The 50,629-nt window shown below is 39.3% G+C and overlaps 2 protein-coding genes and 1 long non-coding RNA gene across 3 annotated transcripts in view; 1 reads left to right on the top strand and 2 right to left on the bottom strand.

Moving 5' to 3' along the window:
- The window catches only part of LOC9272625 (very-long-chain (3R)-3-hydroxyacyl-CoA dehydratase PASTICCINO 2A-like), a 2,600-nt gene extending 1,802 nt beyond the window's left edge, over positions 1–798 (bottom strand). Inside the window, exons 1-4 of the mRNA XM_015793607.3 lie at positions 559–798; positions 310–421; positions 131–149; positions 1–86 (exon numbers count right to left, since the gene is read on the bottom strand). The exon at positions 1–86 is cut by the window's left edge and continues 3 nt beyond it. Coding sequence (XP_015649093.1) covers positions 1–86; positions 131–149; positions 310–421; positions 559–722 — 381 coding nt within the window. The 5' untranslated portion in view covers positions 723–798. The remainder of the gene's footprint in view (positions 87–130; positions 150–309; positions 422–558) is intronic.
- Positions 799–22,643: 21,845 nt separating this feature from the next.
- On the bottom strand, positions 22,644–24,391 carry LOC136351290 (uncharacterized). Its single transcript, XR_010734270.1, has 2 exons — positions 23,918–24,391; positions 22,644–23,040 (listed from the first exon to the last, which is right to left on the bottom strand). It is a non-coding gene; the product is annotated as an uncharacterized lncRNA (long non-coding RNA).
- An 18,506-nt stretch (positions 24,392–42,897) lies between these two features.
- LOC136351584 (uncharacterized) lies at positions 42,898–43,800 on the top strand. The gene has a single exon (XM_066303766.1). It carries the CDS (start codon positions 42,898–42,900, stop codon positions 43,798–43,800), a length of 903 nt encoding a protein of 300 aa, XP_066159863.1.
- The last annotated feature ends 6,829 nt before the right edge of the window (positions 43,801–50,629 follow it).

Genomic DNA, 50,629 nt, shown 5'->3' with positions numbered 1-50,629 from the left:
AGGGAAGCTCCACAAGATGCCCCAGATCATGAACAACCTTCCAGTGATTTGTGGAATAGTAGAAGACACTGGAGACCTCACCAACCCTTATTACTTATTATTTTCTTTATAAAGAAAGAGGATATCTCACCTACAATGGAGTGAAGAATCTGCACTACCAGCATCACCATCACCAGGCAAACAGCAAAACATAAAAAGTTTAGCGCCTCTCAATCTCCATGAGCAATGAAACAAAAAAAAGTTGTACAGCTGCATTCAAATTTACAGTTTTACTACAACAAAGGCAACAAGAGAAAAAAAAAAACAAACCTCCATGATGGCAGCAGTCTGCGCGAACAGCAGATGCTGCTCTACGGCAGCATAGACGGCCTCATATCCGTTCTCCAACAATGCCAATATCATGGACCACGACACCTGAACCCTGCATGATCCAAATCAAAGATCCTCGATCAAAACAACACCCTGTGTACAATCCAAGAATTGGCCAGCAAAGAAAGATGCTAGAAGTGAGATCGATATTCATACACAAGTCAACAAACAGCAGGCAGTAGAACTGACCATCCGATGAAGACAATCCAGTTGTAGAAAGAGAGGTAGAGCCTCCGCATCACTGACGCATTCCCTGCCATTGCAGAGATATGCGAGATGGAGGAAGACGTCGGGATGGTGGCTAATGGCTTTGACCGGGATACTCTGTTCCACCAATCGATGTGCGAGAGCATCACACTGTCGCAGCATCAGAAGCACCAAAATATACAAGTTTGAGCATATCTTATAGAAGCTTTCTCCGGGCACGATTTGATTAATAACCATATAATTTGGATCAAATCAGATTAGCAGCGCACAGTTGGCAGTTAATGCTACTGCAACAGCCAGCTACCCCGCCATCCATGTGATTAAGACATTTCGTCACAACAAACACTATTAAAAATGTTTGTACGAGACCCTCCGTAGATTATAAATGGACCTGAAAAATCGAGAGGATATTTTCGTATACGGTTTTTTAAGAGGCTGGCTCGCATGAAAAAATCGATTTTCACATGCAAAAATGAGGTCATCTGGCGTGGCTGGTGGCCAGCTAGGGTTTCGGCTTTTTTTTTTGAATTTTTATTTTTTTTCGCCGAAAATATTTTCGCATGCGGTTGGCTAAGGTGACCGCATGCGAAAATCCCGTTTTTACATGTGGTTGCGCTACCTGTATGAGAAAATGATGATTTTCACGGATCTTTTCACACATGCTGGTCGACCAACCACATGCGAAAATTGATTTTTTACCGTTTGGGAAAATCGATTTTGCAGCAGTGAAAGAAGGGCAGAACATAATAGATACATCAGCCGTTGTTTCTCATTGTGCCTTTTCTTTTCTCGTTTCCATTTTTCGCCTGCGTAAATGTAAGCCATATTATACTCATAACTAGGTGGCAGAAAAAGTTTGTTATCTGAGAGGTCACAAGCTTGATTCAAAGGTCATGTTTTTTTAATCAGTCTTTGAAAAAGAAGTTCCTTTACTATATTCTCAAGAACAGAATCACAGAAAAAACACGTATAGCTTTCTGCTCAAGGAAAAAGTATAAAGAAGCAGCTCAATAGCATGTATGCATCGAGGTCCAGTTAACATCAACAACCACCGTAAGTGATAACATATATAGAGATGTACTTCTGAAGAACAGTTCACATTAACAACTTCCCAATATCGAACTACTAACACTGTTCATCTAAGTAATGTGTGAAGTGTTAAAAAAGTGGCTTCAACTAACTGGAAAGCAGGATAATTTGTGCATGATATGATCACAAAAGCGAACATACTGAGAAGTGAGAACAACAGAGACCAAATCCATGCGCATGTTTCTTTATAAGAGATTGAGAGATTTACCAAGAAGAAAGTTCCCATAAAGTTTATGCACAATCCTCACCCCATGCAACTAACTACAATTGTTAACATTCATAAGGAAAGTGGAGCCAACATACTCCTTCCGTTCCAATTTATAGGATGTCCTCTTTTTTCTGAAAAGTTAAACTTGATAACTTTTTTTAAGAATAAACTTGATAACTTTTGACTAATAATCATACCAATCATATCTATATATCTGTAAGTGTTATGCATGCTATATCATTAGTTTCATATTCTAAAGTACTTTCATATGATGCTAATTTCATATTTGTTGGAAACAAAATATGGAATAAATTAATGGTCAAAGTATATCACTGAAGACTATATAAAAAAATATAGGCCTTATAATTTGGGACGGAGGAAATATTAGGAAGAATAAGAATAAGAACATGTTACCTACAACGGAGTGAAGAAACTTCAATGCCAGCAACACCATCGGCAGGAAAACACAAAAATGTTTTTTTTAATAAGAAAAAACAAAAAGTTTAATTGCTCACAATCTTTATGTGCGATAAATAAAAAAATATTATATTATTTTCTCGAATACGCAAGAGATCTACATATCATTCCACTAAAAGAGAAAGAAAGTGGTGGGTGAAACCCTCCACCAAGATCTTACAACACCAAACTCAAAAACACAAATACACGCCTACGTCTCATTGAATTGACTATCATGTCAGCATTTTTGATGATATGACAAAAAAAATAATAATGAAGAGGTGAAATGAGTTTCATCTAGATGAACCAATGTCTACACTGTTTCCGATACGATTTGCCCCTTGCATGTACTACCTATGAAATAACAAAAATAAAACCATGCATTGTATGAGTTATTCAATCATCAATTAAATGCCTTGTTGCTTATGTGGCATCCTTGGAAACATAAAAATGGTCTAAATAACATTGCTTTCGTACATCTTTATTGTGAGAGCACAGGGGGCAAAAATGCTCCAAGAACAGATCTAAGTTCTTCAGACAAAATATATGATGCTCCATAACTTCTGCTGCTTTACGTCGGAAGGCCATTCTCATTCAACAGCCAACTATATGGCTTAAACTATCTGTAAAAATGTTACACATTTCAGCAATTGGATGGACCGATGGATAAGAGTAAGGAAGAAATCAATAATGACTCATCTAAAAACAAGAAAAAAAAATCAAGAATGATCAGATACATTTGGCTCCATTCACTGATCTGGCCCCATTTCATCACATCATTTTCATAACAGTTACTGTATATCAATATGGTAAATCAAATGGTGACAGTAGCCTTCTTCATCCTTGAAAAGCAGAACATCTAAACATCATTTTTCAGCATCTATATGGAATATGGAGTACAATTTTATTTACAGATGGAAACGGTCATCTTTGGTAGAACACACCATTAGCAAGCCATGAGAATGGTAATCGCATACATTCTTACTTACTAAGGGAAAATATAATCCTCGTATAATTGTATTTTAGCATTTCCATTCTAGTACTGATCAACTCGGCATATCATTCGTTCATGGTCGACTAGATCGCCATTGACACCCAAGAGATGCATATTCTTCATTCTTTTTCACCCTTTCCCAACAAATGTTTGACGCAAAATGTAGTGGACCATGAAGGTGTAATGATAACGACTTTGTGAATTTGATCGGAATTGGTAGTTTGACATCATTCCTGTCGATGTCCCTAACACACATGTTGTTGATGTCGCGATACATAAGGAATTGGAACAGGAGCAAGGGCAAATTGACATGGGAAATGGGGAGCTTAAGTGAAAAATAAAATGCAACAGAATTCTTTTGTAGCAAAATCTATGTGACAATGCGAAAGTTTCTGAGCCTCCCAAGAGATGCATGCCATTACCCCTAGATAGTTTTGTAGCAGGATCGAACACAAAAAGTCAACCACAAGAGAAAATGGCGAGGGCATTCGACCGGCCAAAGTGTACCACTGCGCGACTCTGTGTGGCCGATCCATTGATCTCGACGAAAATGGAATGCTGCCTTGCCCTGCTGCCGATGGCCACATGGCCCTGGGCCATTACATAGGGTTTGCCCGTATGGTGGCTCCATTACTGGATGCAGCAGCATACGAATGAATATACAATACTGTTTTTTTCCCAGTGCCACCCATTCTCGATGTAAAATCCTCGCACATGATCTGTGTAGTGTGCATGCTAGGAAACTGAATAGAATGAAGAGATAGCAGGGGTTATTTCATTTGCCAGATAAATGGCCTCGGATAAATGGACAGAGGAAGCAAGCCTTGCATGGTGATCGGTATAAATAGGAGTGGAATGTGAATAAAATAATAGAAGTATCATAATAGGTAGGTGGCTCTCATAAGTTTCTTTTTTATAGAGAGTCAATTCAGAAGTAAGAAAGGGAGGTACATAACTCAAACAATAACCTTAGGTCAGAGAAAGAAAATTAAACCATGAGTAAATTTAGTAAACCTACATTTATCAAACAACCATAAAACTATATAAATTTAAAGTTGTATATTACAAAAACTACATATTTAGAAATAAATTAATCATTAAACTATACATTTAACATTGGGTATTGCAAAACTCTAAATTTAATAATAAAGTTATCAAACAACTAACGTATTATAGGCTAACGATGAGCAGGGGCGGACGCCACAACGTTCATGGGTATTCAGAAGAATACCCATTTTTTTACAAAATAGCTATACCCCATATCATCAAGTGTAATCAACAGGTGCTAGGTTCGATTCCTAGCTTCCTTCTCGTTTTTTCCCGATTATTCAATCCTGTTTTTGGATTTTTCTTCCATAAGCTCACAATATTTTTTAAGCATACATCCATTATATTTCAAAATCATGTTAACCCAACAAGATAAATGTTTTCATTCAATATTTTTCTATAGTTTATAACTTTTCTAATTAAGAAATAGTATTTGCATTGATGATATTAACCATATTTTTTAAAAAACAAATTCACCGTGTAAATTTTTGAATACCCAACTTCGAAATCCTGCATCCGCCACTGACGATGAGCCTAGGGCTTCAGCCAACAACCCAAAGTTGTTGGGTTGTGGCTTCAGCATTGGTTTGACAACAGTACGAGAGAGTCTAAATGTGCAGTGTGTTTGTTTTCCAATGCCACTCGTTCCCAAATGAACTTATGTAACATGAAGTGCTCCTGGACGACGTGTACATGTTGCAGAACAGGACCAATGCCTCATACAGAGCATGTGTATTGTCTCATTTGGCAGATAGATAGACAGATGGAGGATTTTGGAAGCAAATCAATCCTTGCTTGCATGGCGTGATAGTTGGTTTCCTGCAATGGATGAAGTAGAAAGGCAGATCGTGCATAGAACAGGAGGCAAGAAAGATATAAATATGAATGCACGGCTTCTCCTGTTCACTTTTATAAGGTGTACTTAATTTTTGGTAAGTTCAAAAAACTAAACTTTAACTGATACTGTATGAAAGTACTTTCTTAATTCAACAAATTAGCTGCGTAGTCCATCTGATTCATATTATAAGGCTCTGATCGATCTCTCAGTTGACAGAGAGATTTTAGCGCACACAAAACGTGAAAACTCATTAGCACATAATTAATTAAGTACTAATATTATAAAACTAAAAATGGATTTATTTGAATTTTTTAAACAACTTCTACATAGAAACTTTTTATAAAAACGCATCATATATTTTTTTTATAAAAACTCACCGGAAAAGAACACAGCTATCGCCCTTAAAAGGAGAGCTAGCTTTGGTGAATAACAAAAATTTACAGGTTCTTCTTAGCAAACTAAGTGACAGCTAGCGCGAAAAGCTTCCACTGGTGGAGAAATCATCTTTGGACGGTCGGCCTATTTTCACAATAGTCCCGGTTCCACTAAAAACCGGGACTATACGACTAAAGATCATCTTTAGTCCCGGTTCTAACGATGTCAGGATTTGTCAGGCCCCCTGGGATCTTTAGTCCCGGTTGGTGTTACCAACCGGAACTAAGGATCCTAACTTTAGTCCCGGTTGGTAGATCCCACCACCAACCGGGACTAAAGATCTCGGTGATCTTTAGCCCTGGTTGGTGGGATCTTTAACACCAACCGGGACTAAAGATCCCCCTTTATATATGTTTTCTTCCTCCTCCAGCCCGAGCAAGCTTCAAAATTTCTCCAAAAAAGAGGGGAGGTCATGCCAAAATTTCTTGTGAAATCTTTTTGGTGATTATATACAAATCAGAGGTGTCTAAAAGGTTAGTAACTTCATTCTCCAATGTTTTTTGTTGTTATATTACTTTTGGAGCTATGTTTCACAATTTTTTTTATCGCCAAAACTTTGTTGTAAGTTGATGAGAGAGAAAATTTGTGTGGGAAGAAGAATATATAGGAATTTTGTTTGTTTACTTAAAAAGTTTTATTCTCATAGTTTAAAATATAATGAAAATTAATCTTAAATAATAGAAAAGAAACTAAATTGAAAATTAAAAGAAGCACAACATTAATATTAGTTTAAAACTTCAAAAAAAATAAATAAGAATTGTTTGTTGGATTATGTTATAATTATTGTATGAATAATGATACGTCATTATTGTATAACCGTTGAAAGAGTTTTTAATTATTTTATCATTATTGTACCACTTTCATTATTGTACGAATATTTATTTATGTATGATTTTTTTTCATTTCATGTAGATGGATCGGCAATGGATGTACGCTGACCGGCGGTCGAAAGAGTTTATTGATGGCGTGCATTATTTTTTGAGAGTGGCCGAAGCTAATAAGCATAAGGGTTTTATTTGTCGTCCATGCAATATGTGTAAGAACCAGAAGGAGTATTATGCATCCAGGACTATTCATTTCCACTTGTTTGAGTCGGGGTTCATGCCAAGCTATAATTGTTAGACATTCCACGGTGAGAAAGGGGTTGAAATGGAAGAAGATGAAGTGGAAGACGAGAACATTCCGGACTGGGCTCAGTACGCTGGATTTGAAGGAAATCAAACGGGCGAGGTGGACAGGGATGCTGACGATAACGACGCTACGGATGATCTTGGTTAGATGTTGCAGGACGCCAAGGAGGACCGCGGCTAAGGCGTTTGTTCAGGAACAAGGGGAATGCTAGAATGATGCGTTGGCACGCTGAAGAACGTCAACAGGACGGGATGCTGAGACACCCTGCCGATGGTTCGCAGTGGCGAAACATCGACAGAACATTTAAAGACTTTGGAAAGGACGCACGAAACATACGGTTTGGTTTAAGTACGGATAGCATGAATCCTTTTGGAGAGATGAGCAGCAGCCATAGCACTTGGCCCGTTACGATGTGTATCTACAACCTTCCCCCTTGGCTATGCATGAAGAGGAAGTACATAATGATGCCGATTATTATTCAAGGCCCCAAGCAACCTGGTAACGACATCGATATTTATCTAAGACCACTGGTCGAAGATCTGTAACTGTTGTGTAAGAAAGAAGGTGTCCCCGTGTGGGACGAGGACAAATAGGAGGAGTTTAACCTACGAGCGCTGCTGTTCATAACCATCAACGATTGACCTGCACTTAACAACCTATCTGGGCAGTCTAACAAGGGGTACAAGGCTTGCACTCACTGTATGGATGAAACTGAAGGTACGTATCTTAAGCATTTCAGGAAGGTTGTGTACATAGGTCATCATTGATTCCTTGCTGCAAACCATCCTGTACGGAAGAAAAGCAAGCACTTCGAACATAAGGCGGACCACCGTACGAAGCCTAAACATTGCAGCAGGAAAACAGTGTTTGCTATGGTGAAAGATCTTAAAGTAATGTTTGGAAAGGGGCCTGGCAGCCAGCCTATTGAGAGCGAAGATGGTCACACGGCGATGTGGAAAAAGAACTCTATTTTTTGGGAGTTACCCTATTGGGAATTCTTGGACGTCCGCCACGCAATCGACGTGATGCACCTCACTAAGAACCTTTGCGTAAACCTGCTTGGCTTCCTAGGTGTATATGGAAAGTAGAAAGATACACTGGAATCACGTAATGATCTGAAGCATATGGAACAACACAGCGATCTTCACCCTGAACCAAAGGAGAAAGGTAGCCATTACTTGAGTCCAGCCAGCTACACTCTTAGCAAGGCAGAGAAGGAAAGTATGTTCGAATGCTTGGAGAGCATCAAGGTTCCGTCTGGATACTTCACGAATATAAAGCGAATAATAAGCACGAAGGAGAAGAAGTTCACAAACCTAAAGTCTCATGACTGTCACGTGTTGATGACACAGCTGCTACCAGTTATAATTCGGGGTATCCTTCCAGACAATGTTCGGGCAACAATAACAAAGCTCTGTGCTTTCATGAACGCAATTTCGCAGAAGGTCATCGATCCAGATAAATTAGAACACCTTCAAAATGATATGGTGCAATGTCTTGTTAGCTTTGAGTTGATATTTCCACCTTTATTTTTCAATATAATGACGCATCTGCTTTCTCGTTCCTGTGTACCTACATAACATGTTTCCTTTCGAGAGGTACATGGGCGCTCTGAAGAAGTATGTTCATAACCGTGCTCGTCCAGAGGCAAGCATCGCCAAGGGGTATGGAACAGAGGAGGTCATTGAATTCTGCGTAGAATTTATTGAAGACCTTCGCCCAATTGGGGTGCCCGAATCACGCTATGAAGGGAGACTACGGGGAAAAGGGACTCTCGGAAGGAAAGCAATAATGATGGTAGACAACAATTTATTCCATAAAGCCCATTTCACGGTTCTGCAACAATCTTCATTGGTGGCTCCTTACATCGAGGAGAACTTGGCTCTAGTTCGCGCCAGAAACATCGGTAAGTCCGATGCATGGATTACACGGCATCACATTGATACTTTCCCCGCGTGGCTGCGACTTCTCATGGGTAACGAGACGATTAACCAACAACTGGCCTTCCTGGCGAGGGGACCATCTAGCTCGATCGCGACATTCCAGGGATATGAGATCAATGGGTACACATTCTACACGAGAGCCTAAGATATGAAGAGCACGAACCAGAATAGTGTTGTTCGTATAGATGATATGGGACACGATGGTACAACTAGCACGTATTACGGTGCCATCGAGGACATATGGGAACTTGACTATGGACCTCTCAAGGTCCCTCTGTTTCGGTGCCAATGGGTTAGGCTGACTGGTGGAGGCGTAACGATTGATGACAGTGGGATGACAACGGTTGACCTTAACAAGGTTGGAGTTGACCGAGGCCACGCCACCGCCGCTGCGCCACGATGCCGCCGCCACTACCGACAGCCACGCCGCCACCGCCGCCGCCGCCGCACGACGCCTATGCCACCGCCGCCGCGCCACGCCACCGCCGTCGTCTCGCTGTCGCCGCCGCCGCCGCCTTTGCCGAGGCCGAAGCCGCTACTACCTTTGCCCACGCCGTCGCGAACGAACGTGAACGAAACGCGAACGAACGGGAACGAACGGGAATGAAACGGGAACGAACGCGAACGAACGTGAACGAAATGGGAACGAACGCGAACGAACGTGAACGAAACGGGACCGAACACGAACGAACGCCGAACGAACGTGAACTAAATGTGAACGAAACGTAAACGAACGGGAACGAACGTGAACGAACGTGAACGAACGCGAACAAACGGGAACGAACGCGAATGAATCCATGAACCTAAACTTCTACTCCCCTCCGACCTAGTTTAATCTATCTTGCACTAATCAAAGTATGTTCCTTTGCATTTAGACTAATACATTTTTTTTGCATGTTGCAGAAAAGAGGTCGTCGTCGTCTCTCAAGACTAAATGGTAGCTAGCCCTCAGAGGAATTTGCGCATGCAAGTGATGTAATATATGATTACTAGAGTTAGCATATGATTACTAGAGATATAATATGATTGTTAGAGTTAGCATATGATTATTAGAGTTTTCATATATGATTATTAGAGCTAGAATATGATTATTTAGAGTTACCATATGAGATTATTATAGTTTTAATATAAGATTATTAGAGTTTTAATATATGATTACTAGAGTTAGCATATGATTACTAGAGATTTAATATTATATATGGAAATATTTCTTGTATGAACAGATGGCTGATCGCGATAACGAACAGATACTGTATGATACAATCGCAGAGGGAAGCAGCCAGTACTGGAACGAAGAAGAGGGGAACGAGGATCCAAACCAATACTTGAACGAGGAAGTTAATGAGGAGGGGAACGTGGAGGAGGGGAATGAGGAGGGGAACGTAGAGGGGAACGAGGAGGGGAACGGGGAGGAGGCTAGTGGAAATGAACCCTCGTCTGCACAGAAGAGGGGACGCAGACAACGAGGTGCCGCAAAGAAGATAGAGGGTCGGCACATTAAAACTGAAGTGGACGAAGACGGCCGACCTAGTGCCCCAGCAGAAGCAGCCAAGAATTACGTACGACACAGCGGTTGGGTTGTGAGGGATAACGTGCCTATCAGCAAGGTGTACTGGCTTAGAACAAGGGCACGTGGGGATTATGACAGCTTTGTCCCGGAATCAGAGAAAGAGATGTTGTGGACCACAATGCTCGAGACGTTCACACTCCCTGCGGGTACGGAGAACATAGTGAAACAGTGGACTCTTAAGAAAATGGTAGAACAGTTCTAGTGCTTCAAGGAAGAACTCTACAAGAAATACATCCTGAAGGGGCTGACACCGAACTTCAACACATTCCCGAAGCTAAGGGATCACTGGGACGAGTTTGTTGCTTACAAGACAGGGCAACAAGGGCAAGCGATGATGGACCGAAACAAAGAAAATGCTGCAAAGAAAAAGTACCATCACCACCTGGGGTCAGGCCGGTATAGCGTCGCGATGCCGAAGTGGGAGGAGATGGAAGCCAGCTTGATTGAGAGGGGTATCGAACCGGCCACCACTAAATAGCCGGATCGATCGAAGTTCTGGTACTATGCTCATGGTGGAACGCTTAACCCCGTTGATGGCTCCCTGGCGTTCAGCGATCAGATACGCGAAGCTGCCAGTCGACTAACAGACGCAGTGGAAGCATCTTCTCAGGGCACGTTCCGACTCGATAGAGAGAAGGATGAGCTGTCACTCGCCCTGCAGACTCCCGAGCATCCAAGACGAACACGAGGGAAAGGCGTGGTTCCTTGGAAGATTGGATTCAAGGAGGACATCCACACGTACAGGAGTCGGATGAGGAACAAGAGAGATACTGAGGTGAAGATTGCAGATCTTAAGTACAGGGTATCGAGTTACGAGCTAAGCATGCAGGAGGAGGTGGCAAGGAAGGTGGATGAACACATGGCCGCACATCGGTGCTAGGATCCCCAGCTGTACATTCCTCATGTAATAGTCAGCCCCTCAGGCAATCGTAGCAGCTGCACCTCAACGAGGCAGGTAGGATCATAGAGCATGGACGCCATGCAAACTCAGGACCAAACCACTTGCCCCGTCGATGAAATCACGCAGCGGACACCATGTGAGCTGCATATTCCCTTTAAGAAATTATCAATCAAGGTATGCTTGTAGTTTTATGATTTTTGACATGTACATTCCGCCAGTTGTTGCTTACGTTGATTACTAACGTCCAACCTCTCATCACGTGAAGGTGGCGTCGTGAATGGCCATCCCAATGGACCCTTTAGGGACTTACCACTGCAGGCCGATTCCAGCAGTCGAAGTTGAGTTGGTGGAAGTGTTGACATGGATTTTGGCTTGTGTCCTAAATATAATTTGTTAAATTATAAACTAATATATTATCTCAAATATAGTGCTTACAAAAAATATATAATAATAAATAAGAATTTTATTGGGAGACAGATGGTGAAGTAATTTAATTAAATTGCGGCCACAAAATAAATGGCCAGGAAATAAAATATAATTCACTTATATTGGACTAAAATAATTTTCGGCTTAAAATAGGAATGCATATGCGCGTTCCATATAAGTAGCGTGAACAAATATTTTTCATGCGCTTTTCGTCGGACCGGCGAACGCTAATACTTAGCTTTCTCATCATATCCGCATACGAAATTTGGCCTAAAACATATGGCCATGAAGTGGGATTTTCTCACTGACCCGAAATAGTCACGCCCCGAATATTTTCAGAAAAGGCGTACCCACCATATAAAATAGCAAAAAAAAATTAAAATGTAAGCCAAAATAGATGTTTAGCTAGCTAGTGAAAAAATTATACTCCAAATAGTCGCGACTTACAATAAAAATGCATGTTACATGTGCGCCCAATTAAAGGGGGGGTCGTGTATGACATTATCCAATATTTTTATCTCGACGTCTAGATGTTGGCTCGAGGAAGCCACCGTGATAATATGCACGTCAGGACGCGATGAGTGTCGTATAAAATAAATTTGCGGCAGCGACAGTCCACTCGATAGAAAATGGTGCACTAGAATATATATGTGTGCCTCTTTAAAAAAAGAAAAGACTCATATCCAAGGTGTGTATAAAAGTAAATAAATTGAGGTGCCCAATTAAATGGGAGTATATGCAGTAAAAATATAGGACATACAGAATAGTCATGCATGCAAAAAAAATAATAATAAAATAAAATTTGAAATAAAAAAAGAGACACGCATGTATTTACTAACAACTGAAATCTAAAGAAAACAAATCAGTCAAGTCCAAAGGGCCCACACGGCAGTGAAAGCAAAGAGACAAGTGGTCAAGCCCTTAGCCTACCCACGATCACCACTAATCATGCAAGCATGCAGCAAATACCAGCACATTCGTCCCGTCAAACTGAACGGGCCCACATGTCAGCCAAAGGGATGTGCATGCAGTCAAGCCATTGCCCACAACCACACCCCACGATCTCTCTGCGGGCGCGCGGGATCCTGTTCAAAATCACATAAAGCAAATTAACCCCTTCTAATCCTCCTCTATAAATAGAGGATCAAGGCTAGAGGCAGAGTTCGCGGGGGAGAGGTTCCAGAAAGGTTGGTGAGGCTGTGAGATTGCTAGTTCGCTACGCCCAAGTGCTGTTAGTCTGCTACGGCAAATTTGCTAGCACTAGTTCTTCTGCTTCACCAGGAAATTCGCTTTGCGGCGCTGGAAGAACACGAGTGCTGCAAGGTGGGAATCATGCTCCTTCCTAATTCTTAGGCTCGGCCATTGTGTACGAGTCGAGGAATCTCTCAATTCTCCTTTCTCTGCTCGTGTTAATGTATTCTTTTGCTGTGTCCTTCGGTTCGGCCAATGAGTACGAACCAAGGAATTATGTTCTTGCCATGTTCCTAGGCTTGGCCATCATGAGTACAACCAAAGAAATTTTTTCTCTTTGTTGTGTCCTTCGTCTTAGCCAATGCGTATGAGACAAGGAAGTTCGTTTCATTTGATGGCTTTTAACATGATTTCACACTTTTTCCTATGGTCCGGCCAGATGAGTACGGGCCTAGGAGTGGTTTTCATGCATACTCTTTTCATGTCATTCTACCATACCCTTTGTTTTGGTCCCGTTAGCGCATACAAGCCTAGGCGAGATTCTTGCTCTCAGGTTCGGTCCTCTACGAGCGGATACAAATCACAGATATAAACATAAATTTTGCATAATTCACCATAAATTAAACAAGCACTTGCTTCGGTCACGCTCACGGCTTCGAGCCGTGTTAGTAGTGATACAGGAATAGTGATGCATAAAATCAATTGAGCATATTAATTAGCATGCATATTTGCTAATTCTGACATGTGTTCGGCCATATTTCTTTAAATTAAAATAGGGCGCCATTCACTTTTCCATGATCAGGAACAAGAAATAGATGCATGGTTGCATTCGTTTAATTCCCCTGAGCACTTTCATAAACTAAACATAAATTTTGCATACTTCACCATAAATTAAATAAGCACTCGCTTCGGTCATGCTCCATGACTTCGAGCCGTGCTAGTAGTGATACAGGCATAGTGATAAACAAATTAATTGAACATACTAATTAATTAGCACGCATATTTGCTAGTTTTGACATATGTTCAGCCATATTTCCCTAACAAGAATTAAAATAAAATGGCGTTTATTTTCTTTCCATGGTCAGAGATAGGAAATAGATGTACGGATGCATATATTTTCTCCTTCCATCTGTTTATCTACAAAATGATGGATAAATCACGAACTACGCTGAGTCATGACAGCCGGCTATAAAATTAACCAACACTCGCTTCGGTTACGCTTCACGGCTTCGAGCCATACTAGTAGTAATACAAGTGGAGTGAAAATTATAATCTCAAAATCATCTGCATACATATATTTGCTTAAAACAGTGTATACTCGCTGCACCATATATAAAGTGCAGTATAAAAAATAATCTGATGTTCGCACATGCATGCATCCATATACTCTGGCCGTGCATTTTCCTTCCAATTGCAAATTAATCCATGTACGCACAACAAGTGGTGACATCGTGATAGTCGACCATAAATCAAACAAATGCCCACTTCGGTTATGCTTCATGGTACAGGGCCATGCTAGTAGTAATACAGGTGTGGTGAAAATTAAAATAGGCAATGCAATGCGCCGCATCAAAATCCCATGACACGTTGATAATAATGGCACTAAAATAAATACTCGTTTGGCTACGCCCCGCGAGTGCTCAAGAAAATTTATCAATTTATATATGCGTGCTACATATAAAAAAAAGGTACCGTCACAATGCCAAAAAAGGTAAGCTATATGCAAATCTGCCACCATACACGCAGTGATATCAAAAACCAACAAATTAGTGGGCATCTAAAATAATTGGACGCCCAAAATGAAACATATAAATGAAAATCTACAGAAGATTCTACGGCTGCGACATCTGGAGCTTTAGGATAGATTTTCCTTTTTAGCCTTTTAGCGGTCATGTAATTTTATTTTCTTTTATGTTGGAATTCCTAATCAGGGGTTTTCTCTACGGAGATGTAATTAACAGAATTTCTATGTAAATGTATGAATTCTGGAAGTAATGGACTAACAATTTCTGATTTTTATTTATTTATTGTATTTAAATTAAATTGTCTCTAACGATTTGCGGATAACGGACCTAGTGCTACGACCGTCCCGATTTTCCCGTCGTCAGGAAGAGCGTACGAGGACCTCGAGTTGGACTACCCTAGAGGAGACGGTGAGACGCATCTACGAGACACAAGCCACACCATTATACTATGGCGCAAGCGCTACATCATCCTTCCTAGGCAACAAGCAGCGTCTCCTGCACCATCACCTCCGGCTCCGCCATCTCCTCCGCCACCTCCTCCTGCACCATCACCTCCGGCTCCTCCGCCTCCTTCGCCTCCATCGTGTCCGCCTACACCTCCCAAGACAAGGTCTCACCAAGCTCCACCACCTGCCCACACAAGGGCAACGAAGAAGGCGAAAGTTGACGCCACCAAAAACAAGGAGCCGCCTCACGATTGCAGTCAAGAGGAGCTTGACGCTTACGTGGCTTCCAAAGTGAAGAGGCAACTCAAGCCTCGGAGACCTGAAAAGAAGATACCTGTTGACCCAAGCGTGAAGAACTTGTTCATTAAAATGTCCACAACAAACAAGGAGGCCTTAAAGCTATTGGACTATTACCGAACACTTGAGAAAGCCTATTACAAGAAGTCCAAACCAGTCCCTCAGCTTGGAGAACAACCAAACCAAGAGCTCGAGCCATTGGTGACCGGCGAAGAAATTGGCATAACATAATTCATTTCTGACACTGGTCTAACTGTGGATCAGTTGATTAGAGGCGCACCAATCCTGAAGGCAGAAGTGGCATACAAGTTTGAACTCGGTAAACCGCTTGTCACGCCTGAGCAGCTTCAGTCCCTACCGATATAGATGTACAAGTTCCATGAACGGTACATGGAAATGAGCGCCAAGGGTAGAGAGATGTTAAAGAGCAAGGATCAGAAACTCCGACTTCTTGCAAAGAGAAGATGTTCTCTGGATCGAATTCAAGGATGTCTTCGAACTATACCATCTGGACGCCCTCGACGTCTCTCTTCTGAGCGCATGGATTTTGTAAGTATCGTTGAGTTCGATTAATTTGTTTCGTTCAATAATTAGCTCCTTGCATATATGTAAACAATAATAATTTCCTTTTATCATTGTAGAATGGAGATTCAAAGGGCCTGATGGTGGGGGGTGTACGATACTGGGTTCATCGACCGTCGGAAAATCAACGTCGAAATGATCGACAAGTATGAGAAAGACACAGAGGACAATCTCGTCCATCTCCTGACGCAGCAGCATTTCAAGACATTCATACTACTGCCGTACAACACAGAGTGAGTTTTTACTGTCGTTCGAACAAATTTCTTTCCCATACATATAACATGTACATTTTCATATATCATCTCTCGCATATTGCAGATTCCACTGGGTCCTGTTACTTTTCGACTTGGACGCATGCAAAGTCAATGTGTATGACTCAATGAATAAAGAGGACAAGACTTTTGACAAGTTTTTTCAACTGATAGACAGGTAATATAATGCCATCTATTGCTAAGTCACGGGGATTTTTCCTGTTGCTATTATGCGGATCTCGGATAATAATTAATCATAGCTTGAAACTGCATGTAGGGCTTGGGATCGGTTCCGTCAATTGGTCCGCGGGACTTGGAAAGAAAAACTTGGACGGAGGTTTAATTTTCCAGTAAGTACATGCATGCTCCAAAATTATATTGAATTGAATCTCTAATTACAATTAATATAAGTGTATATTATATTAAATCTCTCGTCGTTTCTCATGTAGTGTGCAAAGCAGGACCAAGGAACTAACTTGTGCAGCTACTACGTATGCGAGTATGCCCACTGCCTATCAACCCAAATCTACACCACACGAGAGCTCGATGTACGTATATATAAACCATTCAAAATTTCATTGTGTATCGATTTGCTCTTTATTAATTTCATATATTGATATGTCATTATTTTTCGAATGATAGCGTATTCACATAAGAGACAATCTCCCACACAAGGATTTTATCACGGCTGTTCAAGAACAACTGATGGGATTCATCAACGAAGAAGTCCATAATCCCAAGGGTGAATTCTACTACGACGGATCGACAATTCATAACATCGGTCCTTCTTCTTCTGACATAACGCCGGCGTCGAAGTCATAGCTAGCTAGCTAGCGAGCAAATGAATTGTACTATACATGCATGTATATGTTTATAGATGTACACATTTACTTTAGTGTAAATATATATTTTGGTAATATATATGCACATAAAATGTTAAGTGCTTTAAATTATACATGTGTAATTTATAATATATGTATTTATACATATACATATGTATATATATATATATATATATGGAATACATATATATATATATATATATATATATATATATATATAAAATTAACCATGCAGCAACGAACAGGGCCATGCAAATAAAAAAAATTAGTAGATCGATCTTTAGTCCCGGTTGGTGTCTTTAGTCCCGGATTCGTAGTCCCGGTTGGATAACCGGGACTAAAGGGGGTTACGAACCAAGAGGAAAAAGGGTTTCTCCACCAGTGTTCTGAGCCTCCAATACTCCGTGTAGCCTCCATTGAACTCGACGAAAATGCAATGCTGCCTAGCTTGGCCTGCTGCCGATGTGCCCAGGGCCCTGGGCGACCGCACCGGTTTGGCGCGCATAATGACTGTAATGTTGGTTGTAGCAACATACACATCAATATGCAAGACCCTAATGCCACCCACTCCCAAGATAAAAAACTCTTGCATGATCTGTGTAGTGTGCATGTTAGGAATTAAATTGAATAAAATGAAGAGATAGCAGTGGTTAATTATTTCATTTGGCAGATAAATGGAAAGAGGAAGCAGGCCTTGCACTGTGATCGATCAGTATATATAGGTGGGAAAGTGAGAAAAATGAATAATATATACAAGTATAATAATAGGGGTTGGTGGTTGTCACAAGATGTTTTAAATAGAAAGTCAGTTCGGAAGTAAATAAAGAAGGTACATCACTCAAAACTAACCTTTGGACAGAGGAAGAAAAATCAAACATGTGTAAATTTAGTAAAACTACGTAGAGTGAAATACATGACCGGTCCTTAAACTTGTGGTGTGGTGTCACTTAGGTCCGCGAACTTGAAAATTGCATGTTTTGGTATGTGAACTTAGTTTAATGTACCTGCACCCCGGTCCTATCATCCTTTGACCACATTTGACCGTCAACGTGGCATGCCACGTTGGCAACATTTTTGTGCGCAGCCCCCTCCACAGCTCCACATATACCTTCACACATAACTTGTCTTGACCAGTGTATTTCAACCCAAATCCTCCAAAATATTCCTAGATCGGCTAGTGTTTCGACAGTGAGGTTAGCGGAAGGAGGCCGAGAGGTAGCGGTTGTGGCGGCCTCGGCAATGAGATTAGCAACAGGAGGCAGCGCATTGCAGCGGGGTTAGCAGTGGCACAGTGCGGTCGGATTAGCAGCGGAAGGCAGCACAATGCGTCTTGCACGCTAGGCATCCCCATGGATTCTCCAAGCTCGTCCCCATCTTGAAGTCACCGGAAAAAGGTGTTGTTGATCAAGTGCCCGTTGTGCAAGGATAAGGTCATTTTGGAGCGCAGAGCAATGGCAATTGATAATTGGGACCACAGTCTCTATACATGCAAGGAGAAAAATAAGATGGAAGAACAATTTGAGGATTTTTTTTTATTCTGGTGTCAGTACATAGCTACAAGGAGATATTTGCGACGTGTTGTGATACGGAGGGGCTGAGAGCAAAAGTGTTATCTACGTGGCATGCCACGTTGGCGGTCAAACGCAATCAAAGGACGTTTGGACCGGGGTGGTATATTAAACCAAGTTTATGAACCTAAACGTGCAATTTTCAAGTTCACGGATCTAAGTGACAACACCACACAAATTTAGGGACCGGCCGTGTATTTTACTCAACTACATATATCAAACTGTTGTACGTAAAACTACAGTTTTGAGGTTGTCTATTATCGATCAGAGAACTACATATTTAGAAACTATAAGATATAAGATTTAAAGTGATGCATCCACATGGAAACTAATCTAAACTCATCTGAATAACAATCGTTTCCAATGAGGATGGTGAACAAATCCACAATATGAACCACGTAAAATGAGATACTATCACACATGACATGCGGTCCATTCCCAATTTTTTTTTGTTTTCTAAATTAACGTGACATGTAGTGACAACAACTAGCGCTCTTGTCCTAGCCACATACATAGGCTGTGTTTTGTTCACGCCAAAATTAGAAGTTTAATTGAAATTAAAACGATGTGACGAAAAAGTTAAAAATTTATATGTGTGAAAAAATTTTGATGTGATGAAAAAGTTAAAAGTTTAGTGAAATATTTTGGAACTGAACACGGCGATACATATCTCAAGCTACAGATATAGAAGACGGCCGACGGTCCAAACTGCAGGGAACCTCTGCTAGGTCCTACACATGCCCGTAGGTTCTAGCTCAGTCTACTACTTCTTTCCTACATAAGCCCAGGCCACGGAAATCAACTACTGACCGCAGATTCCATACGAGAACCCAAAAATATGGGTGACATACGGCCTGCAGCGCAGGGTCATCGGCCCATACCTCCGACGCTGACTGGACAACAGTAAGAGAGATTCTGAATGTGCAGTGTATTTGTTTTCCAATGCCAACCATTCTTGGTGTTCTTTTTCTTTTTCTTCTGAAGATGAAGATAAAGATTAAGTTTTTTACGCAAAACAATGTGATATTAACGTATGATTGGTTGAGTTTTAATTATTGCAAACTTGAAAAATAGATTAATATGATATTTTAGAGCAACTTTAATATAGAAAATTTTCGCACAAAACATACCGTTTAGTAGTTTGAAAAACGTGCTACGAAAATCTTAATCTTAATATAACTCTTGTTGAAGAAAAGAACGGGGCGAACAATGCCACATACAAAGCATGCATTGTTTCATTTGGAAGATAGATTCACTCACAGACGGGGGATTGGAAGCTAAGCATATCCTTGCTTTACTTTGGATGACGTGATAGTTGGTTTCCAGGTATGGATGAAGATCATGAGGTAGTAAGACAAACCGGACGTGCACAGAAAGGAAAATCAGTCCAGGCAGCTTATAAATATTACAAGAGACAGCATACAAGAATCAATGCATGGTAAGTCGTGGTGGTAATAAGTATTTCCTCTGTTTACTTTTATATGGCGTATTTTATTTTTTAAGAAAGTTTTGAAAACTAAAATTTGACCACTATTTTTTCACAAATTAAAGTACATTCCTAATACATATAAAAGTATCTCGAGCCGAGGTACCGGTATACCTCACAGTACCAAATCGTTTCCGATAGTTTGATCTAACGATTTGGTACCATAAGGACCGGAGTAAATCTCCATATAAAAACACTAAAACCTACATTGTGTGAAAGTACTAAATTTAACCGTATAACTTTTGTGCAATACACATACTTGTATTCAAACTAATCACTGGTGAAAATCTTACACATACTTGTATTCAAACTAATCACTGGTGAAAATCTTTTAAGGGGCACTTTTTAAATTAAAATACACTATATATAAATGAATCAAGGGAGTAGCGCCTTCCTTTTAATTCAAGAAAGTAATAGACTAACGGTTGGCATCCTTTCTAGCTAATAACACGGACTCACCTAAAGATTTACTGTGTTAATAGAGTCGCCAATCATCTTAATCTAGAAAACTCTAAACCAAGATGGGTTTAACAGATTAAACCGGCTAGCGGAACCGATTTAGACATAAAACTAGTCTCTAGGCTGATTTAGATCGATACGGAAATAACCACCTGCCTCGTAGGTAATCGGAAGATTTACGGGGCAAACATATATACAAACGGTAGCAGACTCTCGTAGCTATAGATACAAAATAATTGTACACGCCAATCAAGGACCAGCCAACAAAGTACCGATTGGATGGAAAAGCAGAGTTTCCTTTGTCCTCCCCTCCCACCCATTCTGTGCAGTGAGACCCATCCCTCCTGGTATAAAACCGAGTATAAAAAATCAAAATAGCAGACCCAGCCCCAATGCAACACTGCTCGTAGCTAAGGCGAATGATTTGTGGCAAGGTGGATGATTTGTGGTGCAAATCGATAAAGATAGGCAGACTAATGCTAGGTTGAAGATAAGGTAGAAACATGACTTAAAAGTAATGGTGAAGGCAAAATAACGATTCGATTGTGTAGCTGGGATTGTGGTTAGGGGTTAGAATCGAACCAGGCATAGCTCGTATAAAGGGATTGGTCTTTCTTCCATAGGCATATTTCTCTATGTCCTATTAAGTTTATAGATCAATTAGAACTCAAGAAACCTCATGCCCAAGCAAAGAAACGTACAAACTGCCTTAATCGTACTCGGATTGAGGGCCGCCGGTCTAAACGATCGTATACCTACCGTCTGACCGACCCATGATAGTATGCTGAGGTCCTTTCCAAATCTGGCTAAACATTGTTATAATTTGTTGTATTGCATAATTTGGTTGTCAACACTAATACTAATAATAACGAGGCTTGAATGGAATCTAAATAAGGAGATTATCTGTCTATTTCATGCCTCAGCAAATGTTTTCTTTCTTTTCAACTAATATTAACTAGTATTCTGCCCGTGCTAACGCAACGGAAATATTTGGTAATACAAATCAAACAACGAAAATAAGATATATGTTTTGTCAAGCATAGAATGAGATAAAATAATTACAAAAATTATACTAACCATGCACGTGCAACGCACATTATGTACAAATACATATTAGAAAAATAATTATATTCAAGATGTAAAAGAATAAGATGATTAAGAGCATATATTCTTAGTGCAAATGGAGTCAGACTTGAATTACATTTCTGACTTAAATTTCAAAACAACATACATCAAATTTTAAAAAAAGTTTCCTATTTACTCAAGGAAAACAAACTTCACAAAAAGGTTTACCATAATACATCTTGATTTGTCATCTAAATCATCAGTTTTAGCTATATCCACGCACATGTGCCAAATTACATGAAACTGAGATTTTCCTTATCATGGAATTTGTGAAGGGCATAAGCACAATTAGAACGCAAGGAGCTACTTCACAAAGCGGCTCAATAAACAATAATAAATCAAAGCTAGCTTTGCCGGTGCTTCATCTCTTTGCTCCCCCATTTGCAGTAGGAACATACGGTAGATCTAAGAGCCTCCCCTAGAAGTTCTGCTTGAAGAAGCGTTACTGCATATAGGAATCCAAGTTCAAATTTTTAGTTCATACTTCATTTCTTGCCACCTTTATTTTGCCATCTTATCATGGTTTCGGCACACATATCGGCAGAACCCACATAGAGAATATGAAATTAGTTTTCTTGAACAAGCACTTTCGTTTGTGCGCTACAATTGCTTCCAGTGCAGGTTCATGAAGCATGCCTTTATTAAATCTGTACGGATATCTAAAATTTGTCATGGTAAAAAAAAAATTGGATGGCAGTGGCACAACAAACTATTCTTCTAAGGCTATTTTAGTATACCTCCTACAGCTCATGATAAAAAATTGGATGGCAGTGGCACAACAAACTATTCTTCTAAGGCCATTTTAGTACCTCCTACAGTTCATGATCAGTCATTCGATGCTTCTCCAACTATATATCAACAACATATATTGGATTGAATAAAAAATATGCTGATAAAATCCTTTCCAAATTGCTCGTGTTGAAAAATGCCAAACCATAGTGAGCCTGAAGTCCATATTATCCACTTACCCCCATGAGTACCAACAAAAAAGAATCAGCTCAAATATTAGTTGTAGTTCTTACCTGGGTGTAAGCCATTTTCTTAGCTTGCACTAAAAAAAAAGATAGCAATCAATTCTGTAGAGCTGGTTTTCCTCAGATAACTCCCTAAGTTGGGCAACAAATTGTCCTTCTGCAGAATCCAAGTCCTTTTGAAATGGCTTCTGCAGAAAAAACAACCTTGCTTTTTGCGCCTCATTTATCTTATTTATAACAAGTTAATTTCAAATCGTACACGCTTCATCATTACAAATCATAGTAGTAAGGACACAATTCTACAAAATGCCCACCGGAGATCAATGGTAATGTCTTATTTAACTGGGATCTTCTTCTTGTAAGCACGTGTCAAGCTTTCTCAATTTTCACATCCATGACATTGAGTCACTGCCGATGAACCATAGTATATAGGTCTGAGCTGTAACGACATATTATGCTTCTGTTTGAGATAAGAACACAGGTCATTCCAGAGCTGGATATAACATGGTAAAGTTTACTTTGATGTCTGAAATCGCCATGCCACAGTTTTGAATCAAACATATTGGAATCAAAGCAAGCGATGAACATGGTAAAGTTTTCTTTGATATCTGAAATCACCATGCCATGGTTTCGAATCAAACATATTAGAATCATGTGAATTATGCCATGGACTCCATGCAAGAGGTAAGGTTAAACCGGCAAGAGTTAAAATATTTTGATTAACAGATGTGTTAGCTAATTGTGATGAACATATCTATACAAAAGCTAGTTCTTCTCCTTGTTTTTTTACCTGCCTGTATTAAGGGCAATACAAAAATCAAAAGTTCAGAGAAGATGTTAGTATTTGTCATCACAAAAAAGAACTTCAAAATCCAATTTCTTTACGCTGCTCTAATTAAGTGTCCAAGGATCCTTGCACCGTAGAATGTAAAAACTAACAGCTAACAGGCAGTTGAAGGCTTCTTTCCATCGAGCAGTAGTGAAAACTGAAAAGTACAGAGTGCTGAACCCAAAAATGCAAACAGGATTGACATTGAGAAATATATCGGTGAACCAAATTGGGTTATAGGCAACCATAATGTACTCGATAGTATGGATACAGTGGATTTGCATCTAAGGTCTGATTTTAACGCTGGAAGAAGCATTTATGCATTGGTTGGCAAATGCAAGTCCCAAAACCCAAAGCAATCCAGAATTACAAGTGAAGATTCATAAGTCATTGGACATTCCATTGACTTATATACCGTGCCAACAGAGGTGAGCTCAACCCCATGTCTACTGCAAAATTAGCATCTAGATAACCATAGCAAACATGAAAAAGGAAGCAAATCGGACACCTTATGTAGTGCCTCAACACGTCGGAGAGGTCAGGCCCGACGGAGGAGGCAGTGGTGGCGGAGGGGAATAACCGGAGGAGTGCGCCGACGCGACGGGGGCAAGAGCCGCGGCGGGGTGCTGGGATGTGTGGAGGAGCACGCGCGAGCAGAGAGCCCACACGGCAGAGTCGGTGACAGAGGCCAGGCAGGGGTGGACAGAGGTTTCTGTACCTCCTATCGGTGGCGGAGGGGATTGGCTTGGCGACAAGCCCGGCGACTCCGACCGAAGATGATCTGGGGGCGCGGAGGCGAGCGCCCAGGCGTAGATCAGGGGCGGAGACGGCGACTCTGGCCTGGCGGCGTGGATCGGTGAGATGCGCTGAGGGCTGGGGAGGGCGACTCCGGCGCGGTTCGGCGCGATGGGCGGAGGGGTGCGAGCAGCGGGACGGCGACGCCGCGATGGCAGTGTGATTTGTGGAGCCAATGAGGGTGTCCGGCGGTTGCGGGAGAGGGGCGCGCGAGGTGCTGCTCGAGAGAGGCCGATGCGGAGGAGGCGCGGTGAGCCCGTGATTGCGGCATTAGGAGCGACACGCGTGTGCATCTGGCACGTTCGATCTAGCTCATAAGATGATTTTACACCGTTAGATGTGTGACATGATGAATGAGTAAATAAGTAAAACCATTTGTTCAATTATAGGGTAGATTATTTATCACTGTTCTAGATTTTTGCTATTTATCAATCACTGAACTTACACATGCCTAACGTAACTCGCATAATAGTTAGTCTGTACTTGAAGCAAATTTCAGTGGAGTTTTCTTCATCTTGGTTGCTACAATCAGAAATAATCTCTCTCCTAGTGGTGGGTTCACTCTTAGAAAGTAATACGTGAATTGTTGAATGTTGATATGATTGTTGAAAATAATTCGCTTTTCGATGAAAGAAATCAGCCATTCTTTGTTGGATATAATTCCTCCACAGTATGATTTATATTTAGGACTTAAAGGAATTGGCAGGAATCAAACCACAAGTCATAAAAATAACATGTAAAACTCCATGTACGAAAGGAACCCCCGGCCGAAGTCTTGGCCCAAATCCAGAGAGGGACTACGTGAATTATCTGGCAAAACTCGTGTCTGCACAAATCTGAACTTGGCGTGCCACTAGCTTTGTATGGGATTCATGTCTCACCTTAATTAGGGTGCGAAATGCTACCCTCTGCTGTGGAATAGGCCAAATTTGGGGCAAGAGCATTGGACAGGTTGGTAGCACAGATACGTGCAGCCCCGCTCCCTCTTGCTTGGATTTGACCTCGATCACAATTTAGACTGTCCATGGCCGATTGTCAATGAGCAAGGTGTCCCAAACCTCTCAGAGTTGCAGGATGGTCGCAACGCTAGTGCATGCTGCGATGTGCTTCTTTTCAGATGCCGCTCATTCTCAAAATAAAATCTTCTTGCATGTTATGTGTAGGGTACTTGTTACAGAAGTGAAAAAAGAATCCATATATATCTGTGTAATTAGTCATTTTTTAGCCTACATTTAATACTTTATGCAGGTATTCAAACGTTCTATGTGACAGGGTTTAAAATTTTGGGGTGGGTTCTAAACAGCCCCAGAGTCGATGGCTGCAGTATTGTCAGTAACAAAATAATGTATATAACTATTCATGAAAAAGTAGTACAATAAAAAAAACTTAACGAGTAAACTCTTTATTTGCTCCTAGGAGTTTATAGCTTATTTTGTTTGTCCTCGTAAAATTCTCTCTCCCTGTATTGCCCCTCTATACTGATATTTGTTGTTTGTTCCTTATGTGCCCGAGAATACTGTTAGTTAACCCCATGGTTGTATCGTTGTACATAGCATAGCTCATTATTTTGCAGAGTCTTTAGCAATTTCTCTGTTTATGTGTGATCGTGTGGTCGTGTCCTTGCGTCGTGCTAAGCGCACGTCTGATCGTGTTCTCCATTTTAGGAGTCCAGTCGCTGCGCGTTTACATGTTCTTGCTATGAATAAATTTAGAGAAACAAGATAATCTGTGGCTTATCAAGCAGCGCCAATAACCTCTGTTCGTGTGTGTTAGCTCTGTGAGGTGTTCGATCTTTTGCTTTCAGTGTTTCCAAGTTGATCGAGTGTGCACGCGCGGTAGGAGTAGACACCGACAAATACATTATACAATACCATTTTGCTCTAAGTGAACAGGATGTGATGCATTTTGTTTCCAGATATGTACACACATGCTGCATTTCTTTCGTACTCTATGTTAAACAATTGGTGCCATCAGTGAGTTTGAGGCAACATATTCTCTGTAATTTTGATCATAAATATATGTTTGTTGCTTATGAAAGTTAATATCAAAGATAATTGTATCGTGTCAATTTTTTATATCCAAGTATAGTGCTAGAAATATGTGAATTTGTGGTTTTCAAAAACCTTTGCCATATTTTATTTTTTATGGGTATGCAAGGACTTGTAGTTGACCACCTCCAATGGATCATGTCGTGGAAAAATGGTCATTTATAATACAGATAAGCAATTTGGCATTGGACAGTTATACGACATTTGCAGAACTGGCATATCTATTAGGACCCCTCGCCATCTAATTAAAGCAACAACAACTTACATTTGTCATGTCACTTACGAAAAGCTTTTATGTAATTACTGATAGTAGAATGAAGTGACAGAAATTGTGAAATAAAGTAAGAGCATCGTAAATCAATACATCATATCTATTGGTGGTAATGAAATACCATTATAAATGTAGGATTGTATAGTAAAAACTAACCCAGGGGTGAAAGGTTGAAGGACAAAAAAAAAAAAAAGAAACTTTTAGCACAGTGAAAAGTTATCCTCGAAAACGATGGAGATCGGCCGGACCAGCGTGATTCCTCTGCTCTGACCGTGCCCTTGCTACCGGTCTGTTAATTCAAGTAGTGATTGCTAGTGTGACTCTGGTGGCGTCCCGTGCCCAACTTCTGCCTTGTTAAAAATCACAAACAGAGTTGTGGCTTTGCTCTGTAAAGACAAAAGAACGCTACAGAAGGGCCCTTTTTGCCACACCATATCAATTAGCTTTGCTGGCCAGGTGCTGTTTTAGCTAGGGATGAAAACGGAGCGGATACAGACGGATAATGCTCATACCATATTCGCTTTCATATTTTTTACCAGATACGAAAACGAATACGGATAGCTTGAATACGGAAACAAATACGGATTATATTGAATACGAATAAGAATCGAATATGATCGGACACAAATACGAAAACAATTTTTTTTCGGAACACGAAAACCAACTCAACTTCTAATAGAAACAAATATCAACATATATAATTAGCTCATTTTATATAAAATGAAATATAATTTATAAATATTTTTTAAAATTTAAACAATATTAATAGTATGGTCTTGTGTTAAGAGATAAACTACTATTAAAATTTATAAAGGTATATTGAAGGTTATAGAGTTAGAAAGAAATGGGGTATACCTCAAGGCTTCTGCGGATACCCGAATAACACTATTCACCGAATATCCGAATTATTATCCGTATCCGATGAAAACCTCGATACCATATCCATATTTGTATTCGGGAGAAAATACCGTATTCATATACATATCCGAACTATCCAAGAATTATCCGATCTGAAAGGTATACGTATCCGTTTTTATCTAGAGTGGACGGAAACTATCCGCTCCGTTTTTATTGCTAGTTGTAGCAGCAACTATCTAGCTTTGTTGGTATGGCAAGTCTAAGCTAAAGAGATGCCCTGACAAGACTGGCAGTAGCTAGCCCAGCCAATTTGCCCGGGCAGAGACATTGGTTTGGCTAATCTACTTTAGAGGGAAATATGCCGGTGTGTTTCTATATATTCCAATGCCACCCACTCCCAACAGCGAACTTATCTACGATGTGTGTAGTACGGGTTAACATGTAGCTGGATACTGCTAAAGAGAGATACCCTTCTTTCCAAAAAAAAAAAGCTACTAGTACACTAAATATCTATGTATTTTTTTCTTCTTAGAGAAGTTTCTCTTAAATTACTCATCCGATTTATAATCCGATTACACCGTTGTGTTCGTAACAATTAAATCTTTACAACAAGATATTACATTGAAAAATCATAAATTACTTTTATGATATGTCTAAATTACTTCTAGATTTCACTAAGTTAAGATCAGTAAAGCTTAAAAGTAATTTACATATATTATAGAAGTAACTTATAACAAAAGGAAAGTAACTTTAATTTAGAACTATATCTAGATTCATTAACATCTATATGAATGTGGACAATGCTAAAATGACTTACATTATAAAACGGGGGGAGTAACTCTCTGTAGTAGAAATAATTATATTGTGAGTGAGCTGAAATAAGAACTATGTAGAGTAAATTCGCAAGTAAAGTGTAGATAAGATTTATAAAGTCCACAAAATATAGAATTAACTAAAAACAATAATAAAAATAATCAACTAAAAGCATTATGAATGAATAGAAGTAATTTAGTCAAATCTAAAAGTAACTTATATATATGATAAAAGTAACTTACATATATAATAAAGGGAATAGCTATATTTATAGCACCATATTTTTTATTAAAAAATAGTCAGCATTTATTTACATTGTAAGTCCATAAATTACATATGTAAATTTAGTGTATTTATAATGTAAGTTTCAAAAATACATATGTAAGTCTCAAAATTATATAGTAATTACATGTGTAAGTGGCGTGTAAGTAGGATATAAGTGGTGTGTAACTACATTATAAATTTATATAAAGAATAGCTTTAAAGCTTGAACTAATGAAGATGCTAAGTTTTAATTAATCACAGCCGCAACGTAAGTTGCCACGGCAATATATAACACAGATCTTAAAGCAACATCAACAGTCAAAATATCTGACTGCAAAACAAACAAATTTGTGGCATCACAAATATAGCGTTTCCGATAATAAAAGTAATTTAAAAATATAAATATTTTTTCATCATAATATAATCATGTAAGATCTTGTTGTAAAGATTTAATTGCAACAAACATAATGGTGTAATCTGATTGTAGATTGGATAAATAATTTGAGAGAAAATTCTATAAAAAGAAAACAAATAGATATGCATTATGTGCACAGGTAACAACGGGACATTTTCTCACATAGCTGTACTAGCAGCACAGGACCCTTCTCTCACGTACTAGTAGCACTGAACCTTCTCTCACGAATGAGTGCGTCGCTCATTAACATTAAATCGAGAGCGCTCTCGGTTTAGATTTTGCGTGCAAAAAGGAACAATGCCAAATAGAAAGGTTGCATGTTTTGATTTTATCTGGCAGACAGATAGGTAGACATAGGAGAAGGATGTGACTACACGGCTAGTGGTAGCTAGTTTGTCTAAATCAGCTACCACTCCATCTATGAGAGACACTATCCACTTATACTTCAAATACATTTTTCTCTTAAACTACTCATCCGATCTACGATCCGATTACACTATTGTGTTCATAACAATTAAATATTTATAACAAGATCTCACATGATTATATTTTGATAAAAAATAATAAATTACTTTTATAATAAATCTAAATTACTTTTAGATTTCACTAAATTACTTCTTAGACATATAAAAGTAAATTCAATAAAGCCTAAAAGTAATTTACATGTATTCTAGAAGTAACTTTTAACAAAAAGAAAGTAACTTTAATTAATGCCTTTTTTCATCGGACGTGACTACACAGCTAGTGGTAGCTAGTTTGTACTCCATCTAGTATCTCCTTTCAACTTGAACCATGCAAAAGTTACTTCCAATTAACATTGAAGTTACTTTTAAAAATTGTTAAACTTACGTGTGTTGATTTATTTTGATTAAATTTAATTTCTAGATAAAGTCCTATTTTATCCCTACAACGAATTTACTTCTAATGTCATGACAAAGTTACTTCAGTTTTGTTTTAAGTTACTTTTATAATATATGTAAATTACTTTTAGACTTTATTGAATTTACTGTTATATGTCTAAGAAGTAATTTAGTCAAATCTAAAAGTAACTTATATATATGATAAAAGTAACTTATGTATATAATAAAAGTAATTTACAAATAGAAATATTTTTTCATCGTAATATAATCATGTAAGATCTTGTTGTGAAGATTTAATTGTAACAAATACAATGGTGTAATCGGATTGTAGATCGGATAAGTAATTTGAGAGAAAACTTTGTTGAAGAGAAAAAGGACATGGGGGAGAAACTGTACCCCCTCTCTCTCTGTGACTCTCTATGAAGCAGGAATTGCGTGTGATGTGTGGTTGGGGTGGTTTCATCTCGATCCTTATCCAGAAAGCCACGCCTGCGACTGCAAGGCCCACGCAGATGGACTCCATGATGACGCAAGTGATCGGACGGCTCTGCCAGTGTCGCGCAATAGCGCTAAAACGAAAGGGCTCTCGAATTAGATTTTACGATAGGAGAAAGCAAACCCAGCTTGATTGGAGGGCATGATAGTCGGTTTGCTGCAACGGATCGTATGAAGTAGATATACAAATCATGGATTGGAGGGAAAAAAATGTGTCTATCTTATAAGGTTATAAATTGAAGCGGGAACCAAGATAGGAAGTATCAATACATAGTACGTGTAGTTGATTGTAGTAAGTGTTTTCTCTGTCCCAAAATATATAGGCTTATATATAGCAAGATATCTACTTATTTTGAGACGGAGGTAATACTTTTACATAATACATCAACAATTGTTTTCTTTTTATTAATATTTACTGATTATTCTTATGAAAATTTCTTATTTTCACTCACCGAGAGTCTGAACTTACATATGCATAGCCTAAGTCATAGAATATGTAGTCATACTTCAAGCACATTTTAGTGGAGTTTTCTTACCTGTTTAGTTTCATTCATTTTCTTTTCATGCTGTTATGTTTAGCTTTTAATTTGTATGAGCTTACAAGATCACTATATATTTTATGCTTATAATATGTTAGTTTAATTTGAACCAATTAATGAAGAAAACAGATTGAACTTAATAAAAGAACTCTACTGTTTTACCTTGGATATAGTTCCAACGCAGAGTAGACTGTATTGAAATTTGGTCCCTCAACTATGAAAGTGATCACTATTGGTCTCTTGACTCATGAAACCATCCATATTTCATCCCTGAGCTTATTGGTGGTTTGTCGTGACCACGAGTCATTCTAGTTTGTGAATTAAAGCTAAACCATATCTAAGATATAGGAGAAACAGGTTATGTATGATGTATATTGTCTTCATTTTTTATTTATTTTGCTTTTTTTGTTATTTATTAGTATGATGATGCATGTCTTCTACTATTAGCACATATAGACCCTAATAAACCTTTTAAGTCATTGAAAACCACCCTACTTTGGACATAAGGCTAGGGATGTAATGTGGATGATTTGAGATATGTGGGGCCAAAAGTAAATAGTTTTGTAGTTAAGAAATCACAATAAGACCCTAGCCATGGTTGAGGGACTAAAATATATACGCTCTTCTAATTCCTTAAAATATACTATGAATTTCTATGTTCGAAAGTGTAGGATCGAATCACAAGAACTAAGCCAACCAGAGGGGGGGGTGAATGGTTGAGATACCCAAAAACCAAAAACTTTTAGCGGAAATAAAAGTTACCCTCGAAATCGATGGATCGCGGTCTGACCGAAGTAGTTGCACCGGTCTAACGCCTGGAACACGCTGGTCTGACCGAGATCGAACTCCGGTCGAACCGCCGAGATCGCCTGCCGTGCCTGCTGCCACCGCCGGTCTGACCGCCTCACTTCCGCCGGTCTAACCGCCGCCTTGCCGCCGGTCCGACCGTCAATGAGTCGTCGGTTAGACCGCCGAAACCCAGTAAAACACAAATCGAAGAACTCTTAAAGTGGATGACGACATTATAACTTCTCTCTGTGTTTACAAAGTGCACCAACAACACTCCTTATAAAAATTTCGACTAAACTCGAAACCCTAACTTAAAACTTAACTCAATTGCTCTCAAAAGTGATACAAAAGCGATACCGGGAAGCCTCACGCTCCCCCTCTATTTATACATGAGGTAGGCAGCCTAAAGCCATGAACCAAACTCATACGAAGAGTCTTAAACACCTTAGGAAACCCTCTAGTACAAGAAAGAAACTTTACATAACCAATCGTACCAAATTTGCACTCCTTCCAAATTCGACTCCGCATCCATACGCACACAATACCTCCATCGTATGCCATATGGAATCTTCACCAACCGCGTGCATCAACTGTAGCCTTAGTATCCCGCATGATATCTGACCACCACGGACATCGTCTTACCACTAAGCCGACTCCCGGTCCATCACCGCAAATACTCTCCCGAGGCATCGAGTCACCTACACATGAAACAAAGAAAGAAACCATATTCCGAGACCAAGCTATCTCCAACTTCACTCATTGTTAGCAAACAACAGTATTACATACGTATAGTATCCATCTAGAAGCCATAACCATGAAACAATCACGAATATCCAAACAAACAATCCGAAACCGAAACCGACACAGCGTCGGCCGATCAGACCACGGGCCGGCCGGTCTGACCGCTCACATAGCACCGGTCTAACCGGCAACAACCGCCCAGTCTGACCGGTCCCGACAAACCAGTAAACTCTTTTCATCTCCTGAAAACTGATTATCTCCAAAACCACTTCGACGATAATCTCCAAATATCAAAACCGATAATCACATATGCCAATTGTTCATCACAGAATAAGAATCAAAACACACGTTGATCTTACAATCTCCCCCTTGATGAACACATTGGCAAACCCATTAAAAATGTTTTGGAGTTTGGAAAATTAAAAACAAAAGCGGTAAAAAACACACTTCGTACAAACGTACACATCATGCTCAAAAATCCAAAAGAAAACTTCTCCCCCTTTTTAAAAGAAAGAAATTTCCAATTGAACCAAAAACATGCTTTTCTCAAAAACTCTTCTCTGCTCCTAAAACTCATCTCTTCCCCCAAAACTTATCTCTTCTCCCACTTTTGACAATGATTTCATCAAGCATAGGAATTATGTTCATTAATGTATAAGAGCTTAACATACATATAGCCTATCATGTTATGTGTTGCAATAAAAAGAAGATGAACCCATCTATAATATAACAAGCATGCATTAAAGTACAACCATGAACCAAAGATTTTACAATTAAGCTTGAATCAACAATCAAAATTCATGATTTCATACAATTTATAATGCAACATCTTAACAAGCACATAGGTTGAAGAATAAACACTAAACACATATACCTATTGCATTTATCATTATTTCTCAAATTAGCCTTCTGCACAAAACAACCAAGAGAATTTTACTTTTTCTTTCCTTGAGCCTTTTTGCTCATATTTTTCTCTTTTTTATATTCTGGGTACGTCCCTGTCGTCAAGACTGTTTTCAGGGATTCGGCACCCATTATTTTGCTCACATCGAATACGTCCTTGTCGTCAAGACTGTTTCCAAGGATTCGGTATTCATTTTTTTCATATTTTTATTCTTTTTTCACAATGAGCAATTAAAGCTATTTGAGGAATAACAATTCAATAAAGCATATATAGAGAGCATTTATAAATCAAACCATATGCTAGCTTCAACATTGCATATTTTCTTAATTCAAGTATAGAATTTAAGTGTCATGCATCATCTACCTTAAAAGCAAAATCTAAATCTCATGAAAATGCTAGAATACATACAAGCTATGCTAGAGACAAATAAACCTTCAAAGTATTGCTAGCATGCACAAGAAAATACCATATGTATAGAACAAAACTCTCTTTTCTCAATTTTTTCATTGTTATATTTTTGCTTGATAAAACCATGAGGTACAAACTCCCCCTCAAATCATGCCAAAAGAAAGTCATAAAAAGCACTAGCTCCCCCTCAAAATAACCTCCAATTCTCCCCGAACAAAAATCAAGAAGAAATCAAAGATTTTGAAAAAGACATCCAATTGCCAATGATATCACCAAAATTCTCAAGAATTGACATATATCCAATAGTATAAACCAAAACTACAACCTCAAATAGTAGCATATAAAAAAGCTAACAAACAAGAGAGTAGACCAAAATTATGTCAATCCAAAAGTAAAGTGATGTTACCTTACTATACAATCGTCATCTCAACGTTAAACACACATCGGGAGTATGCTGCCAAAATACCTACGAATGAGAAGATATCGAGGCCTCCGTGTTGGGGTTAGAAATAAGAAATTTTGGAATCCAACACTGAGTCACACGACCACTAGAACCAATAGGTACATACGCACTTACAAAATCAGAATCAGACTTACCAGAAAATTTACCGTTTTGCTTCACAAAAGTCCGATTTGAATTTCGCGCAAAATCACCCTAAGGCCGGTTTGACCGCTGCTGTGCCTGCGGTCTGACCGGGCCTGGCAACCGGTCTGACCGACTAGTTAGTGTCGGTCTAACCATGGTCCTCGAATTAAAACCCGATTTTTGCCAACGTTGTTTTGCAAAAGCAATTTCTCTTTCCTTTTTTTGTTTATGGGCAAGTCTAAAACAAAAACCAACCAAATGTCCATCTTTTCCACAAAAAGAACAAGTGTACTTTTCACGACCAGTTTATGAAGTAGATGGTTTTGAAATTGATGGTTTTGCAACAACAGAAGGTTTTGGATTCACAACATTTGATTTCGAAGAAGATGCATTCAAAGAAGACATGATGCCAGCAGATTTAAGCACAGTGTTCTTAGGCTCAGATTCAATCAAAATTTCACCTCTCCTAGCAACACCCAAAACAGTAGGAGGATGTCTAGAATTATGAGTATAAGGATCATAACCTAAACCACGATTGTGTGTGCTAACCTTAGATTGATCAAGAATCATGTTGAGGTTCTTTTTACCATCAGAAAATCCTTGCAAATAACTTTTCAAATAAGAAACCTCTTGATTAAGAATAGCACAATTTTTGCAAGCATCCAAAAGACCTTTTTGCTTTCTACAAGTTGAGCAAGAAAACACCTCATCTTGTTTAACAACTTCTTCCATGTGTTTAACACGCCCTAAAGCATCTTTCAACTTCATCTCATTCAAAACACACTTTGAACAATCTTGAGAAATCAAAACACCATTGTTTTGTTTTTGCCTTATTTGCACATGAAGCATTGACCAAAGAACTTGCACAAAATGCAACTTTGTATTTTTTTCAACACATTCTTGGTCAAAATCAACTCATCAACAACACGAGCTTGTAAAGCAAATCCAAGAGCAAAAGAAGATTCCAACATTTTAGATCTTTCAATCTCAAATTCCAATTTTTTGCAATTAACAGAATTGACATCTTGCAAAGCATTAATTTCAGAAAACAAAACTTCACAAGATTTACATTCATCATCATTAGGAATCAAAGATTTTAATCTAGCAATTTCATCATTTAAAATCTCAATAGTGTGATCCTTCTCATCAAGCTCAATAGAACATGTTTGAAGTTTTTTGGCAAATTTTTAAGTAGCAAGTTCTAATTTATCATAACTAAGCTTTTCTTCATTATCATCATCAGATTCATCAACATCCGAACTAGCATTACGAGAAATAAAACCTAGATCAACAACTTGCTTACCTTTGCCCTCATCTTCATCTTCAGATCCATCAAAAACTTTTATGAGTTCTTGAATTAACCACTGCATGCAGTGCTTCTTCTTCTCCTTCTCCTTCATGTTCTTCTTCTTGTTCACATCATCATCTTTGACTCTCCCATCATCTTCCTTCTTGCCTCTCCCAAGCTTAGGACAATGCGAGCGAATATGATCAAGTGCTCTATACTCAAAACAATGATTCGGTTCTCCTGTTTTCCTGTTCCTAACATTTTTCATAGCTCGAGAAAATTTGTTAGATAGCAAAACCAAGTCCTCCTCCTCGAACTGTTCGAGTTGATCATCGGACATGGCATTAAATAAAGCAAGAACAGAAGACTTTGATGAAGAAGCACCAAGATCCAAAGAAGTTGAAGACGAAACCAAAGCACTAGACTTAGAATCACCTTTACAAGAAGGAATATTCATCTCATGAGTTTTCAGTTTAGTGTAAAGCGAATCCAAAGTCAAAGTAGACATGTTAACAGACTCCTGAATAGATGTAACTTTCATCTCCCAAATAGACATGTCAAGACCATTCAAAAAGTGACGAGAAATCTCAGATTGTGGATAATTAGCATCATAAGAAGAATCAACAGATCTAAGATCACTCAAAATTTTATTAAACCTAGAAAGATAGTCATCCAAAGCTTCTACAGGTTTCATCTCAAATTTAATGTATTCCTTTTTGAAAAGATCACGACGAAGTTCTTTAATGTTATTTGTACCTTGATGAAAATTACTCAAAGCAATCCAAATCTCATGAGCAGTTTGAAGATGAGCAACACGATCATAATCTGAATGAGAAATACCACTCAAAAGAATGTTGCGAGCTTTGCAATTTTGTTCAAAAGCAATTTTTTCAGCAGCAGTATTAATAGCTTCAGGAATCACATAAGGATGAGAAACTTTTCTCCAAAGATCATAATTCTCAGCCATAATGTAAGATTGCATCCTACTACACCAATGAGAAAAATCCGTTCCATCGAAAATATGAGGCTTAGTTGTAAATTTATTAGAAGTAACCATGGCAAAAACTCAAGATCGGCAAAGATCAAAAAGAGCAAACGTGGCTCTGATACCACTTGTAGGATCGAATCACAAGAACTAAGCCAACCAGAGGGGGGGTGAATGGTTGAGATACCCTAAAACCAAAAACTTTTAGCGGAAATAAAAGTTACCCTCGAAATCGATGGATCGCGGTCTGACCGAAGTAGTTGCACCGGTCTAACCGCCTGGAACACGCCGGTCTGACCGAGATCGAACTCCGGTCGAACCGCCGAGATCGCCTACCGTGCCTGCTGCCGCCGCCGGTCTGACCGCCTCGCTTCCGCCGGTCTGACCGCCGCCTTGCCGCCGGTCCGATGAGTCGTCGGTTAGACCGCCGAAACCTGGTGAAACACAAATCGAAGAACTCTTAAAGTGGATGACGACTTTATTACTTCTCTCTGTGTTTACAAAGTGCACCAATAGCACTCCTTACAAAAATTTTGACTAAACTCGAAACCCTAACTTAAAACTTAACTCAATTGCTCTCAAAAGCGATACTGGGAAGCCTCACGCTTCCCCTCTATTTATACATGAGGTAGGCAGCCTAAAGCCACGAACCAAACTCATACTAAGAGTCCTAAACACCTTAGAAAACCCTCTAGTACAAGAAAGAAACTTTACATAACCAATCGTACCAAATTTGGACTCCTTCCAAATTCGACTCCGCATCCCCCATACGCACACAATACCTCCATCGTATGCCATATGGAATCTTCACCAACCACGTGCATCAACTCTACCCTTAGTATCCCGCATGATATCTGACCACCACGGACATCGTCTTACCACCAAGCCGACTCCCGGTCCATCACCGCAAATACTCTCCCGAGGCATCGAGTCACCTACACATGAAACAAACAAAGAAACCATATTCTGAGACCAAGCTATCTCCAACTTGACTCATTGTTAGCAAACAACAGTATTACATACGTATACTATCCATCTAGAAGCCATAACCATGAAACAATCACGAATATCCAAACAAACAACCCGAAACCGAAATTGACACAGCGCCGGCTGGTCTGACCGCTCACATAGCACCGGTCTAACCGGCAACCACCGCCCGGTCTGACCGGTCCCGACAAACCAGTAAACTCTGTTCATCTCCTGAAAACTGATTATCTCCAAAACCACTTCGACGATAATCTCCAAATATCAAAACCGATAATCACATATGCCAAATGATCATCACAGAATAAGAATCAAAACACACGTTGATCTTACAGAAAGGACACCCTTGCGTAAATATCAGCTATAAATCTAAAGATGTAGTATTGTTGCCTCATGCACTGAATCAACGCTAAGCTTGGTAGTTGGCACTATAGGTAGCACAGTGGTGGACTCAGCGGAATGGGCACGGTATGTCCAGAGCTGAAGCTTGCATGATGTAGAGATCAGCTGGCGTATCGATGCTGCGCCCGTGATGATCACCTCACGACAGAAGGCATGGAGTACCTCAAGCGAATCTTAACACATCGCAAATTAGGAAAGGGAGGAAGCGATCAATGCAACTGTTTTTTAATGGAAGTGCTTTCATGTACATTTTTGAAACCAAATTCTAATACATAAAAAGATATCTTTGTGGAATAATTGTTACATGCAAGCTTACAACAGTATGCGGTTTTCTTCTCATCCCCACAGGCCCAAATGCTAGCTTTGGATGTGATTGATGGCTCACTTGCGTTGGCCTGATTCTTACATAATTGATACGGCCTGCTGAACATTAGGAATAATTCTATCGACCAAACAGTGGTAGAGGTATGTGCTTCTCCCTTTCCATCATTTTACCTCAATTGCAACTCGGCGTGTCCATGCACAACTGCCAATGAGCTTAGGGATAGCTCAAGAAATGTGCATTGCAGTGTCAAGACACGATGTGTTTGTTTTCCAATGTCACCCATTCTCAAATACAGTCTAGCTTCTAGCACACTCTCTGTAGTATACAAGCTACATAACTGAAAAGTCCATAAAATTAGCACTTATAGTTATTTTGTAGATAGAGGAAGCATCCCTTATTCACTGATGGATACAAATATGAGAGGGGAAGGAAGGCGAAGTATCCAAATTGGGTTGATGGTTGCAATAGAGTCAATTTGGAGGTAAAAAAAGTAGATAATTATTGATGACAAAGTACATGATAGGTCCAATAAAAAAAACCTATCAAGTAAACCCTTTATTTACTCGTAGAAGTTGATAGCTTCCCGTGTTTGCCATCGTAGAATTTGTCTCTCCCTCTATTGCCCCACTATATTCACTTTTGTTACTTATTTGCCCAATAGTACATCACTAAACTATTTCGCTCTTAAGTGAATATGATGTGTTGTTTTTGTCTAAATATGTACACACATGCCGCATTTTTTTTCGTGCTTTGTGATAAAACAACTTTTTTTTAGATAATGAAATATAACATCCCGGTCTTTGCTCAAGAGAGCTGCAGCCAATTATTACAGAGTAGTAATTAAACAAGAGTGTAGTTCAACCAAACATTGAAAACACCCAATAAATAACTAGCACCATTAGTGAATCATAGGCAACTTATTCTCCGTAATTTTGATCATAAATATGTATAATGCTATGGAAGTAGTTAATATCAAAGATAATTGTATGCAAGCTATCACCACGTTATATTTTTCATGGCTAGGAAAGGACTTGTAGCTGACCACCTCCACGTTATCATGTTCAGGCAAAATGGTCATTTCCAGAAAATTTAAGTAAACAAGCAACGAGAGATGCTGTAATACGCTGATTTTTACCCACTTTTCAAAAACCACCCCACTTTGGATGCAATGTGGATGGTTTTGAGAGTTGATCGAGGGGCCAAAAGTAAATAGTTTTATAGTTAAAAATAATACAGTAGCCATGGTTGAGGGACTAAATATAGATGTTTTTCTAATTCCTTCAAAAATACTATGAATTTCCATGTTAGAACGGACACCCTTACTTAGTATCAGCGATAAACCTAAAGATGTACTATTGTTGCGGCATGCACTGAATTAAGATAAGTTTGGCACTATAGGTAGCAGTGATGGACTCAGCGGAATGGGCGCAGCACGTGTAGAGATCGGTTGGTGCATCGATGTTGGGCCCACGACGATCACTTCACGGAATTAAATTTGAAAATATATTATACAGTTGTTTTTTCTCATTAATATTCAGATGCAATTTATTTGATAGAAATATATCATCAATCTCACATAACTCTTGTGTGAAAATGTCTGGGGCATGACTATGCGGATGGTCTCGCATGGCGACGGTGCGAGACCGCTAGATATCACGCGAGTGGTCTCGCATGACCAGCGAGGGAGACCCAACAGGCTGGGCGCTTCAATTTGATTAATTATCTTTTTTAATGATTAATAATTGCAAATCAGGATGTCTGTTCACTAAATATTATCAGTTAATCATTAATTAGGTAATTAATCGCTAACTAAAGTGGAGCCGTTGGACATGGACGTTCAGTCACGCTAGTTACATGTGCGAGACAGTTCGGTCTCGTTGTTCCGAACTGCGCAACCGTGCGGTCTGTCACCGCACGATATCGGCCGCATCGTAGCACCCACGTTATTTTTATTTATGGCAAAATTGGTTATATAGTATCGAAAGTTCACGTTTTAGATTTATAGCACCGAAAGATACCGATTCACTTTAATAGCACCTAAAGTTCACCCCGTTCCCATTTTTAACACTTCCGTCAATTCTCGATCGTTTTCCGTCCGTCTTGATCCTAGCTAGGCACACGATATGGCGTTTCTACCCTCATTAACATATATTCTACTTATACTTGTGACGGGTAGAAACGCCATATCGTGTGCGTGGCTGGGATAAAGACGGACGGAAAACGATCGAGAATTGACGGAAGTGTTGAAAATGGGAATGGGGTGAACTTTGGGTGTTATTAAAGTGAACCGGTATCTTTCGGTTCTATAAATTTAAAAACGTGAACTTTCAATGCTATATAACCAATTTTTCCTTTTATTTAATGGTTCAGCGAGAATGATGCAATATTTGTGTAAAAAAATTACATCCGAAGTATTTCTGAGATAAAACACAAATAAATAGTATACTTTTAAATTTAATTCTCACTTTACGGGCAGAACGCATGGAGTACTTCAAGAGAATCTTAACACATACCAAAGTAAAGGGAGGAAACGATCAATGTTACTGTTTTTTAATCGAAGTGCGTGTGGAGTCAAATTGTCCTTTTATGTACATTTTCGAACCAAATTCTAATACATAAAAAGGTATGTTTCTGGAACAATAGTTACATGCAAGCTTACAACATTATGCGGTTTTCTTATCAACCCCACATGCCCAAATTCAGGATAATGCTAGCTTTGGATGTGATTGATGGCTCACTTGCGTTGGCCTGATTCTTCGTGCATTGCATTACATAATTGATACGGCCTGCTGCACATTAGGCATAATTTGACAAAACCAATCAGTGGTAGAGGTATGTGCTTCTCCCTTTCCATCATTTTACCTCAATTGCAACTCGGCGTATCCATGGACAACTGTCAATGAGCTTAGGGATACAGAGACCCGTTGTCATACGGTAGCTCCCTAATAGCTCAACAAATGTGCACTGCAGTGTCAAGACACGTGTGTCTGTTTTCCAATGTCACCCATTCTCGAAATACAGCCTAACATCTAGCATGCTGTCTGTATTTTGATATTTTAACGAGGGTTATTATGAGAACGCTCGGCTATTTAGCATGTGACCGACGGGATATATATTTAAGTAAGTGAGAATTATTAGATACCACTTGGAAATGGTTATAAGTGGCCGATGGACCATATTAGTAACCGAGAGGTTTAATACTGTAGTTGGGTCATCAGCGAGGCAGTGTGCCAGAAACCATAGTTAATCACCTCAGCTCCGGCCGTGAACTGTCTGAGCTTTATGAAGGTGACAGGACACAGGGCTCAGGCAGTCAGTACCCTTCTACTGCCTGATCCAGTTGATGGTGGGAAGAACTTGTAAGATCAACATGTGTTTTGATTCTTATTCTGTGATGAATAATTGGCATCTGTGATTATTGGTTTTGATATTGGAGTTTATTGTCAGAGTGGTTTTGGATGATTGGATTTACAGGTGCTGTTATTTTATGTGGTCCGGTCTGACCGGGCGATGGTTGCCGGTCAGACCGGTGCTATGCGAGCGGTCAGACCGGCCGGCCCGCGGTCTGACCGGCCGACGCTGTGTCGGTTTCGGTTTCGGGTTGTTTCTTTGGATATCCGTGATTGTTTCATGGTTATGGCTTCTAGATGGACAGTATACGTATGTAATACTGTTGTTTGCTAACAATGAGTCAATTTGGTGATAGCTTGGTCTCGGAATATGGTTTCTTTGTTTGTTTCATGTGTAGGTGACTCGATGCCTCGGGAGAGTATTTGCAGTGATGGACCGGGAGTCGGCTTGGTGGTAAGACGATGTCCGTGGTGGTCAGATATCATGCGGGATACTAAGGCTAGAGTTGATGTACATGGTTGATGGAGATTCCATATGGCATACGATGGAGGTATTGTGTGCGTATGGGATGCGGAGTCGAATTTGGAAGGAGTCTAAATCTGGTATGATTGGTTATGTAGAGTTTGTTCCTTGTACTAGAGGGTTTCCTAAGGTGTTTAGGACTCTTAGTATGAGTTTGGTTCGTGGCTTTAGGCTGCTTATCTCATGTATAAATAGAGGGGGAGCGTGAGGCTTCCCGGTATCTCTTTTGTATCGCTTTTGTATAGCTTTTGAGAGCTAGTTTAGTTAGGGTTTCGAGTTTAGTCGAGATTTTTGTAAGGAGTGCTGTTGGTGCACTTTGTAAACACATAGAGAAGCAATAAAGTTGTCATCTACTTTGAGGGTTCTTCGATTTGTGTTTCACCGGTTTCGGCGGTCTAAATGGCGACTTACCGGCGGTCAGACCGGCGCATCAGGGCGGTCAGACCGGCGGCGTACCTGCGGTCAGACCGGCGGCGGCGGCGTCGATAGGCAGAGGCGACTTCGGGACGTTCAAGCCGAGCGATCTACACCGGTCAGACCGGCAGAATAGGCGCGGTCAGACCGGCCGATCAACTTCGGTCAGACCGATTTCATCGATTTTGAGGGTAACTTTTATTTGCGCTAAAAGTTTTCGGTTTTTGGGTATATCAACCATTCACCCCCCCCTCTGGTTGGCTTAGTTCTTGTGATTCGATCCTACAAGTGGTATCAGAGCCTTGTTTTCTTCTTTGGATTTTAACCGATCTAGAGTTTTTGCCATGGCTACTAATAGATTTTCAACTAAGCCTCATGTTTTCGATGGAACAGATTTTTCTCATTGGTGCAGTAGGATGCAATCTTACATTATGGCTGAGGATTATGATATTTGGAGAAAATTTTCTCATCCTTATGTGATTCCTGATCAAATTAATATTGATGCTTTAAAACTTGAATTTGAACACAATTGCAAAGCTCGCAATATTCTTTTGAGTGGGATTTCTCGTTCAGATTATGATCGTGTTTCTCATCTTGAAACTGCTCATGAGATTTGGAACGCTTTGAAAAACTTTCATCAAGGAACTTCAAATATTATAGAACTTCGTCGTGATCTTTTCAAAAAGGAGTACATTAAATTTGAGATGAAACCTGGAGAAGCTTTAGATGACTATCTCTCTAGGTTTAACAAAATTTTGAGTGATCTTAGATTTGCTGATTTTTCTTATGATGCTAATTATTCACAATCTGAGGTTTCTCGTCACTTTTTGAATGGTCTTGACATGTCTATTTGGGAGATGAAAGTTACATCTATTCAGGAGTCTGTTGATATGTCTTCTTTGACTTTGGATTCACTTTACACAAAATTGAAAACACATCAGATGAATATTCTTTCTCGTAAAGGTGATTCTAAGTCCAGTGCTTTGGTTTCGTCTTCAACTTCTTTGGATATTGGTGCTTCTTCATCAAAGTTTTCTATTCTTGCTTTGGTTAATACCATGTCCGATGAGCAACTCGAACAGTTCAAGGAGGAGTACTTGGTTTTGTTATGTAACAAAGTTTCTCGAGCTATGAACAATGTCAGGAACAAGAAAAGAGGAGGTCCTAATCAATGCTTTGAGTGTGGTGCACTTGATCATCTTCGCTCGCATTGTCCTAAGTTTGGGAGAGGCAAGAAGGAAGATGATGGTAGAGTCAAAGAGGATGACGTGAACAAGAAGAAGAACATGAAGGAGAAGGAGAAGAAGAAGCATTGCATGCAGTGGCTAATCTAAGTAATCATAGCAGCTTTTCATGAATCGGAAGGTGAAGATGAGAGCAAAGGTAAGCAAGTTATTGATCTAGCTTTTATTGCTCGTAATGCAAATTCTGATGTTGATGAATCTGATAGTGAAGAAAAGCTTAGTTATGATGAATTGGAATATGCTGCTTACAAATTTGCTAAGAAACTTCAGACATGTTCTATTGTGCTTGATGAGAAGGATCACACTATTGAGATTCTAAATGCTGAAATTGATAGATTAAAATCTTCAATTTCTGATGATGATAATTGTTAATCTTGTGAAGTTTTATTTTCTGAAATTAATGCTTTGCGAGATGCCAATTCTGTTAATTGCAAAAAATTGGAATTTTAGATTGAAAAATCTAAAACGTTGGAATCTTCTTTTGCGATTGGATTTGCTTTACATGCTCGTGTTGTTGATGAGTTAATTTTGACAAAGAACGTTTTGAAAAAATACAAAGTTGCTTTTTGTGCAAGTTCTTTGGTCAATGCTTCATGTGGTCAATCCATGAAATCATAGCAGCTTTTCATGAATCGGAAGGTGAAGATGAGAGCAAAGGTAAGCAAGTTGTTGATCTAGCTTTTATTGCTCGTAATGCAAATTCTGATGTTGATGAATCTGATAGTGAAGAAAAGCTTAGTTATAATGAATTGGAATATGCTGCTTACAAATTTGCTAAGAAACTTTAAACATGTTCTATTGTGCTTGATGAGAAGGATCACACTATTGAGATTCTAAATGCTGAAATTGATAGATTAAAATCTTCGATTTCTGATGATGATAATTGTTAATCTTGTGAAGTTTTATTTTCTGAAATTAATGCTTTGCGAGATGCCAATTCTGTTAATTGCAAAAAATTGGAATTTTAGATTGAAAAATCTAAAACGTTGGAATCTTCTTTTGCGATTGGATTTGCTTTACATGCTCGTGTTGTTGATGAGTTGATTTTGACAAAGAACGTTTTGAAAAAAATACAAAGTTGCTTTTTGTGCAAGTTCTTTGGTCAATGCTTCATGTGTGAATAAAGCAAAACAAAACAATGGTGTTTTGATTTCTCAAGATTGTTCAAAGTGTGTTTTGAATGAGATGAAGTTGAAAGATGCTTTTGGGCGTGTTATACACATGGAAGAGATTGTTAATCAAGATGAGGTGTTTTCTTGCTCAACTTGTAGAAAACAAAAAGGTCTTTTGGATGCTTGCAAAAATTGTGCTGTTCTTACACAAGAGGTTTCTTATTTGAAAAGTTCTTTGGAAAGATTTTCTGATGGTAAAAAGAACCTCAACATGATTCTTGATCAATCTAAGGTTAGCACACACAATCGTGGTTTAGGTTTTGATCCTTATGCTCATAATTCTAGACATCCTCCTACTGTTTTGGGTATTACTAGGAGAGGTGAAATTTTGATTGAATCTGAGCCTAAGAACACTGTGTTTAAATCTGCTGGCATCATGTCTTCTTTAAGTGCATCTTCTTCGAAAACAAATGTTGTGAATGCAAAACCTTCTATTGTTGCAAAACTATCAATTTCAAAACAATCTACTTCACAAACTTGTCGTGAAAAGTACACTTGTTCTTTTTGCGGAAAAGATGGACATTTAGTTGGTTTTTGTTTGACTTGCCCATAAACAGAAAAAGGAAAGAGAAATTGCTTTTGCAAAACGACGTTGGCAAAAATCGGGTTTTAATTCGAGGAGCACGGTTAGACCGACATTGTCCAATCGGTCAGACCGGCCAGCGGTCAGACCGCAGGTGAACGGGCGGTCAGACCGGTTACCAGGCCCGGTCAGACCGCAGGCACAGCGGTGGTCAGACCGGTCTCGGGGCAGTTTTTCGCACAATTCAAATCAGACTTTTGTGAAGCGTCAAGGTAAGTTTTCAGGTAAGTCTGATTCTGATTTTGTTAGTGCTTTTGTACCTACTGGTTCTACTGGTCGTGTGACTTAGTGTTGGATTCCAAAATTTCTTATTTCTAACCCCAACACGGAGGTCTCGACATCTTCACGTTTGTAGGTATTTTGGTGGCATACTCCCCATGTGCGTTCAATGTTGAGATGACGATTGCTTTTCAAGGTAACATCAATTTACTTTTGGATTGACATAATATTGTTCTACTTTCTTGATTATTAGCTTTTCATGTGCTAGTGTTTGAGATTGTAGTTTTTGTTGATACTAATGAATGTATGTCAATTTTGAGAGTATTTGTGATATCTTTGGCAATTGGATGTCAATTTTTCAAAATCTTTGATTTTTTCTTGTTTTTTGTTCGAGGAGAATTGGAGGTTATTTTGAGGGGGAGTTAGTGCTTATTCGTGAATTTCTTTTGGCATGGTTTGAGGGGGAGTTTGTACCTCATGGTTTTATCAAGCAATAATTTGACAATGAAAAAATTGATAAAAGAGAGCTTTGTTTATGCATATGGTATTTTTTTGTGCATGCTAGCAATACTTTGAAGGTTTATTTGTCTCTAGCATAGCTTGTATGCATTCTAGTCTTTTCATGAGATTTAGATTTTGCTTTTAAGGGAGATGATGCATGACACTTAAATTATACTTGAATTAAGTAAATATGCAATGTTGATGCTAGTATATGGTTTGATTTTTAAATGCTTTATATATATGCTTTATTGACTTGTTATTCCTCAAATAGCTTTAATTGCTTATTGTGAAAAAGAGAATAAAAATATAAAAAAAATGAATACCAAATCCTTGGAAACAATCTTGACGACAAGGACATATTCGATGTGAGCAAAATAATGGGTGCCGAATCCCTGGAAACAGTCTTGACGATAGGGACGTACTCGGAATAAAAAAAGAGAAAAATATAAGCAAAAAGGCTCAAGAAAAGAAAAGGTTAAAAATTCTCTTTGTTATTTTGTGCTAAAGGTTATTTGAGAAAGAGTGATAAAAGCAATAGGTATATGTGTTTAGTGTTTATTCTTTAATCTATGTGCTTGTTAAGATGTTGCATTATAAATCGTTTGAAATCATGAATTTTGATTGTTGAATCAAGCTTAATTGTAAAATCTTTAATTCATGGTTATACTTTAATGCATGCTTCTTATATTATAGATGGATTCATCTTCTTTTTATTGCAACACATGACATGATATGTTATATGTATGTTAAGCTCTTATACATTAATGAACATAATTTCTATGCTTGATGAAATCATTTTTAAAAGGGGGAGAAATAATGTGAAAATTTTTGGATCTTTTGGAGAAGAGATAAGTTTTGGAGAGAAGAGTTGTGTTTTGGGAGAAGAGAAGAGTTTTTGAGAAGAGCATGTTTTTTTTATTCAATTGGGAATTTCTTTCTTTTAAAAGGGGGAGAAGTTTTCTTGTTTTTGGTTCAATTGGGAATTTCTTTCTTTTAAAAAGGGGGAGAAGTTTTCTTTTGGATTTTTGAGCACGATGTGTACATGTGTACGAAGTTTCTTTCTTTTAAAAAGGGGGAGAAGTTTTCTTTTGGAGTTTTGAGCACGATGTGTACATGTGTACGAAGTGTGCTTTTTACCGCATTTGTTTTTAATTTTCCAAACTCCAAAACATTTTTAATGGATTTGCCAATGTGTTCATCAAGGGGGAGATTGTAAGATCAAAGTGTGTTTTGATTCTTATTCTGTGATGAACAATTGGCATCTATGATTATTGGTTTTGATATTGGAGTTTATTGTCAAAGTGGTTTTGGATGATTGGATTTACAGGTGCTATTATTTTATGTGGTCCAGTCCGACCGGGTGGTGGTTGCCGGTCAGACCGGTGCTATGCGAGCGGTCAGACCGGCTGGCCCGCGGTCTGACCGGTCGAAGCTGTGTCGGTTTCGGTTTTAGATTGTTTCTTTGGATATTTGATTGTTTCATGGTTATGGCTTCTAGATGGATAGTATACGTATGTAATACTGTTGTTTGCTAACAATGACTCAAGTTGGTGATAGGTTGGTCTCGGAATATGGTTTCTTTGTTTGTTTCATGTGTAGGTGACTTGATGCCTCGGGAGAGTATTTGCAGTGATGGACCGGGAGTCGGCTTAGTGGTAAGACGATGTTCGTGGTGGTCAGATATCATGCGGGATACTAAGGCTAGAATTGATGCACGTGGTTGATAGAGATTCCATATGGCATACGATGGAGGTATTGTGTGCGTATGGGATGCGGAGTCGAATTTGGAAGGAGTCCAAATTTGTTATGATTGGTTATGTAGAGTTTGTTTATTGTACTAGAGGGTTTCCTAAGGTGTTTAGGACTCTTAGTATGAGTTTGGTTCGTGGCTTTAGGCTGCTTACCTCATGTATAAATAGAGGGGGAGCGTGAGGCTTCCCGGTATTGCTTTTTAGAGCAATTGAGTTGCTAGTTTAGTTAGGGTTTCGAGTTTAGTCGAGATTTTTGTAAGGAGTGCTGTTGGTGCACTTTGTAAACATAGAGAGAAGCAATAAAGTTGTCATCTACTTTGAGGGTTCTTCGATTTGTGTTTCACCGGGTTTCGGCGGTCTAAACGGCGATTTATCGGTGGTCAGACTGGCGCATCAGGGCGGTCAGACCGGCGGCGGTGTCGACAGGCAGAGGCGACTTCGGGACGTTCAGGACGAGCGATCTACACCGGTCAGACCAGCGGAATAGGCGCGGTCAGACCGATTTCATTGATTTTGAGGGTAACTTTTATTTCCGCTAAAAGTTTTCGGTTTTTGGGTATATCAACTATTCACCGCCCTCTGGTTGGCTTAGTTCTTATGATTCGATCCTACAGAACTGAAAGAAGAATAGACCAAATTCCCTCGGCGTTAATTGGACAGATGGTGATAGGACATTTGGCAGAACTGGAAGAACTGGCATGTCCGTTAGGATCCCTCATCATCTGATGAATTGAGGCAGCAACTTACATTTAGTATAGTTAGAGCATCTTCAACAGCATATCCAAATCAGATTCTCCAAATACACATATAACCAACTCTCCAACTGATTTGGATAGTCAAACTAGGTGCTCACTCTAACAGTCTCCCTATTTTACCATCTCCAAAATAACAAATGGCCCGCATATATATCAGTCTCTCTTCCTTTTCTTTCTTTCCATCTTCCTCTTCACCTGCTAGGGAAATGGACGAGCTGACGACGGGAGTCTACGGTAGGGATGATTGGCGGCGGCGATAGGGGCAGCATCGGAGGGTGGTGACAGATGCGAGGCATACAGTGGCGAATGGTGACGGCGGTAGTGGCTGGCGGGATAGATGGTGTCGGCAGCGCGGATGTTGGCCCAGACCTCAGCGAGGATAGCAGCCGCAACGCCTAGTGAGCTGCACGGCGGCGAAGGTCACGTCACCCCTCGAATCCGGTAGTAGCGTAGGCCGCACGGGGATGGTGGTTGCGATGAGTAAATATTTGTAGCTAGAAAGCTAGTTGAGACTTAAAGAGGCAAGTATTCACCAATATAATGCCAGAGAAAGTTGACTAAAATTGGAGAGTAAACAAGCGATTAATTAATATTTATATTTCTCGATGCCCATGTGGCCAATCTTGTGTGGAAGAATGGAGAGTCACGCATTAAATCCGAGAAAGTCATTAAGAGGATAGGTTGTTAGATTGAAATATACCTATCAAAAATAATTTTTTTAGATTTGAAAATATGACTTTCAAAAATAGATGGAGTAAAACCCAAGAGATCCTGCAACCTCTTGCCTACCAGTTAAAATATACTGACGACTAGTACTCTACTACTAACTAGCTAGCTACCTCACAAAACACTAATTAAGCCACTGGCTTTGCCCATAAAAGTATAAATTAGTTGGACATGGTGTCATGAAACATTTGATGAATGCCATATACCGAAGATCAGAGCCATCCCTTCGTGGTGGACTGGATCCTATTTACATACCCCATGCATATATTCTCCACTGTATTTCACTCAGCATGAATTTCTTTATTAGGAACCGAAAGTTGGAGATCATTCTTTGTCAATTAAACTACAAACAATTGGAATGCGCAGTTGGGCATTATAAACAATACCTAAAATTTGTATTCAAATAAATCCGTGGGGACTGTAATTCAGTAATTGTAAGCACTGCGTGAAACTAGGGTGTTTTTGTCCAATATATAGGCTACTTTGCATTGCAGAAGGTTGTAGCAGATTAAATATATAGGCTACTGAAATTCAAATATATGTTGTTGCACCGCATAGCAGTTTATTTTAGGAAGGAAGCATGGCAAGTCCAATATATATAGGAGTGTGCCGAATTAGCCATCAATTTTGGTGGGACTAATAAATGGATTTGTTAGTCCTATGTAATTAAGTTTATGGCAAGTTAAATTATTTATTTTACAAATTAACAAGTACGCATGCATGCCATATACATATGTAAGTTAACAGATTTTAATTAATTAGACAGTGAGGGTCCTAATGCGTGTTAGTAAGCCTGTGACATGACCTGCCGAGATGTTTGAGGGATTCTACAAACCCTGATATGAATTCTTTTAATTTGAACCTCACAGGTAGCAAAAGGCTACTAATAATCTCCGTCCCGGGTCGAGCCATTGCCGTGCATCCCATTGTCTCCACATAGCTCAGATGGTTCATGGCTGTCCAGCGGTGAGGACAGGTGCTCATTTGGTGCTGTCATAGGCGATGGCTTGACCGCATGACTAATGCATGATAGCTTGATCGTGTAATAATTATTTTGACTATTTTCCAATGCCACCCATTCCTAAATGCACGATCTATTGGGCTGATAGAGGAGGAGGAAGCAACTTTTGTTTGGAAGACAACTAAAGTTAATACAGAGAATGCTACCTATACTTATGTAGGGTACAGCAAGGAAACTAAAGTTAATAAGGC

The sequence above is a fragment of the Oryza sativa genome, chromosome 8 (genome assembly GCF_034140825.1).
Source record: "Oryza sativa Japonica Group chromosome 8, ASM3414082v1".
Taxonomy (NCBI): Eukaryota; Viridiplantae; Streptophyta; class Magnoliopsida; order Poales; family Poaceae; genus Oryza; species Oryza sativa.
Note: the sequence above shows the minus strand (reverse complement) of the source record. Positions and strands in the feature narration are given on the sequence as shown.

Bases quoted from the DNA above. Each gene is read 5' to 3' on its own strand.
- LOC136351584 (XM_066303766.1), top strand. From the start codon at position 42,898: ATGGCTGAGGATTATGATATTTGGAGAAAATTTTCTCATCCTTATGTG.